This window comes from Lygodium microphyllum, chromosome 24, assembly GCF_053477565.2.
Source record: "Lygodium microphyllum isolate KBCC chromosome 24, Lygodium_microphyllum_v1.1.10, whole genome shotgun sequence".
Classification (NCBI taxonomy): domain Eukaryota; kingdom Viridiplantae; phylum Streptophyta; class Polypodiopsida; order Schizaeales; family Lygodiaceae; genus Lygodium; species Lygodium microphyllum.
This window is the reverse complement of record NC_141158.1, coordinates 135418149-135490237: the sequence shown is the minus strand read 5'-3', so window position 1 is coordinate 135490237 and position 72089 is coordinate 135418149. Positions and strand designations below refer to the sequence as shown.

The 72089-nt window shown below is 40.5% G+C and overlaps 1 protein-coding gene across 1 annotated transcript; it reads right to left on the bottom strand.

Annotated features, from left to right (window-relative positions):
* Positions 1-28684: 28684 nt before the first annotated feature.
* On the bottom strand, positions 28685-71735 carry LOC148015697 (Zn-dependent exopeptidases superfamily protein). Its single transcript, XM_087665991.1, has 10 exons — positions 71226-71735; positions 71041-71128; positions 49453-49588; positions 45128-45400; positions 44710-44842; positions 44371-44610; positions 29826-29958; positions 29490-29671; positions 29291-29403; positions 28685-29035 (listed from the first exon to the last, which is right to left on the bottom strand). The coding sequence occupies exons 1-10, from the start codon at positions 71571-71573 to the stop codon at positions 28927-28929; spliced, it is 1755 nt and encodes a 584-aa protein (XP_087522117.1). The 5' UTR covers positions 71574-71735; the 3' UTR covers positions 28685-28926.
* Positions 71736-72089: the final 354 nt, after the last annotated feature.

Here is a 72089-nt window from a genome sequence, read left to right as displayed (position 1 = left end):
AACAAGAGTAAGAAAGTGTCCTTATTTACTTGGTCATTATAACTATTAGTGACTACAGTGTTTATGAATTAATTTTAAGTCCATTTCCTTATCGAGTGCAAGCCATAAAAATCTCTTGCATTCCATAAGTTGTTTATTCTTTTGTTTACAAACTATTGGCTAGTTTAAACTTATATTTACTTAGAAAACTAAGAGTGGCCTTGCTAGGCTTGACTATATATTTTTTAGGATGACTCTTATATACACCATTGGCCAAGAGAGGATAATTGAAATAGCTTGATATCTTTGGGTTAGGAACAAAGGTTTTATGAGGTCATTATCCAATGTGACTAGGGCTTATGATTTTGTGAACTTTGAATAAACATGTTGATTTTGATTTATCAATTGCTCACTACAAGAATATGAACTCCTAAATCCTTGGTTTCAAAAAACCAGAAAGCTTCAATCAAGTTGAGTTCCTCAAGGATTCAAGCCCTTAAAATGTCATTTTCAACATGCTTAACTTTTTCAACATCCTTTGGGTAAAGTTGATTGTGTAATCTCCAACTTTCCTCCTCAAATTTCATACCAATTTGTTCCAAGAATAGTCTTGAGGATAAATAGGGCAATCATGCCTTAATTGAAAGTTGTGGGTCCACAAACCATAGTGAATAGGGCTTGAAATACTTCGTGTACCATAAGTTGATTGAAAATCCCATAAAAATAAGAGCAGATTTTAGTCCATTGATCATAATGCTGAATAGCTTAAGAAAAATTTCATTTCAATTTAATATACGATAGAACATGATTTAGAATTAATGCTCTAATACCACATGGGCTATAACCCATACCTAAATTCCTTTAGGATGGGTATTCTTCGATAGTCATCTAGGAATCAATCCTAGTCATCACCATCTATGCCAAAACTTTTAGCGTTCTAGTGTGGACAATCAGGCAATTCCTAGGTCTACCTCGCATACAAAACAACTGGACTCATTCTAGAGGATCAACATGTAGGTTCCTAATACATAAGTATGGCCTATTACTAGCCTAACATCAAACTTAAGATGATGCATTTCTCGAATCACCCAAGTTCAAGGTATGCAAGCACACTGCACTTGGTTCAATGAGAATGAGCAACAAGGGGGAGCTAACATCAACCCCTCTACCTATTAAACATAATCTCATATTGGCCCTCTAAAATGCTGCTTGCCGCAGTTCTAGGACTAACTCATAGGAAGGTCTCAATTTAATGGTTCAAAAACCACATGGCTAACCTGTCACCTAGCTTAGAGATATTCCATCAAAAAATCATCCCCTTGCTTCCCTCTAAAGGCGTATTTTAGTGTTCTAAATAAGACATGCTACCACAATGTTTATACTATATAAAAATAGTTTCCTTAATTAATATTCACACTTGGTTTCTTATCACATCCTTAATTTATGTACATTAAGTAATCCATTGAAAAATAACCATTCCTTTGATTTTTCTTATTTCCATATATACAATCATTCCAAGAGAGAATAACCCATAAGCTGAGTTTCACCCTTGCCCTATTCTTCTCAGGCCTTCCAATGCTAAACCACATTGGGGTCGTATGGGTTTTCAACTCTATCTTAGGACAAAACGTACCTAGCAGTAGTCAATCACATTAGTCCATGTACAAACTCTAGGTAAGGAGTAATCAAAGCGACCCTCAGGATGGCAACACACCTCATTCCTATCCCCGGCTACTCAAGCCATGTATATAATGAGTATGAGTTTTATCGCATTTAAAAGCAATCACAAATAATTGCTAATTTCTCAACAAAACAAATTTTTAAACAATACTAAAAATATATTTTTTCATAAATTCACAATGCAAGCTCGTCTCATGCATTTGCATATGTGAAGGGAGCCTTTTCTTGTCTTTTCCATTCAAAATTAAAACAATTAAGTGTAAACACGCTTTATTCTCTATTTTACTCTTTGTGAAAATAATCTAATCATGGTCGATAAGTGTAAATAATCCTATCTACTTAGAACTCGTACATATGAAGGCACGCACCCTATTAAAATACCAAGATCTAAACAAAAAAGAAGAGTCATTTTCTGTTATTAGAAATACTATTCAAATTTACACAAGTAATTAAATAACAAATCAATATTTAAGAAAAATTGAACTTATAATTTCAAAAATTTATTAGAACTTTCTAACCTAAGAGTTAATAAGATTTTTGTTTAAATTCATAGTGCTTTCTTGTCATTTAACTAATTTCTCCTAATTAAAATTTTACAAAACTGACATTTCTAGATGTACTTAAGTAATCCTAAATTTTAACCTCATTTATTTTTAGTTTTTTAATTTTCTTAAATATTATTTTTATTATATTTTTAGATTTTAAAATGTAAAAATGCCATGAAAATAAGATAAGGATTATTTTATTATTTAAAAAAAATCTAATAATTAAGGTAAATAAAATATAATTTCTAATAAATAATTAAAATACTTTTAATTTTTATCTTACTTTTTATAAAGAAGATTTAATATCACCTCGACTAATGGATTGAATTTTAAATTTTATCTAATTTTTCTTTAAAAATAGGTATTATTTTGAATATTTAATAACAATAAAGAATTAAATATTATACATTGATTGTATTAATGGCCAAAATTTTAGCATCATGGCCGCCCGAAGGTTCTGCTATGTCAGGTAAAAGGCCATCATGGATAAGGAGGATAAGAAAAGAAGGGTCATTTTCGAATGCATAAATAGCCTTTAGCTTTCTCGTATAGAGTTTTCTCACCTCTAACTTGAGATTTTCACTCCCTTACTCACTCATAAGAGTTGACTCCTCGTTGTTGTGTATTGAAAATGAGAAGGGGGACCCTCTTTTATATAGGTTAAAAAAAAAAAGAGAGAAAGGGAGGGGGCTGTTTTTTTTATGAAATTATGGAAAAAGGGGACTATTTTTATTTTATTATGAAATGATTTTCTTTTATTTTCATAAAAATAAAATTTTAATTGGTTTGTGGAGTTTTTTTTAAACTTATTCTTTTATTTCTTTTTAGTTTGAAAGATTCTTTTGTTTTTTTCTAAGAAAAATGTAAAGGGGGGGATTTTCAATTTATTTAATATAAATAGGGAAGGGGGGGGGGGGGGTGGGATGTACATAACGCGTTCGATGCTGCTTGCTGCATTTCCTCCTTTTGACCCCCCTATCTCCTTCCTTAAAGGTTAATAAACTTAGTCTCCCTTTTTTTTTGTTTAGATTCTGGTATTTTAATAGGGTGTGTTCACATGCACAAGTTCTAAGTACGTTCATTAGGAATTATACATATAAACTATGATTAGATTATTTCCACAAACAATGAAATAGAGAATAAAGTGTGTTCACATGCATGAGTGAAAAAAATCAAGATAATTGTTTTAATTATGAATGGAAAATACAAGAAAAGGGTGTGTTCACATGCATGGAAAACTAAGTACATGAAACACACAAGACGAACTTGTATTATGAATTTATGGAAATAATCTATTTTGAGTCTTGTTTTGAAAAGATTGATTGGTTGAGAAATAAGCAATCATTTGTGATTGCTTTTAAATGTGATAAAAATTGTACTAATTACGTCCATGGCCTGAGTAACCGAACAGGAATGAGGTGTGTTGCCATTCCTAGGGCCGCCTTGATTACTCCTCGCCCAGAGTTTGTACATGGCCGAATGCGACTGATTAGGGCTAGGTACATTTTGGTCCTCCGTATAGAAAGGCACCTTTATGGCGAGCAAGAACTAGTGGGGCTTTGGTATGAGTTATAATCTCTATCCCTATCTTAAGATAGGGTTGGAAACCTATATAAGCTTGACATGGTTTAGCGTTGGAAGGGCCGAGAAAAATAGGGCAAGGGTGGAACCCCGCTTATGGGTTGATTCGCTCTTGGAGCACTTGTATATATAGAAATAAGAAAAATCAACGAATAGTTACTTTTTAGTGGATTGCTTAGTACACAATGATCGCCATGAAAGAGACTCTTAGAAGTCTCATTCTTCTCAGCCATATGGACAGTCTCATAGTAAGGTCCTAAGTCGGCATTGACTTGTCACTATTGTAGGAAGTAGAGTCATTTTCAACCACCATGCCATACAATGAATGATAACAAGCACAAGAAAAAGGGAAAGAGTAAAGTGCAGGAAAAGAATGATGATCACATCATTGTCCCTAGTAAGTTCAGTGTCAAGATTCAAGAGTTTAATGTCATATAAACTAATTTTGATGATGACTACATACCTGTAGCTTCTTCTTTTGATGTTTCATAGTTGACTAATGCCTCGTCCACCTATGCTTAGTATTATTTGATTACTTGAGGGGCTTCATTGCATGTCATTCCTCATCGAGAGTGGTTTCACTCCTATCACAACATGACAGGATCTATCAGATTGGCTAATGAACTAGCATTAGATATTGTTGGTATTAGCGATATCGAGTTGCAATTTTCTTCAAGTAGTATGTTTAGTTTGCATGATGTATGGTATATTTTGATTTTGACTATAAGTCTACTTTCGGTTATACATTTGGATGATGTAGGTTATGTTGTTTCTTTTGGTGATTCCTCATGGAAGCTTACATGTGGAAATCTTGTCATGGAATGTGGTGCCAAGTTTGTCACTCTTAACCCCTTACTTATTTCCCGCTCTATTGATCATGTTTTGACAATGGTTGTAGTACCACATGTATAATTATGGCATTGCTACCTTGGATACATGTCATTAAAGGCAATGAAAATGCTTATTCGTTTGTAGTATCTTTCGCCCCTTGATTATATGTATTTTGATTCTTGTGATCATTGTCTTTATGGCAGATAGAACCATAGTTTGCATAAGAAGTTTGGCATTATGTGCCTGGATGAGCCTTTGGCTCTTGTTTATTCTGATGTTTGTGGACCTATGTCCTACAAGTTATTAGGTGGTGCAAAGTGTTTTGTTATTTTCATTGATGATTACTCGCATAAGGTCTAGGCATACCCCATAAAGCAGAATTCGAAAGTCTTGGCTACCTTTCAGCGTTGGCTTGATTTTGTTGAGAACTAGTCTGGGTATAGATTGAAATGCCTACATTCTGAAAATGGGGGAGAATATGACTCTAAAGCCTTTAAGCAATTTTGTGAGGAGGGAGATATTAAGCATCAGTTGACCGCCTTGTGGACTCCACCCAAGAATGATATGGTTGAGCACATGAATAGGATGATTCAAGAGCGAGTTCGTAGTATACTTAGCTAGGCAGGATTACCATAACACTTTTGGATTGAGGTAATTAATATTGCCGTAAAGTTGATTAATCGATCCCCATTCACTGCTCTTGACTATTAGGTTGTAAAGGAGGTATGGACTGAAAAATCTCAATTATATGCTTATTTATATGTCTTTAGTTGTGAGGCTTTCTACCTTGTTCCCAAGGATAAGTGCAATAAGTTGGATCCTGAGTCCATGAAATGTATCTTTTTCAATCATAGGGATATAGGTGAGATGGGCAATCACCTATCCATAGGCTTGGAAGGTCATTCTCGTAGTTATTATATTATTTTCTATGAGAAGAAAATGCATAAGCAGCTTGAGTAGGTCGTCGAGGTACACATGGTAATCTTTTAGGAGGAGCTTCCTATTACTGTACAATCAACTAGAAAGCCTGTAGTAGGTTGATGCTCCAATGGCCCAGGTTCATAATGTTAGGTAAGATGTACATGCCCCGTAGCCTATTTTACGGTGGTCTATTAGAGATAGTTGATTAGTTTGCACCCTCTATGGCTTATGTTATGGTGACAGATGATGTTGGTGAGTCTCTTACCTATGATCATGCCATACATAGGGATGATAGTCACTCTTGCAAGAGAGCCATGCAACCAGATTATACCTCGATATAGAAAAATCATACTTGGGATTTGGTTTCTTTGCTTAGTGAAAAATGTGCTTTGTTATGCAAGTGGCTATACAAGTTGAGGAGTATCCATGGATGCCCCAAGCCAACCTATAAGGCCGGATTGCTTACTCAGGATTTTAAGGATGAACATGGTGTTGATTTTGATGAAGTCTTATCTCTTATCATCAAGATGACTACCCTACTCTTGGTTTTGGCTTTGGTTGCATAGTTTGATCTGGACCTATATCAAATGGATGTTAAGATAACTTTCTTACATGGGGACTTGTATGATGAGATTTATATGCAATAGCCTAAGGGCTTTGAGAAAAAGGTAGGGAACACATAGTGTGCAAGTTGAGAAAGAACCTTTATGGCCTTAAGTAGGCACTTAGGGAATGGTATCATAATTTCAATGCTTTCATGCATTCACAGGGATATACCCATAGTGATATGGATCCATGTTTATATACAAAGAAGGCTCGTGATGGTAGCCTTATTATTTTGATACTCTATATGGATGATATGCTAATTGCTGGGAGTGCTCATGATGAGCTAGATACCTTGAAAGGTCAGCTCAAGAAGAGATTTGAGATGAAGAACATGGGACTTGCCTCACATATTCTTGGGATGCACATCACACGTGATTACTCTAAGAGACTCCTTTACTTGTCACAGAAGGAGTACATCCAGAAGGTCCTTGAGCAATTTCATATGTAGTATATTAAGCCTATTAGATACCCTTTACCTTCTCATGTAAAGTTTAGTTAGATCAATTGTCCATAGTTTGATGACTAGAAGGCCGAGATGGCCAATATCAATAATGCGTTTGTTGTGGGTAGTTTGATGTATGCCATGATAGCCACTTGCCTTGATATAGCATTTGCAGTGGGAGTTGTGGCATACTATATAGCTACATTTGATAGGCAACATTGGGATGCTGTGAAGGCTATTATGAGGTATCTTAAGGGCACTATAGATATGTGTATATATTATGGTGTCCAAGATACAAGAGTTATAAGGTAGAGTGACTTTGATTATGTAGGACATACAAATGGTAGGAAGTCCACCTCTTTGACTATGTCTTCACCTTTGTTGTAGGCGTTGTTTCTTTGATGTATAGGGTATAGAAATGCACACCCCTATCTACTATAGAGGCATATTATATTGTAGTCACTAAGGCTTACAAGGAGGCTATCTAGTTAGACCTTGGTATTGCTGATGTGGTCCCTACATTACATTCAGATTCTATGAGTGCTATTTAGTTGGCCAAGAATCTAGTCTTTCATGCAAAAACAAAACATACCGAGGTGCATTATCACTTTATCCAAGAGGTCATTGAGGACAAGTCTATTGAGCTTATCAAGATCTCAACTAACCAAAATCACTCTTAGGATAAGGAAAGACCTCATCTCATTCAATGCTTATGAACTTTTAGTGTGAATGAATTACTTTTAACTATCTTAATCACTTTTTCCAATGACTACATAATTTGTGGATGCGTAAAACATATTTGATGTAATTACTTTATCCCTATTCCTTGCTAAACAATTTATCATGGATTTTCTAATTGATTTTTTCAAATTTAATATTGATTTATGTGATGCATTTTGCTTATATGTAGCTACCCTTGAGTTTTTTTGATTTTTATATAATTTTCTATTCTAATTTATTCATTTGGAAAAGTAAATCTAATTTTTTATTTTCCTATGCTCCCCTTATTCTTAAAATTTATAAATAAGTATTTCCTACTTCATTCCAACATTCCTTTCTTGTGAAAATTAAAATTGCTTATTTGCTAATTATAAAAATTTCATCTAAAATTTGAAGGAGCTTTTATTATGTTCCTAATTTTCTAGATTAAATGAATATTATCCTATGAAAAGAACTTGGAATTGTGTTGTGAGAGATGGCACATTGTCCACACTTATGGCTCCATTTTTCACGACTCCCATGCCGCTTTCTGCTCCAAAGTTTTGTCTTTTCAAAGCCATTAAGGACATGGAACCCTTGCATGCTAGTCTCCCGATCTTTGTCGGTCTTGAAGGATATGATTGGGTGCCTTAAGTAACTATATGGATCGTTTGTGAGATGGGGGAGGATGGAGTTGTCCATGAGTGCTAGAGGTTAGAGGGGGTGGTGGACAGAGTTTTTGTTGGATGGAAAAGGGGCTCTTTGTGTAATAATGTTGGTGGCCAATGATCTTGACTCTCTTTCCTTTGCAACTCTCCTCTTCACTTCCTTTACTCTCCCACCCTCTTTTTCTTCTCTTTCCCAGTTCTCTTCTTCTCTATCTCTTCTTATCTCTTCTTCTTCTTCCTACTTCTCCTCCTTCTACTCTTCTCTCTCTTCTTTTGTCCCTCATATTTCCTCCTTCTACTCTTCTCTTTCTTCTTCTGTCCTTCTTCTTCTCTCCTTCTTCTCTTCTCTTCCTCCCTCTCACTCCTTCTATATATACACATACATATACATGTGTGTGTGTGTGTGTGTGTGTGTTAGCAACAACTAGTATGCTTGAACAAAAAATAGGCCTATTGAGCCCTTTGCTAAGGCTTTGATAAGCATTATATCTAAGCTTAATGATCCTTTCTATATTGCAATTGGTTGATAGAATACTCGAGACAATTGAGGAGACAATGAGAAGTGATGATATTGAGGATCAATTTTTACTGCACCAATTTTAAGTAGTGATGAGATTGAGGCAAAGTGGCATCATTGGTATACGTCATGGCACTATTTTCAATCAATGGCAGTCAAATTATTCACCTACTCTTCTATAAAAATAGTTGCTAAGGTTAATGGTTGAAACTCCACCCCTCTTAAGTGGATGTTCATGCGAAGGGGGGGAGAGAGAGACTATTACATCCTCTTCCCCCCTTAGAGGAATGGAGATTTCCTCATCTGAAAAATTAGGGATGTTGCTTACATAGGGTATATGCATCAATCCAATTTGCATCCTCTGCAGGGTAGTCTTTCCATTGGATAAGATATTCCCTAAGGGTTCTACATCTGAGGGTAAAAATGTAGTGATGACTACCTTGATCCAAAAGTAGATATATCTATACTAAAGGAGTGGACCTCTTGAGCATTACAAAATGCTCTATTCAACCTCTTCAATTGTAATTGCATTTGCGTACTATATTGTCACATTATCACAATCTTCCAAGGACTCAACAATACACTTTGTGTGCTCCTCTACTAATGATCTCTCATCACTTGCATCCTATTCTCTTAGTGACTTCTTACTAAAATATCATAAATCTCATTATTGTTAATTGATTGCAACACCCAATTCAATTAAATATTTAAGGTCACTTCTTGTTCTAGTGAGAAAACATATTGAGAATGATAGTATATAAAGGCAATTCCAACTAACACGTGTTCTTAAATCCACATGTTGTTTTATGCCCTCACAAAATCAAATTTGACAAAATTGTGATGGTTTGATAGTATGCTCTCTGTATTCAAAGAATTGTTATATTTTTTGCCATTTTGGTCTTGAAGCAGATGCTTTAGCTGTATAATTTCTAACAAATTTCTTGCTTACTATATAAATATCCATGCCTAAGCTTGGGAAGGTATATCTCTCAATGTTCATCAAGAGGATTTTATGCCACACACTTAAGGGAGGGAGGGAGGGACACACACACACACACACACACACACACACACACACGCACGCACGCACGCACGCACGCACGCACGCACGCACGCACACACACACACACACACACACACACACACACACACACACAATGGAGGGATGATGAAATATATTAAGAATATTGAAAAATTTTACAGCTCCCTCTCCATTATCTCTACCCCTCATCTCTCCCTTGGTGTACAATATGGGGTCCAACTCTCTCTCCATTCTCTCTCCCTCTCTCCATTTTCAACTATTTTTGGTATTTCACTCTCAAATCATCACTCTCTCTCCATGTTTATGATGATGATCTGAGAGAGTATGTGCACTTATGAGAGTGAGAGAGATAGAGAGATGATGAGAGAGAGGGAGCAAGATGAGAGAGAGAGAGAGAGAGAGAGAGAGAGAGAGAGAGAGAGAGAGAGAGAGAGAGAGAGAGAGAGAGAGAGAGAGAGAGAGAGAGAGAGAGAGAGAGAGAGAGATGAGAAAAAGATGTTGAGAGAGACATATATAAAGATGATTGGGAACCTTGTTCAAGGTACAGATGTAGGGTTTTTTTGCTCAAAATGAACTTTGTTTTATATATTGATCTACTTAAATAAAAAGCATATGGGGAGCTTGAGGAGTTAAGCAAGGGTAAACCTCAATAATAGAAAAAGCACATGGCAAAGGTGGTGGAGATGGAATAGTCCAAGAAGCTCAAGCTTTGTGTACGAGGTTAGAGGCTTAGATTTTTTTTGGAATGACCTTGATTACTTAATTCATCTACTTGTGCAAGAAGTATGGGGGAGGAAATGATGGATATTGACAAAGGTGAGTCTCCTTAAGTGATATACATGTTGGAGTTAAAGATGCATGTGCTTATGCCGCCTTGTATTTACTTCACAGACCGTGACCACGCACTTATACATTGCAGAGTGGTAGACTCCCATTACTATCATTTTATTCTTTATTCTTTCAATGACTATTGGATAAGGGAAGGATGGTCGCACATTGTGATTGTTGGAGTTCCCACATACGGTGTCCCTCTCTGTCTTGCTCAATCTGCCATAGCTCTTGCTTCGCTCTTACTTTCACTTGTGTGCTTTCACTTAAGCTCTATCTTTCAACCGGTATTAGAGTGGCATTCAAGAAGCTTCTTCATCCTTTGCTTCAGTTCTGATTCAAAGCTTTAGCTTAAGGTTTCATGTCAACTTCAGGTTTCATGGCAGCCACATTGTTTCTTTCTCGTAAGATATGCATTGAGTCTTCCCTTCTCATGGCTTTTTCCAGCTTGCTCCCAGCTTGTCAACGAGCTTCCCAAGGCTAAGTTGAGCCTTGTTAAGTGCTTATTGAGTTGAGGAGCAACCATTCTATCCATTTTGAGTGGATACAAAGCATGCTGCATAACTTTTACATATGATATCAGATTCAAGGGTTGCATAGCTAGGAACAAAGACGCGATTAGAGCTATAGATTGGTACACTAATAGAGTTAATTTTGTGTAGTTTTCATATCTATGTTTAATGCATAATAGAATAGTTCTAGTTAATGAGCTCTATTATTATTGTTCGATGCTTTGGAGATGCTATTTTGGTACTGGAAAGATATGGTTACACTTCGGGATACTACTTGGATTATTTAGAGATTAATTATCTCAATTTTGCAGAGGTTCTTTGATGTAATAATAATTTGGATAGCAAGATTTTAAGTTGAGAAGGTTATGCCTATTGAGGCTTGATGTTGTTCTATTAAGATTTTCCATGTGTTGATGTCTAGCATCGATACTTGGACCCGGATATGATATTGCTTTACCAATAAGATTTGAGCTATATTGGATGCTTTGGAGCTTTGGCTTTATGTTGTAATTGCTTTAGTAATTGATATTATGGGTTTGATGACTTACTTGGAGTTCATGCTCCCAAATGTATCTTGGATTTTGGATGGTCATGTACCTAATGTCTTAATCTTGTGTTGCTCATTTGGCATTAGGATTTTCTTTAGTGGGAGCTACTTGCTATCGATATTAGAGCTCTGAATTATTTATGCAGTTGATATTGGTTCTTTGAGACAGCAAGACTCTTGGTTCATGTATGTGCTCTCTTGTATGCTGTTAGATGCAATTACCTCTGCTTGTGGGCTCTTTTTTCAAATACTTTATATACTAGCACTTACCTTTGTCAGCTGTTTGTTAGTGGTGTATATGCTTATGGGGTGTATGGTTTACTAACACTTAGAGTTCGTGATAGTCTTTGTTACTGGTGGTCTATGGTTAGTCACTTCTGGTTGTATTCTTTGTATTCCGATTACTACTTGGATATCCTTGGTAGTGGAAGCTTGCTTTCTTGGCTATTTGTCCATAGTTGGATTGACATATGTTGTTGTCTTTATTTTAGCATTGCTATAACTATAGTTTTTATCATTGTCTTAGAGAGTAGACATTATACTTTAGCAGTCTATTGCTTGCAGTTGATGGATAGCTCTATACTTTCTTATCCCCTCTTGCTTTTTCCTAGCTTTGATTGAGTTTTGGGGGCTGATTTGTAGTCATTTACAATAGTCCATTCTCTTGAACTTTACATTGGTATGCTATCATTATGACTAGCTCTTCGAATGATAGTGCTATTTTCAATATTGAGAATCTTAACGGCACAAATTTTACCTATTGGAAGACACATATATGGTAAGTACTTATTCAAAAGAAACAAGTTAGGCCTTTGAAAACCAAGCATAAAGCTCAAAGACATTGATTAGGATACTTGGGATGAGTTAAATGAGCTATATAAATCCACTCTTATATTATCATTGCCAAAATATGTTTATCTCAATGTTGTGGCACTTAAGGATAATTCTTGGTAGTTATCTTGAGTCATGGAATACTTTTCGTACTACCATGTGTGCTAATATACCTAAGGATGGTTTAAAATTCTAGGATGCTAAGGGTGCCTTACTCATAGAGGAGATTAAAAAAAATTGTGCATGCAACCTGTACTTCTTATGCATTGATTATTAGGGACAGATATGATGGTAAGAGTGGTAATGACTCTTGTGGTAGAGACTCACATAGGTCTCAGTCTCGCAAGCAATCTCATAGTAAGTCTTATGGTTGTAAGACCTCTCTAATATGTCATTACTATGGGAAGAAAAGTTATATTAGGCCATACTGCTATAAGATGTGTGATGATAAGTGCAAGGAGAAAGGTAAGGGCAAAGTGCAAGATAAGTCGGATGATCGCATCATTGTTCCTAGTAAATCCAATGTAAAAATTAAGGAGATAAATGCCTTGGAGTATGAGTTTGATTATGATTACATCTTGGTAGCTTCTTCTCTTGATGTTAATTAGTTGGTTGATGTCTCGTCCACTTTTTCTCAGTGTTGGCTATTTGATTTAGGAGCTTCTTTCCATGCTACCCTATATAGGGATTGGTTTGATTCCTATCATAGTACAATAGATTCTATGAGACTAGGAAATGACTTGGTATTGGATATTATTAGCATTGGTGATGTTAGATTGCAGTTTGCTTTAGGTAGCACTTCTGTTTTGCATGATGTACCCCATGTTTTGGCTTTGATCAAAACCCTACTCTCTACTAGACAGTTGGATAATGCAAGATATCATGTATCTTTTGGTGATTTCACGTTGAAGATTATATCTGGGAATCTTGTCTTTACTTGAGGTGTCAAGACTGGTAGCCTCTATTCTTTGCTTGTATCTAGGTCTATTGACCATGTTTTGGTTGTGATGACATACCACGTATATCTTTATGGCATCATCAACTTTGATATATATAAGGGAACGGAAATGCTTTCTCATTTGTAGTATCTTTCTTCTCTTAACTACAAAGATTTTGATTCATGTGATCATTCTCTTTATGGTAGGTAGACACATAGTTCTCATTAGAAGTGTGGCATTACACACATAGGTGAGCCTGTAGCTCTTATTCCTTCTGATGTATGTGATTCCGTGCCTTATTAGCCACTCACTAGGTGGTGCAAAGTATTTTGTTACTTGCATTGATGATTATTCGCATAAGGTATGGGTATATCCCAAAAAGTAGAAATTAGATATATTGGCAACCTTTCAATGTTGGCTTACTCTCGTTGAGAACTAGTATGGATATAGATTGAAATGCCTAAGTTTAGATAATGACGACGAATATGTCTTTAAGGCATTTGAGTAAATTTTCAATGAGTAGGGTATTAAACATTAGTTAACCATCCCTTACACCCCATCCCGGAATGGTTTTGCAAAGTGTAATGAACAAGACGATTTAGGAGAGAGTCCATAGTATGCTTAGCTAGGCTAACTTATAGCAGCATTGTTAGGTTAAGGTAGTTATTACTACCGTACACTTGATAAATAGATCCCCATGTAGTGCTATTGATTACCAAGGTACATAGGAGGTATGGTCTGGAAAACCTCTGTCATATGTTCCCAAGGACAAACACAATAAGATGGATCCTAAATTAGTGAAATGCATCTTTCTTGGTTATAGGGATATATGTGAGATGGGCTATCACCTATGAGATCCACATGTTAGGAAGGTCATTGGTAGTCATAATGTTGTTTTCCAAAAAGAGAAGATGTATAAGCAACCTGAGCAAGTAGTTAAGGTATGCAGGGTGATATTTCAAGTGAGGCTTCTTGTTATCATATAGCCAACTAGATAGGCTACAAGTGATATTCTACTGGCCCGTGATCATGATGTTAGATAGGTTATATAGGCCCCAAATCCTATCTTGAGATGGTCTACTAGAGATAGACATCAGTTTGATTGGTTTGACAACTCTCCATGGACTATGTTTTGAGATGGTCTACTAGAGATAGACATTAGCCTGATTGGTTTGAGCCCTCCATGGACTATGTTATGGTTATAGATTTTGGTGAGCTTACGTCTTGCTTACGAGAAGGCCAGAGGTGATTCTTGGGAGAGAGCCATGTAGTTAGAGTATGACTCATTATAGAAAAACCATATATGGAATTTGATTTCTTTGCCCAATGGGAAACATACACTACCATGCAAGTGTGTGTACAAGTTAAAGAGTACCCTTGGATGCCCCACTAAGTGTTTTAAGCACGAGCATGGTGTTGAATTTGATAAGGTCTTTTTTCTCATGTAGTCAAGATAACTAGCAATGCTTGATGTTGGCCTTCGTTACTTTGTTAGATCTGGATCTCTATGAGATGGATGTTAAAATGACTTTCTTACAAGGGGAATTGCATGATGAAATTTATATGTAGTAGCCTAAGGGCTTTTAAGAAAAGGCCAGGGAATATTTAGTGTGCAAGTTGAGAAAGAGCCTTTATGGTCTTAAGCACCTAGGGAATGGTATCATAAGTTTGATGCATTCATGCACAATTATATGAATTTGCATCTCTACACAAAGAAGGCTCTTGATGGCATCCTTTTTATCTTGGTACTTTTATACGGATGATATGTTGATTGCTAGGAGAGCTCATGATGAGCTGGATGCTTTGAAAACTTAGCTCAAGAAGAGCTTTGTGATAAAGGACATAGGGCAAGCCTCACATATGAAGGGAGGTGAGCTATGAAGTGGAAGTATGTGAGCAAAAGCAAGAGCTATTGTGGAAAGGAGCAAAAGTAAGAGAGAGACACACACAATTTGAAAACTCTAACAATCACAATGTGACCGGCCATCCCTTTATTCAAATGTCACTGAAAGAATAAAGAATGAAGTGATAGTGATGGACACCTACCACCACAGTATACATGTATGTGGATATGCGGGTATTATCAATCTAACTTATACACAGGTGGCTAGGCACAAGTGCCTTTACCCCCAACCATCTCCCACTTACAGGTGAATGTGTCCCTAGTGAGGAGAGATCAAGAAAAAAGTGACAAAGTACAAATGTACATAAGTACAATAGGATGAGGAAAGATGTCATCTCATCCAATGCCCATCAATGTCCTAAGGAAGGAAAAACACTCCACTAAGAGACTTTTAGTAAGCATATTTGCAGGATTTTGGTTAGTTGAGATCTTGACAAGCTCAATGGACTTATCCTTAATGACCTTTTGAATAAAGTGGTAGCATAATTCAATGTGTTTTGTCTTTGTATGGAAGACTGGATTCTTTGCCAACTGAATAGTACTCATAGAATCCAAATGCAGTGTAGGAACCACATCAATAATGCAAAGGTCTGCCACCACCACATGGCCTAGTCAGAGAGCCTCCTTGCAATCCTCAATGGCTGCAACAAACTTTGCCTTTGGTAGTAGAGAGGGCCATGCATTTCTGTACCCTCGACATCCAAAGAAACAGCACCTCCAACAAAGGTGAAGACATAGCTAGAGGTAGACTTCATATTCTTTGCATGTCTTGCATAATCAAAGTCAGTATATCCCACAACTCCTATATCTTAGCCATCATAACATATGCATATAGCTACTATGCCCTTCAGGTACATCATGATATCCTTGACTGCATCCCAATATCATCTGCTAGGTGTAGCCATATAGCATGCCACAACTCCCACTCGAAATGCTATGCCAAGACGAGTGGCTATCATGACATACACCAAATTGCCCACTTCAGATGCATTAGGGATCTTTGCCATCTCGGCCTTCTGCTCATCAAACTGTGGACAATCGGCATGACTAACTTTTGGATGTACTCCCATTACAAATGCTATGTCAGGATGAGTGGCTATCATGGCAAACATCAAATTGCCCACTGCGGATGCATAGGGGATCTTGGCCATCTCGACCTTTTTCTCATCAAACTGTGGACAATCCGCCTAACTAACTTTTGCATGTCCTTTTGTGGACAATCGGCCTTTTTCTCATCAAACTGCTCAAGGACCTTTTGGATGTACTCCTTCTATGACAAGTAGAGAAGTCCCTTAGAGCGATTGTGCATAATGCACCCCAAGAATATATAAAGCATGTCCCATGTCCTTCATCTCAAAGCTCTTCTTGAGCTGACCTTTCAAGGCATTCAACTTGTCATGAGCACTCCCGACAAATCAACATATCATCTACATAGAGAATCAAAATCATAAGGCTGCCATCACGAGTCTTCTTCATGTATAAACGCAGATCCATATCATTGCAAGAGTATCCCTGTGAATGTATAAAGGCATCAAAGTTGTGATACCATTCCCTAGGTACCTGTGTAAGGCCATAAAGGCTCTTTCACAATCTACACACTAGGTGTTCCCTACCAAGGTCTACAAAGCCCTTAGGCTGCTCCATGTAAATCTCATCATGTAAGTCCCCATGAAGAAAAGTTGTATTGATATCCATTCACTAAAGATCCAAGTCAAGTTTAGCAACCAAAGCCAGTACCAAGCATAGGGTAGTCATCTTCACAACAAGAGAAAACACCATGTTCCTATTGCTTGAAGCCCTTAGCAACCAATCTAGCCTTGTATACTAGCTTGGGGCATCCAAGGGTACTTTTCAACTTGTACATCCACTTGCATGGCTAAGCAATCTTACCGCTAGAAAAAGAAATCAAATCCCATGTATGATTTTTCTATAGTGAGTCATACTTTGACTGCATGGCCCTCTCCCAAGAGTGACTATCACCTTTGTGCATAGCCTCATCATACACAAGAGGCTCACCAATATCTATCACCATAACATAATCTATAGAGGGCTAAAATTGTGTAAACTATCATCTATCTCTAGTAGACCACCAAGATATGGGGCATGTACATCATGTGGAGAATCACGGACTTGGGCCACTAGACATCAGTCATTGTTGTCAGTTGTCTACTTGGTTGCATAGTAGCAGGAGACTCCTCTTAAAATATCATCGCACATACATCATTGACATGCTCAGGTGGCTTATGTAGTTTCTCTTCATGGAAGACAACATCATGGCAATGGATCAGCTTCCGAGCTTCTAGATCCCATAGGTGATATCCCATCTCACCTACATCCCTACACCCAAGAAATATGCATTTCCTAAACTTAGGATTTAGTTTATTGTGCTTGTCCTTGGGAACATAGCAGAAAGCCTCACAACCAAAGACACGCAAATGAGTTTATGAGGAAGGTTTTCCAGACCTTACCTCCTTTGCAACCTAATAGCTAAGATCAGTACATGGGGATCGATTAATCAAGTGTATGACAGTAGTAACTCTCTCAATCCAAAAATGTTGTGGTAAGCTTGCCTGGCTAAGCATACTATGGACTTGCTCTTGGATCATCCTATATTCATATGCTTAGCCATACCATTTTGGGGTGGGATGTACAGGGCGATCAACTGATGCTGAATAACCCTTTCATCACAAAACTACTCAAAGGCTTTGGAGACATATTCACCCCATTATCTAGCCTTAGGCATTTAGCCAATACCTAGAGTGGTCCTCAACCAAGGTAAGCTAACACTAAAATGTAGCCAAGACATTAGATTTTTGCTTTGTGCGAAATATCCAAACCTTATGTGTATAGTCATAAATGAAAGTAACAAAATACGTCGTGCCACCTAACAACTTACAAGGCATGGAACCACATACACCTAAATAAAAAGAGCCAAAGACTCACCCATGCGTGTCATACCAGATTTTTTATGTGTATTGCATGCCTGTCTGCCATATAAACACTGATCACAAGACTCAAAACATTTATAGTTAAGGGATAAAAGATACTACAAAAGGGTAAGCATTTTCATTCCTTTCAAGGACATGTGCCCAAGGCTCGATACCACAAAGATATATGTGGAACTGCATCCACTACCAAAATATGGTCAACTGACCTAGATACAAGCAAGGGGTAGAGAGTATTTGACTTAGCACCACATGTAATGATAAGATTCCCATAGGTAAGCTTTCATGTGAGAAATCACCAAAAGAAACAACATAGCTTGCATGATCCAAAGTGCCAGCTTAAATAAGGCTCTTCATGAGAGCTGGTACATGACGTACATCATGAAGAGTAAACATGTTATCGGTAGCCAGACATCACCAATACTAACTATCTCCAATGCTAGGTCATCAGACAGATTCAATCATACTGTGATAGGAGTGAAACAATTCTTTGTGATGAGGAGTCACATGGAAGGAAGCCCATGAATCTATCAACCAACACTGAGTGTACCCTGACAAAGCATTAGTCAAATATGAAGTATCCAATAGAAGAAGCTGCGAGTATGTAATCATCATTGGAATCAATTTGCACAACATTAATCTCTTCAATCTTAACATTGAACTTGCTAGGGACAATGCTATGATCATTATTTTTGTCAAGTACTTTACCCTTTCCCTTTTTCTTGTGCTTGTCTTTGCACATTTTATGGAACTGTGGCCCAATATGTCTTGCTTTCCCACAGTAATGACAAGTCAATGAGGACTGACAACCACGAGACTTACTACGAGTTTGTCACGTGACTAAGAGCGAGATTGTTGAGAGTCTCTCCCATGACAGACATTACTGCTCTTACCATTATTGCCTCTAATTGTCAAAGCATGAGAGGTGTGGGAAGCATCGATATTCTTTCTGTTAACCTCTTTAGTCAAGAGTTCACCCTCAACATCATGCAATTGTACCCCATCAGTAGGCATATTGGCACACATAGCAGTACAAAATGTATCCCATGATTAAAGTAGTGTAACTAAGAGGAACAAGGGAAGAAGAGTACCCTTGAATTCAATCCCCTACAAAGACAAATGATTGACAATGGAATGAGACCCATTTCAGTGAGCTAACATAGAAGTGCCCTCCTTCATGCAAAGGTCCATGAGTTACTTCAGCTAATACATCTGAGAAGCAAGGCTCTCCTAGTCAGACATTGCGAATCTTTTCCCATAAGTCCCATGCGGACTACACATCCGAGGCCATATTATAGAACAACTACTTAGAGAGGGACAATATGATGGTGGACTTACATAGCTCATATAATTTAGCCCAATCCTCTACATCAATAAGTTCGAGCTTAATACCCTTATGTTTTAAAGGCTTAACCTGCATTTTTTGCACTAAAACTTGCCAAATTTGGGCCTTTTAGTAGCTATGGTTGGTGCCATCCAACTTGTCAATATGAAAGATCGCACTATCACTCGAGCCACCAGCCATAATGAAGGCAAACAAGTATACAAACTATCAAAGCAGGCTGTTGTTATTACTGCAAACAGCCTTAAAACCATTGCAAAATCAAGCCCAAAGCAAGAGGAACTACTGAATTAAGATGTTGTCCACAAGGTATGACCTAAATAGAGTCAAAGAGAAGTGATTACTCTCATTAGATGATGCACAATCTACAATTACAGCTTGTTGTAAATAAAATACAACATTAAGAAAACCAAGACAAAATTGAGCTATCACTTATACATAACAAACTAGAATTGCCAGGTGGTGATAGCTTGCATCATACCGGGTATGTAAGAAACTCTAGCAATTGACATACATTAGACACAAGCACCCAAAGCTGTCAACAACTCCAATCTGTTAGTATGAGAGTATATCAACTGGTGTAACCAACCATGCATGTAGCAGGTCGTCCCAGGGTAACTGAGGGGGGGGACTTGCCAAAAGCACAACTAACTCAGTCGGGTAGCAAAAGCTCAAAAAGAAGCCAAGATAGGTGTATGCATAACTAACAAGACTTGAGAGAGGTCAATGCAAGTCCAAGATAGAGTCGAATCATATCAATCCTCAAGGCATAAACTATAGACAAATAGCATGGAAAGAGAGCATGTACATGCAAATATCCCATTGTGTCAAAAGTCAGGCTCAATTGCATAACCAATATGTATACATCTAGAGTATCCAAGTCAAGATGGTTGGCAAAGCATCCACTATAGCATGTGAGTCAATGACTAATAGACCAATGTTACTATCTAAAGCTCTAGAATAACTCAACGCAAGTCAAGACGAAGCCCAAATGTCTGTCATATATAGTGAGGGCATATAGCATCCATATCAGGCATCTAACATCAAAGCAGATAGCTGGAGTAGTATCATCCAAGGATAGTAGGCATAAATTGTCTCAAGTGGATGCCTGGTGTGGCAAATGAGAGACAATCTCAATCAAAATGAGCTTCAATCACTGCTCAAATGTATTCCAGAACCATGAGAAAGCATGTCACATCATCCATAAGCATCAGTACATCCCTTGAATATTTGGTACACATTTTGAATTCAAGTTGTAGGGGTTAGTTAAGTTGTAGGGCTACCCACAACAGTATTGTGTTATGGTTCTCATTGTGATAGGTGCTAGGTTGCATTTGCCCTCCAAGCTTACCAACTTTCCATGTACAAATTAGAGACTACCACATTTCCCTACCCAGATCAAGGTGGGATGGTTTGGGGTGATTCTGTTGTTCCCATGGGCTGAGCTTCAGAAATTCACAAGGGCGGTGCAAAATTTTGATCATCCCTTGGAAAGATCGAGTAGGTTGCAGAAGATCTTACACCCATAGCGCTACCCACAGACGGCAGTCCTTATAGAATCCCACACACTACAAGGGTTACTATAGGAAACTACAGCAGGGGTACAGTAGGTTGTGAAGGTTTGCAAGAAATTTCAAAGCCTACAAGGATTATGTCGGGAGATCTGTCATTATATGGAAGGGGTGCTTATTTGGGGTCTTACAACATTTTTGCCTGACTTAGGGCAAGTTGCATTGCTCTCTAAGGCTACCAAGCTTTATGCATGGGAAACTTTTATCCACCTAGGGTTTCCCGATTTGCCAAGGTAGAGTGGTGTTGTGGACCTAGGGCAAGTTGCATTGCTCTCTAAGGCTACCAAGCTTTATGCATGGGAAACTTTTATCCACCTAGGGTTTCCCAATTTGCCAAGGTAGAGTGGTCTTACAGCATTTTTGCCTAACCTAGGGCAAGTTGCATTGCTCTCTAAGGCTACCAAGCTTTATGCATGGGAAACTTTTATCCACCTAGGGTTTCCCGATTTGCCAAGCTAGAGTGGTGTTGTGGACATTGCTAGGTTACCACAAGTTGCAAGGGTTACCTAATGATGTCAAGGTTACCCTTATAGTGAGGGAGCATAGGATGACTTAGAGGGGTTCTCATATTCTTCTGTTGGTTCTCATATGCTTACACTAGTTTCTATTGATTTTCATTCTCTAGTTGGGCCTTATGTTGTAGATGTCTTGTGCAAAGGATAAATTGCAATGGCATCACTAAAGAGATTGCACATTCTAAAAGGTTAGTAGGACATGTGCTTGTCATTTAGTGATGTCATGTGTTTCATAGCATATGGTGCTAAATTTCTTATTCTCATGTATTGCTGGGAGCAACCATTGAGCGGTGAATACAAGTCCCACATATCACCCACCCATCAAGCAAGTGATAGAGTCAAGGCCATGTCATGTAGTTGTAGACTAGAGACTCATTCTCCACTTGATGAGAGTGCATTGTAGCCCATGGGGAATGCCAAGACCACTTTGATAGATGATTGTGGCTCGACTCATGTGGGTGGCTCGGGTGATGTTAGCGCATCAGTGGCATGTAGACTCTTTGGTTTTGAATAGTCTTTACAAGCTTTGGTTTTGAATTGTCTTTATAAGCAAGGTATTAATAAGATATTTGATGCATGCTTGTGATACCCCTAACGTTGACGTGGAACTTTTGCATATGAGTACTCATACAAGGAGTATTACGATGAGGTAGGTTTAATCGAAGGTGCATCATGGACATATGTTGTCAAAGAAGGCACATCCCATTCTATAGATAGAAAGCCTTGCTCAAACACCTTAAGGAGCATGGGATCAACATCAATATTCTCCCTACATGCAACTTGGTGTGAAGAATGACCCTCTTGTGAAGGGAGAGTGGATGAAGTCTAATGCATATGAGAGGGACTGCATCATAGCACGCTTCCACAATGCATATCATAAGCTTTAAAACAATCATCAAAAGTATGTGCACAAGCAACGCGAATAGGATCAAGTCATGTGGGACCTGTTGCTAGATGAGGATTTGGTTGTGAGTAGGAACAAGTACATCATTACATACATGCAAAGGGCCATGTAGAAGTACATGGTCATTGAGGATGCACGTGTGGAGCTCATCATGAAGAAGATAGCTTATTGATACCATCACCATGTGAGTAATCTATCTAGCTTGTCCTATGATGACTAATGTGATTTTGTTTAGTGTTGACTCCTTGAGTACTAATGTCTTGTGTGCATGCTTGAAAGAAGCCCCCTATGGAGGAGCTTGCTTGTGATGCTCCATGTGGTAGTGAGCGCAAGCCCTCCAATGACTCGAATGAATACATAAGGGACCAAGCAATAGGTGCTACTCTATCATAATAAGGGGATGGCCTAGATGATAGGGGGAGGGAGGTGATGATGAGCAAGATCGTTCCATCATGGATGAGGAGATCAATGAATCGAACAATGAGGGTGTTGCAATCCTCCCAACACAAGAGTCAAGGACATATGCCTTTCCAAACACAACCATTGAGGTCCTGTTTGGGCATATCAAAGTGACTAGACCACCCACTATAATGCTCGCATGCGAAGGACTTGCAACACAACACATCTTGGAGCAAAGGTAATACTTAAGTGGGTTTTCTATATCTTTTATATTTACTACTCTCGTGCTTAACTCCCACTCCAAGAGGAACTTTTTGATGCAAGGTGGAGGTGATACATGTGCAATCTAGGACGAGGGCCTATGGCTAGGGTTGAGGTTGCTCTTATGGACTCCTTGTTGTCACATGTTGAGGCGAGCATCCATTCCATGGCCTTGTTTGCATTATGGTTGTAGTTCAAGCTCCCTAGGGATGAGCTACATCCTATTTGCATTCTGAACTTGATGTGGGGCTCTCTGGTCGTGAGAGAGCTTACGAACTGCTCGCCTACAAAGGCCATGAAGAATTTATTGTTGATGTTGATACTTAAAAAGATTTTGTTTTTTGCCAGTCATGCATAAGTGGATAACTTGTAACATGACTTTCAATTGTACATGTGACACATGCTATTGCATTGTAGTTTCATTCATTTTCATTGTGGGAAATGTATAAGGATCATTGGGCTTTCTTTGTCATCATGGTTTGCCTTCCCAAGTTGCGTCATGTCAACATGTCTTATACTTCGATTCCATAAGGGCAACATCACCCTCCAAGGAGTTTCACTCATTGCTCAACAAGTAATAGCATTGAATTTCTTACGATGTCATCTTGAGAGGGTTTCCTGTGGTATCTCAATGGACTTTGTTTTGCACGAGCATACCTTTACAAGGTTTGCATGTGTGGGTAGTATATCAAAGAGTCTATGGCTCTATGGGGATGTTAAAAATTTGAACATTGTGGGCATGTTGGTGGTAATGTAACCCAACCCAAGACTCGTGACTATAAGTTCTATGTGATGTTTTTCATTGATCCATTGGTAGAGGGTGTGGTTTTGGAGAGATTGCATGTGAATTGGGTAAGCTCCTAATGTGCTTCATTGCATGCATCATGTAGTTTTGTTAGCAAATTGCATACTGACATGATACCACTTCTTCGTTTGAATGTACTGTGCATCTTCAACAATAATGTGGACTTGTTCAAGATCTGTATAAAGATGGGATTGTTCTCGTCTCTCTTTAGAATCCACTCGTGTCAAAATTTTGGTGTGCTCTTTGCTAAACAATTTTCGAGTACAAATCAAGATAGAATTCTAGCTTAAGTAGTGGGACGAATCATGAGTCTTCTCCACAAGAAGGATTGATTTTTATGTTATACCTATTTCAAATACATCAAAATAATCTATGGAACTACAAGATCCGTAAGTCAAAACTCCCCTAGCTTTCGTCTCTCCCTTGGAGAAGAGAGCCATTGGTGATGCATTGCCTCGAATCAACTGCATGAAAAAGGCTTGTCAACACAAGATACACATTTAAAATAGCCAAATGCACATAATATACCCTGATTTTACCAATCTCCTACTTTTATTTGAAGAACTCCAATGCCATTCCTGCTCTAGACTTTGTCCCCAACTAGGCCATGGAGTAGATTCAAGATAGATCAATTCATCTGGCAATCAAGTAGAGTGTACTTTATTTATTGTCATTGTCTCTCCACTAGGTTTGTAGTGTCCACATTGTTATATTGGAAGAGAATCAAACTTGGGCTAAGGCTTCCTCCAAATGCAGCACATTGCACCACCCATTGCTAATGTACCTTTGAATGGTTGGATGTTCAACAAGCACATGCTCTTACAAAAGGGCCTAGTACTTGGCATGGAACTTGCCCTATGTGTTTGAGTGCATGAAGTGTGACATAGATTCATAGATTGTGTCACAAGAACATGCCAACACCTACACAAGGAGAAAAAACATCAAGATAACAAAAGTACTATGTCTTATATTAACAAGTATGTTTCTTGAAAATACTTGCATCCATGACAAAGCACTTGTGGCAATAGATTCTTGGCCCATTTCTTCTTTGCATGGAACCAACACGATAACATGTGACACGCAACATGATGCCTCCCTAGTTGGTGGTCTAAAACCCAATAGGAAGGATCATTCTCAAAGACCTTTGAGAACTCAAGCTCTAAGAGGCAATGATTACAATAACGATTACTAATGGCCGCATATTCCTCATGCATGAGAAAACATTATGGTGAGTCATCGATAGGGCCACCCTCTCCTAATTAGAGCTTGGGTCACACTACACACAAACCATAGGGGGGTGCCAACCCCCAATTGGTTGGGCGACATAGCCACATAGAGAGAGTCCCTATATACATTGGCTACAAACATGCTATCAATGGCCATGCTTTGTTAGGAGACAAATGCATCACCATCTCAAGCATCCACTCATCGTGAATGATTACAATGAATGGTCTCCATCTTGTTGGTTGCTACAAGATTGTATGGTTGAAAATAATGCACTTTACCTTTGGTAAGAAGCTCCTTTGCCTCCACACACATGGAGATCCAATCACTATCACAAGGTACTCATCTTCATTGTTTGTGCTTTGATGTTTAGCAATGTGACATTGTTCAAATCGTGCACCAACTCAACAATGACTCAAAATGGCAACCACATCTCTTTGAAGTTGCCTTCACAAAAGCAATAGAAATTCCTCAATGTCGACTATCCAAACACCATTCCTCTTTCAAGTGTCGAATTTGAATCCGTGATGAGCCTTTCTTTCGCCATTTATATGGGCAAACTCCACAATGCTTGTCCGCTCATCCATATGGGCAATCCTTGGATGCCAGCTTGACCTCAAGCATATGCTGCGTGGAAATCGATTAGGTTCTTGGACTACACACAATCCATCTCTCCTCCACTTCTTCAGGTCCAAATGCCTTGTGACATCGTGTCCTAAGAGCACTGAAAGTGTAACACGCCTCAACGCAATTAAATCCAACTCCATCAAAGAGTAACTAGCCCTATCGAAGAGGTAGTGCTTTCAAACATATACGAGTGGGTTTGGCATACAAGGAGACATTATTTTGATTCCATCATTATACTCGACCTCAAGAGGCACATCTTTGCTATGGTAATGGACATATCATCAAATGACATTTGATACGTATCATCAACCAAAGCATCCATGCCCACAAACCTACAAGAAAAATGAAATCCATAAGATTCCAACCACACATGCCATAATGCCAAGATCATAACTAGCATGTTTAGAAGTTGTGGCCATAGTACCACCTAGTCACCATATCCAAGATGCATTCCAATGCCTTGGGTCTAGATACACCATGCACATGCCATGCATTTTAAAATACACCATTATAGAGATCTAATGAATGACAACTTCGCAAACACACCCTTTGACTGATGAACTTAAATCATATGGTTGATTCAAGTCGATGGGGATTGCTTTCCAATCTTGCATGGTGCTCCTTGCATGGTGCTCCTTGCATGGCTCTCAATGCCTAGAACGTGTTTCACAAACGGTGGTAAATTCACGTCCCATGTATATGCAAACCAATGTTGCACTAGTCAAACTCACCCAACCAAGAACTTCAAGTTTTGCCCTCATAAATGAAATCAAACAAAAAACAAAAAAGTGAATTTGCCACGTCAAAAGTGGACCTTTACTTTTCAAGTTACTAGTTTATCCCAAGTTAGTTCTCGTTGCGCCATCTTAAATTGCTTATGCCCCAAATCAAGGCAAGGGGATTTTAAAATCAAAATGCCATTGAAATTGGAAAATTCAAAAATCCAATAATTTAATCAAGAGCCAACATTTTTAGGTTACTTGTGTATATGGAGTTACTTTAATCAAGATGGACATTTAGATGTCTCTCAAATTGTGTACATTGATCCTAAACTATTGATGCCCTCCTTGGGGAATAGATCTCCATGTAAGTGAGTAGGGGGGGTTATATTGCCCACATGACAAGAGAGGAGGAGGGCATGCCCCACCAACATGGCATGATTGGTGTAGAGGAAGGTAAGCCGGCACACAAGCTAGCTAGAGGTTTGATGGGGGTAAGAGGAGAGAGTACGATGGAAAAACAAGGGCGACCAAGGGTGTCTAATGTGGGGTTGGCAATGGCTTGTTTCAACCACCTCCCCCCTTTTATATCCCCCCTCTCTAACTTTAATACTACTATTTAAATCCATAAATTAATTAACTAACTACTATACTAACTAATAAATTAACGAACCTATACTTACTTTTTATCTCACAAATCAATTAAATTACTTGCATAGCCTTTACTAACTACTAGCTTAACTCATTTACAAGGTCCATACATAACTAATCCATATCAATTATAAGGTCCACATATAGCCGTTTCATAAGATTTGACTAGGTGTTTGTGTGCAATCCAAGTGGGATAAATCTTTGGGGTTGGGGAGGGGGCTAGGGGTGATATGTTTATACTTTTTCGTAGAAATAAATACCAAGAATTTGTCTAAGCCTACTTCGAGAGCTAGCCCTTCAAATTTTCGTTGGTTAATTCTTGGTTACATACCTTTACTTCATTCATGTTTGCATACAATAATCTGAACATTAGTAAAAGGCACATACTTGGTTACTGCAAGTACTTACTCTCAAAAAGCTTTTTAATTGTACTAAAATTGTAAAGAAGGACAAGGAAAGTTTGAAGCATGTATCCTCAATGTGCTTGTATTCTTTTGCTAAGAGCATGGAGTCCACATTCACATGCAAAGGCTCTAACCTAGTACTTTTAAATAGTTGCTAGTACCATGGTCTTCCACTATCCCTCTTTCACTAGCATTCACATGCAAAGGCTCTAACCTATTACTTTTAAACTTCAAGTACCATGGTCTTCCCTCACCCTCACTTTCTCATTGGCATTCACATGCAAGGGCCCTAACCTAGTACTTTAAAATACATGCAAGTACCATGGCCACATCCACGCACCATATCCTTCCTCCACTGCTCACTCTCTCTCCCACATTATTCCCCTTTTTGCATAGACAACATGTGTGGACATTCCTACCTTTATATCTAATTGAAGGGATCTGCACATTAGTACAAAGGTAGTCACAAATACCAGCACCTATTGACTCCCCTTTCTATTATAGGAATGAGCAGAAATTCTAAATGTTCTACCACTCTAGATCTAGTTGAGTGTGAAGAAAATTATTATGGTGATCATCCTAGGTTTTTGCCTGTATTAGAGATACGATTATGAGATTTCCAAAGGCAAGCAAGCTTAGACTGGATTTTGAGATTTTGAGATTTACCAAGTTTTTGGAAAATTTTTCCAAATTCTCAAACTTATTGACATACTTTTACTTAACATGGACAGCATGTAATGGAACTAGATTCATATACATCTAAACTTGGGCAAATCCAGAAAAGCACATACACCCCACAAGCACCAAGATGCATAATGATGGTCACATTTCATGTGGAGCCAATGGATATGTAGGAGAAGAGTATTGTTCTTTGCGTATAGTCTTAAAGACCATGTCAACTTGCACATAACCAAAGAGATATGTTAGCTTAAGATAGTCCCCTAGAGTTCCAAACATACAAGACAGAAGTGTAGTGCAGAGCTACACCACTCCTTTTACCTATTTTTTCTGTATGTAGAATTCAATCTTCTTTTCAAACACTCTGGTTGGAAACATAAGGGATTCCAATTCCAATGCTTGCATACACCCTAACCTGAAATGCAAACTCTGGAAACTGCTAGAATGTCTCCAAATTTACATGCCATCTAAAGCAAAGGGGGGGAATTTAGAGATCACGTGAACTCCATAGAAATGCTCAAGGACTGCTTCAAGATTCCTCAGGTGCCAAATATTTAACTTATGATGATGAGTTACGGTTTTCGGTATAATACATATATTACTTGTATTAATAATCTAGTGCTTATCAATTGGGAACAACACTGATTCAGAGCTTTATTGAGTTTTATGTAATGCTGTTTTGACTGACTATAGGAAGATCATGAAGCATGAATGATTTCTTCAAAAATTTGACCTCATTACATGAGCAAATGCAAACTTCAAAGCATGTCTAACCCAAAAAAGCTGCTAATTTTTAATTTTTAATTGCATATTATTCATCAATAGACAATCGAGCATCCAGGTCTGTAAAAAGCTCATAAAAAGCTTTGAAATGTTTGTAGCAGATATCAACATCATCAGTTCCACAGACTTCTCGCACACTGCACAAAAAGAGGCAGAATATGTAGATATGCAGGGACACGAGTGATAATCATATCAAACATGAGCATATACCAAATGGCCACTGGATAGGCTGTGATTTAATGCAACTACATCATGCATATGATCCAGCACCACTCCTATTCCAGCTTCCACAAACAACACTACTAGGTCACATTACTCTTTCTGTTGCACACATGCAAAGATCACCCTTAAAATAACCCTTTAAACAAAGTCATGGAAATTCTACTATTTACCTGTGCATGGAAAGTTGTGGAATGCCACAATCTACTGTCCGAATGCCAATACCAGAAGCAAGAATTGGCCCAATAGTTGATCCACAGCCCATATCATTTCTCACAACAAAGTTCTGCAAAAGAGAAGGGATTCCTGACTTAAATCAGTATAACTAAATGTACAGCTGTATATTACACTCTATGTTCAAACTTGAAGAACCTGAAAAGGAATCCCTCTGGATTTGGCAATTTCTTTGAAAAGGAAAGCAGTGACAGCAGTTGTTGCATAGCGCTGGTTGGCATTGTGCTTGATGACTAGGCCTTCATGTAACTTGGGTTGATGATGATCCTCATGCCTCTCAGAATAATTAGGGTGTAATGCATGGGCCATGTCAGCAGAGACTGAAAGCAAAACAAGTGCAACAGTACCAAGAAGATTAGGATAAAAAAATGATGACAATAAATAAATAAATAAATAAAGATAGCAAACATTTACAATATCCTTGGTCTGTCTGATTCAAGAAAGTAAAAGCTGTGAGCTTGTGCAACTTCTTACCAAGAAATGAGTGCCTGATTGCCCTCTCCACAACACCTTCGCTCAAAGCATGCCCAATCAAAGACTTTGCAACCCTTTTCATGGCTTGAAAAAGTGTTGGTGAGCCTGCCCCCTGAGCTGAGTTCGATCCTACCTGCAGCAGCCAAAGAGTTAATAAGGCTAAAAAATGCTGAAGACAGGAGGACTGACTTGCAGCACTCAGTTTTAACAGACTTGAAATTCTATTGCTTCCAAAGCAAAGATTCCAGAAGCTGCAATTTATGCTATATTGTTTCGAATTCATGTGTTTCTTGAACCAAAACGTTTTTCTGTCGATAGCATGGCTGATACAAGCGAAATGTATAGCATATTGTATTAAGCCCTTTCAAAGCTTCCTACTATTTCTGGCAGAACCAGCAACCTGGAACCCAGCTTACTTGATTCCAGAGTCGAGAATCAAGACAACTTGTTACATTTTATTAAATGCATGTACCTGTTGTAGCAGAACAATTTCTTTAAGCAGTTTACTAGTTCTAACTTCTAAGGCTGGCACAGAACAAAATGTGTATTGTGCCGTGCCATACTAGGAATTCCCCACTTGTCTCTTCCTAACCAGCTCTTGAAAAATCCTGCTAGTTGGCTCCCATCCACAGCCTCCCAATCTGATGGTGAATTTCTTATTAGTAAATCTGATCTGGAATCCTACAAGGTCAAGGATCTCAGCCACATGTGGAATGCATTAATAGTAAGAAAACTGGGATTTTGACCAGACCTCGTGATGCCCAAAATAATAGCTGAAGTACAAGCTTTTACAGGCTACAGCAGCCCAAGGTATGCAAAACTACCTAACTGCCCATGACAGTGGTCAAGAATAACACTCACCACAACCATGGCCCAATGAAGATATGCTAGGGTTTGCACTAAGAAAACACACAATCTACGAACACGACTAAAACATAGTAACTCAAACAAAAATGCAACACACAAAATAGGGAAGAAGAAGATAAAATTAAATGAATGATGTACACTGAATAAATGAATGAATGTAGATAATCCTCAAGGGCAGAGCAGTCTAACAACTGATGACTCTTGTGGGAGTGGGCCAAGGGAGGTGTCGGAGCAGATTGTCCACCAAAGACAAATCTCCAATGCAGCAATGACCAGTCGGAGCACAGGGTGGCAAAGAAAAGTTCCAAAAACTCAGACATATAGCAGCTGGCCGCTGGCAGCTGGTTTGATGATGTGGCAGCCAAGGTGGAGTCAACCAGCAGCTGAGCGATGAATAGGTAGTGCTGAAACAGGAAAATACAGCCTGTCCTACTGATGGCAATAGACAGCAGTGGTAGATGGTAGGCTGGGCAGCTCCAAACTGAAGCAAACACAGCACTGATTATGAGGTCAACATCTGGAACCAAAGGCAAACATGAGCAGCCTCCAGATGATCAAGGCAGAAGCAGATGGTTGTGCAGAAGTTAAAGATGATGGGCAGCAACAAGTTGATGGAGATAGCTACCACTAGAGTGGGTAAACTGATGATGAACCAGGATGCAATTCACCTAGCACACTCTCTATTTTTAGAGATGGAACCAACCAAAGTTTAAGGTTTTGTTTATGGAACAATGAAGCACACTTGTACATTTGAATTTTGGGGCTGTTTATTGATCTTTAAGAAAGGTTTAATGTTGACGAACCTTCTTCCACTTAACATCCCCTCTCAGGCCCAAAATAGGAACCCAAAGGGACTGCCAAACAAAGCTCACCCCTTGAACCCCAAGAGGTCCCACCCTAAGCAGCCAAAGCATCAATCAATGGGTGCACCTTGACTCATGAGGACCTACTAAGACTGCAAAGGAAAGGATTTTTCTTGGACTTCTTTTTTTGTGCCTATTAGGGAAAGGGATGGTTGGCTCACAAATGACAAACAAAGAGCATGGCACAACCACCCATGAGAGAGAGAATGAAGAAGTATGGAGGGGTATGAAAGTAAAGTACTATAGGTGGAGATTTCTCTGTCAGAGTGCAGCGGTGCGGAAGCGTAGGACTGAGAGAGAGAGAACACAGAGAGAGAAGAGAGAGAAAGAGACAGTGGAAGATGAAGATCTGCTGTATAAAGTGTGCTGAATACAAAGATATGCAGATATATACACGGGCGCAGTGCGCTGGACTGCATGTCTCCACCTCGACGATGCAACCTGCTGTTCACCTCGAAGTCCGCTGCAGTCTGCACTGTCTCCTGTCTGAAATCTGCGAACAGGGACGGAATCTGCGCGTGTCACCGGTCTGTAATCTGCGAGCAGAGAAGTGTAGGAATCTGCTGGAGAAAGTCGGACTGCACACTGGCTGCCACTGCACTGGCTGTGATCAGATCTCTAACACCCCCTCTCAGAGTCTGGAATGTCGCCGAAGTAGAGCTTGGGGAAGTGCCTTCGTAAACAAATCCGCAAGATTGTCCTCCGTCTTGCAGTACTCCACAGTGATGGTCTCATCCAGAAGCTTTTCTCGGATGAAGTGGTACTGGATCTCTATGTGCTTCGTCCGGGCATGAAAAATAGGGTTCCGTGCCAAGGCAATGCAACTCTCATTGTCACATTGTAGCAAAAGTAGGACGAATCTGGGGGCACCCAAGCTCCTCCAATAATCTCCGAAGCCACACAGCCTCACATGAGGTGGAAGACGCGGCCCGATACTCCGCCTCAGTAGACGAAAGGGCTACCGTAGGCTGCTTCTTGCTACTCCATGAGATAACACCTGCACCCAAGGTAAAACAGTAACCTGTAGTAGACCGCCTGTGGTCCACATCACCGGCCCAATCCAAGTCGCTCCAACCTGCAAGTACAAGATCTGAACCATCTGTCCCTGCGGGGTAATGAATCCCTAAATCAGACGTCCCCCTCAAATACCGAAGTATCCTCTGAGCAGCCTGCCAATGCACCGTCTTAGGTTCACTCATGAACCCTGCCAAGAGCCCAACAGCAAAACAAAGATCAACCCTAGTGTTGAGAAGCCAAATCAAGGACCCAATCAACTGACGATAGTGGGAAGCATCCGCCATAGGAGAAGCTGAATGGGAAGTGGCCTTCCAGTTCGGATCCATAGGAGTAGAAAGGGCCCGACAATCCTCCATCTCAAAAGACACCAAGAGCTCCTGTACATATCTCTGTTGAGAGATGAAGATCCCCCTCTGAGACTGATAAATCTCATGGCCCAAAAAAAAATGGAGTAGACCCGAGTCCGTCATCTCGAACATCCGATGTAAAGCTGACTTCGTCTCTTGGACCTGCTGTGCATCATCACCTGTGACAATCAAATCATCAACATATAAGACAAAAAGCACACAATCATCCTCGGAAGTGTGAACATAAAGCTGCGGATCGGCCATGGAACGCCGATATCCCAGTGCGGACTGTAAAGCCTCCTTCACGAAGGTGGGCTCTCGATCCTGCATAACACGGGTTATCAAACAATAGTTAGAGCAAACAAGCTCCATAGAATGTGCCTGGCGCCGCCGTGACCGCCGCGGACCATCCTGCGGTCCCCACTCCTCAGGAACCCCCTCGATCCCTGAATCACGGAGTGTGTCACGGGCCCAGCGAGGAGGAGGCAGAACCTCCCCTCGTCTCTCTCCATCAACGGCGGAAGACTCTGGAATATCCACAGGGGTGTCCGGTGGAACAGTAGACTCTGTGTCAGAAACAGAATCATAATCAAAAGGCATGGCTCCAGTGGAACTGTAGAAGGAGCCCAACTCTCCCCTGGATCTCCAAGAACGGGATGCTCCTCACCCGTTGATATAGCCGGAACCTCCACCAACCGCACATCGCGGCTAGTGTACACATTCCGCTTGACGGGATCATACAATCGATAGCCTTGGGACTGGGAGCTGTAGCCAACAAATACCTGTCTTCGGGAAGCTGCGTCAAATTTATCACGGTGAGCCTTGGGAATGTGAACATAGGCATCACACCCAAAGACCCTAAAGTAAGAAACATCTGGCTTCGTCCCAAAGTAAGCCTCAAACGGGGTCATCCCTTCCACGGCCGAAGTAGGGGAGCGATTAAGAATGTGGACTGCAGTAGCCACAGCCTCGGCCCACAAAATCTGAGGGGTCTGTCGGTGCTCCATCATGGTGCGCGCCATCTCGATCACATTGCGGTTCTTCCGTTCAAGAATGCCATTTTCTTGAGGAGTATTGGTATTGGCAAACTCCTGGTGAATACCTTTATCTGCACAAAACCGAGTAAACTCATTAGAAACAAATTCACCGCCCTTGTCGGATCGCAAGGTCTTCAACTTCCGACCCGATCGGTTCTCCTCAAAGAGAAGCCAATCCTTGAAGTGTGAGAAAGCTTCTAACTTTAATGCCAAAAAATAGGCCCATGTCATCCTGTTGTAGTCATCTTTGATCAGCATGAAGTAGGAGCTCCCACGCAAGGACTCATTCCTCATAGGGCCACATAGATCCATAGATACAAGCTCCATCGGTGAAGTAGACCGCCGCAAAGCTGTGTGGGGAATGGCATCCCTATGCTGCTTCCCCCGAATGCAGGAGACACATGGCTGCTGACTCACCACTATATCCGGCAACCCTCGAACAAGCTGTCCACGTGACGCCCTCCGAAGATAATCATAGTTCAGGTGACCAAACCGAGCATGCCATAACTCGGACTGTGACTGAGAGGTAAGAAGAAGAGTAGAGAGGGCGGTGGAAGACTTCAATTTATAAATGCCGTTCTCCTCATATCCGGATGATAGAACCTTCCTCAATCCACGATCAAGGACACGCACCATAGTACTGTCAAACTCCACCAAAAGGCTAAGGGAGCAAATCTTATGAACTGACAGGAGATGGTACCCTAAGCCTGGTACATGCAAAACCTTTGAGGTATGGGTACCACCTCGTCCATCTGGAATGAGCTGCATCTTACCCCGACCTGCAATAGATACTGAAGAGCTATCTCCAATGAGAATCTGCCCACGCGAGGGTCGCAACTGGGCAACACCATCTGATGAAGGAGTCATATGCCGGGAGACACCACTATCAACGATCCACTCTCGAGCCTGGGGAGCCGTCATCGCAGCATCAGAAGCATTCGGTGAAGCGTCCTCAATGACAGCTAGATGAAGAAATGCAGCTGATGAGGGTGCAGCCACCGCTCCAGAATCCGTGGTGTCCTTCTTGTTGGTGTCCTCCTTGTCTTTGTCAGGGCAATCCTTCTTCCAATGGCCAGTCTTTCCACAAATATGGCATGTGGAGTCTTTGTCCTTGTCCTTGTCCTTGTCCTTCTTGGACTTGTTATCCCCCTTCTTCTTCTTTTGGTCCTTCCCCTTCTTCTGAGAGGCTTGACCTGTCAGCGCCTCCGACTTGGAAGCATTCTGTCGCTTTAACCGTTCCTCTTGGTCCAAGACCATAGGAACCAACTCTTCCCACCGAAGAGTAGACTCTCGCCCCGAAGCAATAAGGGCAGAGTAAAATGTACCAAATCGTGGCGGCAACTGGGAACAAAAGTGTGATCGCCATGTCTTCGGAGGAAATCGACTTTCCCGCATTCTGGAGCTGCCTTAGCTTGTTAATGTGCTCCCGCAGCGAAGAAGACTTGTTTACAGATAAGATCCGCATCTGTACCTCCAAAGAAACCCGCTTCATAAGGGCCATCCGATTGTACATCTGATCAAGCTCCAGCCATATCTCCCGAGCCACCGTCAAGTGCTCGATGTGAGCAATCACGGCTGTAGTACATGATAGAAAGAGAAAGGAACGAATCCTGGCATTCAGTTTGTTCCAATGAGACTGAGCCTTGGCCAACTCTGCACGAGCATCGGAAGAGAGTTTAGACTTATCTCTTACCGAGGGCCGGTCGATCTCCTCTTGTACCAGCTCCGCCAAATCATAGAACTCAAGGATGGCCAACATCATGACGCGCCAAATGCGGTAGTTGTCGCCGTCGAGCTTCTGATCTGCAGGAAGAGCCGGTAAGACAGGCACCTTCCGGTCCATAATCGACTGGAACTCCAAGTCAATCTCTATAGACATCTTCACCTATAATGCCTTCACAAACGCAAAAGCAGCCCCCTTTGACTGTGAAAACTTAGCCTGCTAAGGCTCTTCCGCGTCCTGAACCTTCTTCACCCACCGGAGGCGATGAAAAAGTAAAACCTGCACTTGTAGGCTGAAAACTCAAACTTCCTCTGCGTCAAACAACAGTAAACAGCAGCAAATCCACTACCTGGACTCCTTTCCTGTGCGCCCACACTTGCTTCAGCCTTGTTCCAAGGCGCAGCCCTCTTGTCTGCCCTTAAACGCAAAAAATGCAAATTTGTGTCGCGATAGAAACTTCTCTTCAGGTTGATTCTGCGCTCAGTCAGCCCTCTAACACTGCTCTGATACCATGTCAGAGTGCAGCGGTGCGGAAGCGTAGGACTGAGAGAGAGAACGCAGAGAGAGAAGAGAGAGAAAGAGACAGTGGAAGATGAAGATCTGCTGTATAAAGTGTGCTGAATACAAAGATATGCAGATATATACAAGGGCGCAGTGCGCTGGACTGCGTGTCTCCACCTCGACTATACAACATGCTGTTCACCTGGAAGTCCGCTGCAATCTGCACTGTCTCCTGTCTGAAATCTGCGAACAGAGACGGAATCTGCGCATGTCACCGGTCTGTAATCTGCGAGCAGAGAAGTGTAGGAGACTGCTGGAGATGTTGGCTATTTATAGCCAAAATCTGGACAAAACAGGGCGCCAGAAAATATCCTGTTGGCTGCATTAATGCAGCCGACTGCTTGCACTGGTCGGACTGCCACGTGGCAGTCCAACTGTGCAGTCCGACTGCCTGTCCGACTGCACACTGGCTGCCACTGCACTGGCTGTGATCAGATCTCTAACATTCTCAAGATCCGAAGTGAAGAAGGTGCTCATGGGTGCTCTACACAATGAGATGCACATAAGAATGCTACATAATGCAAATGTGAACGCTCATGCAACAGCAACAGTACCAAGGTGTCACTTTGATAGTTCCCTCGTGGGAAAATTATTCACTTGTTCAAGCATCCTTTTACAAAGATGGTGTGAAGGTCATGTAATGCAAAGGGGGGGGATACACACAAAGGGGATGTTAATGTCGAAGACAAGAAGACAATGCCAAAACCTATAGACACCAAATGGAGGATAGGAAACTTCTCAACCATGGATGTCAATGCTAAAGGACGAGCCTAATATCAGTCTTTGAGTGGTACCAAGAACCATAAGAAGAATAAGAAGCAATCCAACAAGAAGAGCTATTAATCCAACATGTAAGTACCAAAAAGGTACCAAGACCTTGTCAAAAGTGGTGCAACAATGGAAGAATAGACAAGTGCTGAAATAAACTGCCGAACATAAGAGAGAAGAGAAAGAAAACAAAAGAACACTACAAAGGAAGAGAACCTAGAGATGTGCCTGCGAAATGGAATCCATATACCAAACATGAGAATGTCACGTACAACAGTAAGTCATTGGTTACATGGGAACTGGCACCGACTCCTCTCTCCAACAAGAAGTCCACCTGGTGAATGATGATGACTATATAGGAGGAGGAGGAGCCCAACAATAAATAGGCCCAATATGGCCATAACCAGCAGCTGGTTGACCAGCATTAAATGCTGGCCAACTAGCATTAAATGCCAAAAACCACATAAAATGACCTCAATAAAAATGCCTAAAATACTAACAAATGTGCCCAGTCTATCAAGCATGCACAAACTCACACAAGTTGACAATCCTGCTAACAGACCTGCATACCAATGCTTAACGTTGAGATGCTTTCACTCTTAAGTTTTTTTTTTTTTTTTAAAGCAAACTTAATGTAAGAGTAGGTGAAGAAGTATGGAGAGGCATAAGGGGTAAAGTACCATAGGTGGAGACTACTCGGGGTCCAAAGTACTAAGATTGTCCAAAACATCACTTTCTTCGCAACAAAGTTGTCTAGACTTGAGATCTCAAGGGAAGAGAAAAGATCTCAGTCTATACTACTGTAATAGCTTGTTTTCTCAATATTTAAATCCAAACCAATGGCACACCGTGCTATAGATGGAGTTATAAAGCTACACAATGAACTCCCCGTGCTGAGAGAATATTGGCTGACATTCATACTCCATTCATACTGTCAACTCATGTTTCACGACAAAAACTTGCAATTTTCGCAACAAAAAAGAGAAGAATGACATCTTCAAACTTGTACTACTAAAATGAGTGTGTGAAAGAGAAAGGCTCCAAGTAGCCAAGATCAAGTTTCTAAATGAGTAACCAACTTTTGCTTAATTCAATCTCATTTTTTTCCAAACGGCTAATTAATGGCTTGATTATTAATCATAAGTAAGTTGCTCCTTAGACCAAACTTAAGCTTAAGATCAACTTTAAAACTAAAGTGCCCTAGGCGAGCTGCTTACTAAGCGAAACTTTCAATAACTCAATTCTAAGATGCCAACTTTCAATTTAATGGAAGTTTCACATTACACCTTATAATTTTTCTTCCCTCTTATACCACATAGCCAATACTACATGCCTAATGTCAAATCCTTCACCAACAATGCAATGGTCACAATGTCGAGAGCCAAGGGAACTAGAGTTAAAGTTCATTTTAATTAGTGAGTTTAATTAAATCATTAAGTTCATTTCTCATTTCAATAATTTACTCCATTTAGAAACTTTGAGTTTCCCATACAAGTATTTGTATACTACACTAAAGCTCATATATATTCTTGATTTTGTTACACCTAGAATCTTTGAGTTTTCCATGCATGTATTCTTTTCTTACACCATGGCAAAGAAGAGCCTCACTTTTAGGAAGGGAACATTGAAAGATAAAGCCCGATTGGAAGCACACAAGTGAAAGCAAGAGCAAATATGTGAGAACACCAACAATCACAATGTGTGATTGGCCTTCCCTTATTCAAATGTCATTGAAAGAATAAAGAATGAAGTGACAATGATGGATACCCGCCACCTATAGTGTAAAGGTATGCAAGTACTATAAGTGTAATGAATATATGGGCAATTAGGCATAAGTGCCTTTACCCCCAATAACCTCCCACTTAAAGGTGAATGTGTCCCTAGTGAGTAGAGAACAAGAAAAAAGTGACCAAGGACAATTGTACATAAAGTACAATAGAATGAGAAAATACGTCATATCATCCAACACCCATCAACTTCCTAAGGAAGGCAAAACGCTCCGTTGAGAGACTTTTAGTGAGCAGATCTGCAGGATTTTGGTCGGGTGAGATCTTGACAAGCTCAATGAACTGATTCTCAATGACCTCTCAAATAAAGTGGTAGCGCACCTTAATATGCTTTGTCTTTGCCGCGATGATCGGGTTCTTGGTTAACTGAATAGTATTCATAGAATCCGAATATATAGTGTAGGAACCACATCAGTAATACCAAGGTCTGCCACCAAACCACCTAACCAGAGAGTCTCCTTGCAAGCCTCAATGGCTACCACATACTTTGCCTTTATAGTGGATAAGACAACATACTCTGCGCTTGTCCTTGGAAACATGGCAAAAAGCCTCATAACCAAAGACACACAAATGAACATAAGATGGAGATTTTTCAAACCATATCTCCTCTGCAACCTGATAGTCAAGAGTAGTGCATGGGGATTGATTAATCAAATGTACAATAGTGGGAATTATCTAAGCCCAAAGGTATTGCGGTAGGCCTGCTTGGCTAAGCATGCTACAGACTCGCTCTTGAATCATCCTATTCATACGCTCAACCATGTCATTCCAAGGTGGGATGTACGGGGAGATCAACTAATACTTAATACCCCTCTCGTCTCAAAACTACTCAAAGGCTTTAGATATATATTCTCCCCATAGTCAGACAATAGACATTTTAGCCTATACCTAGACTGGTTCTCAACAAAAACAAGCCAACGTTGAAATGAGACTTCGGATTTCTACTTTATGGAATATGCCCAGATCTTATGCGAGTAATCATAAATGAAAGTAACAAAATACTTCACAGCACCTGACGACCTGTAAGGCATAGGTCCATAAACATCAGAATAAACAAGGACCAAAGGATCACCCCTGTGCATAATGTCAAACTTCTTATGCGAATTATGAGTCCATTTGCCATAAAGACAATGATCACAAGAATCAAGCTCTTATAGTCAAGGGACAGAAGATACTACAAACACATAAGCATTTATATTTCCTTTAATAACATATACCTAAGACAACAATGCCATAATGATATATGTGGTACTGCAGCCACTGTCAAAACATGGTTGATAGACCCAAATACAAGTAAGGGATAAAAAGTTCTGCATCATTTAAAAGTCCAACCAAAAGTAGGCTTTTAGTTAAAGCCACAATATGACATACATCATGCAAAGTAAACATATTGCCTGAAGGAAATTACAACTGAATATCTCCAATACCAACAATATCCAATGCTAAGTCATTATCCAATTTGACAGATCTTGTCATGCTGCGATAAGAGTGGAACCACTCTCAATAAGAGGTGACATGTAATGAACCCCCTAAATCAAGCAACCAACACTGAGCATAGGTAGATGAGACATCAATCAACTGCGAAGCATCAAGAGAACAAGCTACAAGTATATAGTCATCATCACAATCAATTTGCACGACATTAATCTCTTCAATCTTGACACTAAACTTGCTAGGGACAATGTTACGATCATCATTCCTTTTCTACACTTTATCCTTTCTCTTTTCTTTGCATTTGTCATCATGTATTTCATAGCATTGTGACCGAATATGACCCTGCTTTCCATAATAGTGACAAGTCAATGCAAACTTACGACCACCGCACTTACTGCGAGACTGTCCACGTGATTGAGAATGAGACTTCTAAGAGTCTCTCCCATGGCGGTTAGTACTACTTCTACCATTATTGCCTCTGACTATCAAAGCATGAGAGGTGCAAGAAGCATCAACGTTCTTTCAATTAACCTCTTCATTCAAGAGCACGCCCTCTACATCCTGTAAATTCAACCCATCAACAGGCATATTTCAACAAGGGAGAAAAATTGTCCTTAAATTCAATTCGCTACAAGGAGAAGTGGCTAATCATAGTGCTATTACAAAATATATGCCTATTGAATTGATGTATGGTTAAAGATCTATCATGTCGATAGAAAATATCACAATCACATGAAGTATGCCACCTTGGGAAGAGGAGTTGAATCGAGAGGAGTTGTTAGCCTTGCGTATTAGATAGTTGGAAAGAAAGTCAGAAGACATAGAAATAGCAATTGCAAAGCTAAGGGCAACAAGGATACAAAACAAGAAATGGTTTGACAAAAGACATAGATTGAGACCAAGAACCATACAATATGGAGATTGGATACTGATTTATGAGAGAAGTTTAGACAACTAACATAGTGCCATGTGTAAAGTCTCCAAATGATGGTTCGGACCCTACATGGTAAGACAAGTGTTTAATAATGCTACTTATGCATTAAATGAGCTAGATGGGATAGCCATTAAAACTTCTAATAGTAGAAAAAAGAATCAAATTATTCAAGAGATGAGAATCTACTGCCTATGAGTCGCCAAAACTGTATATTTGAGAGACCAATCTCTACTTATCATAGACATTGCGAATGTTATTCCATAACCGTCATGTGGGTTGCCCATCAGAGACAACATTATAGCAAACCTGCTTAGAGAGTAACAAAATCCTCTACATCAAAGTGTTCGAGCTTTACACCCTCGTTTCTCAATGGCTTAATCTGCAATTTCTGCGCTAGAACCTGCTAAATTTATGCCTTCCAATCATTATAATTTGTGCCATCCAACTTTTCAATATTAAAGATAGCACTACTGTTCGACCTACCAGCTATAATGCAAAATATGAAAGCACAATCCATGACAAACAAGCTGCTGTAAACGACAGCAAAACAGCCCTAAAATCACAGCCAAATAAAGGGTTAAGCAAGAGAAATTGCCAAAAGGATAAGCTATCTCCTCAGATAGAATGCATAAAACTAAAATGACAAGCTGCCGTAATAAGCTACAACAATATGTCAACAACCAAGTGTGAGCAACCAAGAAGGAAAGACCAAGAACAACAGGCACTGAAGGTTGTCACAATTACAGTGTATTAGTAACCATACATGTGATACGCATAGACATCATATACATAGGAGATCTTAGAGTAAAGAGAGGAGAGCTGCCAAATGCATAGCCCATTGAGCTAAGCTCGATACATAACCTAGAAGCATTAAAATATTACTAACACCACATTGATAGACACAAGAGTAAGTAACTGAATCAACCCACTATAGGGTAACAACAACCAATATATATCAAGAGAGCATGTACATGAAGTAAGTGTCCCATAGTCTCAATGAAAGTAAACTCAAGCTCAATTGCATAAGCTCTATGTAACATCCAAAGTAGCATAAGTAACTCCCACTGAAATAAAATCGAATATCAAATGAGCAGTGCAAGCTCAAAACATCAAATACATGGCATTCGAGTATCCAAGATACATTAAGCATTAGCCAAGAGCATGAAATCCAATAGATTCTTCAAGCCCCGAACTATGTAAGCCACTAATGAAACCAGGGCAAGTAACCACAGCCAAGATCAATATAGCGTAGCTCAAATCTAAGCTCAAAAGCATGCCATAGCATATCAAGAAGTATACATAATAACCGAAGTAGCGATACATCCACTAAGTCTCTCGTAAAGCATCAATGAGCATTAGGCATAAGCTTTTCATTGATAAATGCTTGTTGCCCTATCATTATAGCACTAAAATGACAGTGAAATCTTAGTTATTTCAAGCTCAAATCAATCCCAAAAATATAAGCATACTATCCAAACACTAAAATAGCATTCCCAAAGCATCAAACATGTATTATAGAATTTATTGTTTGCTGTCTATACCAAAACTATTTTGTTCTATATGAAACAAAGCACAAAAAACTACACAAAATCAACTTTGTGAGTGCCCAAATTTGTAACTCTCATCACGCTCTTCGTTTCTACCTATAGAACACCTAAATCCGATACCATATGCAAAAGTTATGACCAAAATACAACAATGCTATCAAGCTACCATAGTTATCCAAGACTTCTATAACATGCTCTATATCCACTCAAAATGAATAAAATGACTGCTCCTCAGCTCAATAAGCACTCAACAAGGCTTAGCTAAGCCCTGGGAAGCTCCTTAACAAGCACGAAGCAAGCTAGAACAAGCTGGAATAAAGAAAGACTCAATGCATACTTCCAAAGGAAGAAACAATGGTTGCCACGAAACCTTGAGTTGAAGCTTTGAATCTAGGTTGAAGCAAAGGATGAAGAAGCTCCTCGAATGGTTAGCTCTGATACCAAATGGAAGGTAGAGTCCAAGTGAAAATACACAAGCAGAAGCAAAAGCTATAGCAGATAGAGCAAGAGAGAGAGACACTGTATGTGGAACCTCCAACAGTCACAATGTGTGACCAACCTTCCCTTATTCAAATATCATTGAAAGAATAAAGAATAAAATGACAATGATGGGTGCCCGCCACCTACACTTAACACGTATGCGAGTACTATCAGTGTAAAGAATACATGGGTGGCTAGGCACAGACACCTTTTCCCCCAACACACATGCCAAAACAATAAGATACCAAATCATCTTCTAAATCCTATCCTGCGCTCTATCATAAGACACTTTCCCTTGAGTTGACTGTTATCAACTGACATGATGCTCTTTTTTGACTCCACAAGATTATAAAGGCAACACGAGAATGTTTGAGAAGATCTGCTTCCTAATCCAGGCCTTAAAACTGAAATACTTTATTCTTGTCCTTATACAAAGCCCCATTGCACAAGAACCAGGATTGGAGCTCCCTTGTATGTCACATTTACTGACAGTGGAAGAATTTATTTGGTTGCATGCATTTGCTTCGCATTAGTTCTGTGCCGTGAAAACAAACAAATCTGCACTATAACCAGACTCAGTCACTGCTCAGACTTGGTTGTTGTACAATGTCTATACAAACTTTTGTCACCAGACTGTACCTTAAGCCATAAAAGCAGATATTACAAGCGAACTACAAAGGTGCTGAAGTCAGATAGGTTCAAGCACTAAGGTTGGAATGACCAGCATGGGATGTGAAATTGTCAATCTTGTAAGTCTGGATCGCAAAATATCACATGGCCTACAACCAAAAAAATCACATTTGAACTCTTACATAATCAAAGGACTTGGTAATAAAGTGTGCTGATATGCATGTTGCAAGTACACGGGCACAATGCCCAAATACGAGTTACATAGAAAGCTAATTCACATTTTGTAATCTATTATTCCAGAGTAATCCCTGAGAAGAAGTGAATATTTAATCATTGAGCATAAACTAGAATGCTTTTGCATCTCAGAAATAAGAGCTCCACTAGGCATCAGTAGCCATGCATCCATAGCTACAAGTAGTACAATCCAGAGTGACAGGAGCTGGTTTGAATCATTGTGTTGCAAATGTGGTAAAACGTTAATGCCTCAACCTTCAGAATATTCTCAATTGGGCATCGGCAGAGAAAGCCTAACATAAACGTGAAAGCATACCTCTTCATTGTCAAAAAGAGCAACCATCCTTATACAGCTTTCATTTGAAAGGTCGCTAAGATTTTGACAGGTGTCTAGAAGAGCCCGAAGAGCACAGTAAGATGAAGCTAGATTATCTAGCCGTCCTGAAAAGATAAATTCCCCCTTAGCACCTCCAACACAGCTTGGTTGTGTGTCACATACATTTAGTTCCAAATCAGCAATCTCTTCAATTTCACAACCAAGCTCTTCTGCCAGAGCCTATAGACAAAAGTGTTGCAAAAAAAATATGAGGTAAAGTTATTTATAAACCTATATCATAAAGCTATTAAGGAGATATTACCAACATCATCGTAACACCTGTAAGAGTACTGAATGATGCTGCATTTTTTGTCCCGACTCTGTTGTATCAACTCCAGATTTCACTTGAGTTGTAATCATTGGCACTAAATGAGTTTCAAAATTTGGCTTGAAACCATCTGTATTTACCGTTCTGCAAATGAAAGCCTCTCCTTTTTTTTTCCATGATGCAAAGGCCTCTCTCTCTCTCTCTCTCTCTCTCTCTCTCTCTCTCTCTCTCATATCTGCTAAATTTGAAAACTCTATTCATGATGAAAGACAAGCAGCTAGAAGTAAGCTTAAGCTATATCTTACCAAGTTTAAAAAAAAGGGTAAGAAATTGAGGCCTTAGTAACTTCTAACGTGTAGGAAAACATGACATATATATAATAGATTCAAATACATATAAACAAACACTGAGAATGGGTGACACAGAAACCTGTCTAAATGAATAGCTAATGTTGGGATTCGCATTAAAGGGCGCCTTATTTTGACAAGTCTATGTGCCAATACACCTGCATTCAATTTGAGCAAAACTCGCCCAGCTACAGAAAGATCCCTGTCAAACCAAGTGTGCCAAAGACCACCTCCATATGTTTGCACCCCTACATTCAAAAATCCTGACTTGGAAATTGCCGAAATGGGTTTCAGTTTCAAACATGGACTATCTGTGTGTGCTGCAACCACATGAAATCCATTGCCCGGCTGATATCTACAAAATGCACCATCTTGAGATATTAGAAAATAAAATATGTATTTGCATATAAACAATGGTAACATATCAAAACTAAACCCACGACAAGCATATAAACTATGGTAGCATATCAAAACTAAACCTATCACAAGCACAAAGCATTTCCACTCATTGCAAAGAAGTTTACCAAGGGCAAGTACCAATTATACCATCAAGTATGCCATCTTTTTGTTCCACCATTGGGAGTATTAGTTGGCCTTTGGCACCACAAGCCTAAGACTAAGCAGCAAGTACTCCTTTTCATGATTTCAGCAATCTCATGCCAGTAAAACCTTAACAACTCAAGTATTGGTCACAATATGTAAAAGTCTCATACAACATAGTTTGCTTAACAACAATAAAACTTGTCTCTTGCAATCTCTGAAGTACTTGCCTTACCTTTTGATAAGCTGAATTCATGTTTTCAGCATACTGATCAGCCTTAAAGATCTTATCCTTAGTGTGCAAAATAGGAGGCACTTTCTTGCCACCCTCCACAACCTCAAATCGAGCCTTACCAATGGAAATACGCACGGTATTATTATATGCAAACTCAACCACATGCAAGTATTGCTCCCATTATCTTATGGTCTAATACATAGCACCTTAAGAGATCCAAGAATATGGAGTTTGCCTCTTCGGACGGACTATCTATGTGTGGATAGAAAGGCAAGGGAAATTTCAGCATGATACCCATATTTTCAAACAGCCCCTTCTATCTATGTGTGGATAGAAAGGCAAGGGAAATTTCAGCATGATACCCATATTTTCAAACAGCCCCTTCTAAAACAAATCGGTCATCCATGGATCAATTGCTCATGATTGACTCAAACAAGCCATGATACTTAAATATGTGCTGCATAAATAACCATTTGATCATCCTTTTCTTTTTCCTAACAAGACAAAGTGGGCTTACTTATTAAACTTGCATAGAATAGTCTGAATCCCATCATTCCTTATAGGAGTCCTCCAAAGATAAGAGATAAAATCCATAGCAATGCACTTCCAAGCCTATCAGGTGTAAACAAAGGCTCTGACAAGCCTAGCACTTTCTAACTATCATACTTCATCTTCTCACACACAATGCATGTATGGACAAACTACTCTACATCATGTCTCAAAGCTAACCAAACAAAATAAGTGTCAAGCCACATGTCATGAAGTAAAACAAGTGATAGGATACTTGGAGGCTTGAGTGACAAGTATCCTAACACTTCTCTTCTTTATGGCTTTTGTTTTATGGTTGAGATCTATTAAGAATTTACAACAATCAAATTTAATAAAAATTATCAAAACACAAACTTACTATTTTTAGAATGACAGTTCTATTTTTTAGGATTCATATTTTTTAAACCAATCCAAGATCCTACAATTTAGAGATCCTCAAACAAGTATTCCATGCAAAGATATGCATTCTAAACTTTCAAACTACATATGCACATTGCATAAATATTTCATGATCAACAAGCTTTTTTATTGTAACTCTTTGTTATTGTAACCATCCATTTAGGCGAATCGAGTCCACATCCAAGGCATTGATCTTTTCTATGTGTAAGTCTAATCCTAATATGCTTGAGTTCTGAACACAACTACCCAGGCATTAATCTTTTCTACGTGCAAGCCTAATCCTAATATGCACTAGTTCTGATCACAAGTGCCCAATTGAGGCATATAGGTACAAGTCTAATCCTAATATACTCAAGTTTTAATCACAAGTGCCCAATCAAGTCATATAGGTGGAAGTGTGACCTCTCTCTCTTCTATGTCACTATCTCGGTCCATTGTAACCTATGACCATGCATCAATATCCAGCTCTAATGCACTTTTCTGCATATCTATTAATTACAAAGCAAAAAAATCAATTACTAATTGACTTTGCAAATTATTAAAAATAATAGTTGTTCTTGAGAGAACACCTTGCTTAATCATTTTACTAGCCCTTCCAATGTAACTAATTTATTTTTGTTTAAGTAATTGAATTCATTAATGATTTATAACAATACTCAAAATCATTGTGAGTAGACTCAGTCAATTGCTAAAAATAGTTACCATAAAGTACATTGTATACAGGATATTATCATGACCTAGCACCAAAGCTTCCATAACATGTGTATAATTTTGAGCTGTTCTAAAAAATATGATATTTGCTGCAGGTAAAATTATCAAAGTTTGTGTTGTATACAGGAATCCCAACTCCGTTCCTTGATATTGGATTGGTTGTTTCATGCCCCTACTGCATATAGATACTCTTTGCATCCTCGGTGCACGTTACAAGTGCAAATCAATTTATGAATTTGCTCGACAATGAAAAGGGCAATTGCAGGATGAAAAGAAAGTTTGCCGCTTCAGGGACCTATAGTCAGGCGTAAAAAGGTTTTGGAGGAGGATGTCTCGAGGAATCAGTTACAAAATGGCATACAAAGCATAAACTACATGTACCCATGATCACACTCTCAAATCCTTTTCCTGCCTCACAATGCATGGTGATCAACTGGAAATGGATTGGACAAAGATCAGTGTATATCAGCCCTGATGATGCCACTTCATTTTGTCCTCTGTCACCCTTGGAAAAAGTATGCTCATTATCTCACCCTCTTTCACAAACTGAACTTTCAATATATCAATGCTTTAAAGATGGATTCCACATTGTGGATAGAGAAATATTCATTCCACCTTTCAGTTTAAATATGAGTTCCACATTGAGGGTGGAGGAGTGTGTGTCCCACCTTTCCTTTACCCTGAAAGGGATGATGACTATGTGCTTACTTTTCTGCAGTTAAGATGCTCCCCTCAACAATATTACAGCATTATCATTCCCTGAAAGGGTTGACCTTAATACTTTCCCTGTTTACATATAATGCTCGGTAATCAGGGTTTTATAGCCTGGGTGACAGAATAAGGCTTATGTCTTGTTCAGCAGAAATGTTCTGCACCAGCCCTTGTAAATTTGCCGAGTCAAAATATTGGCTTCACCAAAAAAATTGTGTGTGTAGACAAACAGCCTGGCAAGAAGCAGCTGATGGGGCTTCTAAAAAGCATGATCTATGGGTAGGACCTTTTGACCTGTGTGGCAGTGGTCTGATGACTCCTTAACCATCTGACCACACGCATTTACAATCAGAGAGCAGATCCAAAAGTTGACTTGACATGGCATGTCCATCCTCTCATGGCCTGCTTGTCAGCCCTCCCCCCTCTGTGAATAACTTCTCTTATATGCCTCCTGATTGTAGATGCCCCTCTTTCAGCTGATTGCCACAGAAAACGACCAGATCCAAAGTCGGTTTCGTATGGCATGTCAGTCCTCTCATGACCTGCTTGTCAGCCCTCCCCCCTCTGTAAATTTCTCTTATATGCCTACTGATTGTAGATGCCCTCTTTCAGCTGATTGCCACAGAAAACGACCAGATCCAAAGTTGGTTTGGCATGGCATGTCAGTCCTCTCATGACCTGCTCTTTCAGCTGATTGCCACAGAAAACAACCAGATCCAAAGTTGGTTTGGCATGGCATGTTAGTCCTCTCATGACCTGCTTGTCAGCCCTCCCCCTCTGTAAACAACCACTCTTATATGCCTCCTGGTTGTAAATGGCTCTCTTTCAGCTGATTGCCACAGAAAATGGCCAATATCAATATCATCTCTAATGTCAGTAAGTGTTGAAATTTGAGCATGATAATGGGTACACAGTAGAAAAGTACCCTGAATTGGAACAGGGCAACTTTATGAGGCTCTGCTTCATTGTCTTTGGGGCACATAGCTTTATAGCATATAAATGTTCCACTCATAAAGTGGGCACCCACCTAACCTTCCCTCCCTTGCCCCCTCCTGCCCTCCCTCCATCCACACACACACACACCCACACACACCCCCCCCCCCCCCCCCGGGTGAGCCCCCAAAAAAAAACCACATTTGACAATTGATAACTCAGTTAGTCCTACTAAGGTGAAATTTTTCAGATGTGGCTCTCAACAAATGTCAGACAACCTTCAGCACTTAATCTTGATGAATACAGGTTAAAGAGGGAACTTCGCACACTTTTCACCAATGGCAAAGGCCACAATGGTCGACATGTTGCGTGTAAAGAAGTAACGACCTCCAGGCACAATCTTCCATTCATCTTCCTCTTTCAAGGGCTCAAAACCTGCTCCAAGAAGTAACTGTTTCGCCTCAGCTGCATCAAATCAGCAAACAAAATTCTCTTAGAAAAAAGGATCGTCCCAAGGGCCTGTCATTTACTGGCAAGGGTAAAGTAAAACGAAGCACAGATAATGTAGCGACTAATACCTTGGCTTAATTTATCATGTTAAACAAGTTCCTATGCTGACTTAGCTTGGTTATCCATTTCCTAAACAGTATAAATGTATAGTCATTCAAACTGGACAAAATTCTCTTAGAGAAAAGGATCATCCCAAGGGCTTGCCATTTACTAGCAAGGGAAAAGTAAGACAAAGCATTGATAGGGTCCATTGCCTCCAATAAATGTATAGTCACTCAAACTTGATGCAAATCGAAATCAAATCATATGCGTATGCAAGGGATGGTGAACATCACTGCAAGGTCCTAGATATTGTTGAGCTGCAGTTGTTGATCTCACTCCGAATGTCTGCTGCATTTGCAGTCCTTGTTGCATTCCCTAATCCTCAAAGACATCATCCTCTTTTTACCCTGGTGTTCCAGGGATTTTCCGATGGTCTTTAAAGGGGCATCACACCTTGAGCAACCAGCTATTGAAAATGCAGAGCTCAACCAAGAGAGACTTATTATGTCAACTATTAATAAAGTGACCATCAAGAACAAGTATCCATTACCTAGGATGGATGACCTTATAGATTGACTTTGTGGTGCACGATATGTCACCAAAATCGATCTTAGGTCCAATTAACAACAAATATGGATAGCTTCGGAGGATGTCCCGAAAAATACACTGAGTCTTGTGTATGCAAGTGCCCATACCCTGTAGCAATCTGATTGAAAGCACTATCTTTCTCAGATTGAGTTTGCTTATAACAATGCTAAGCATTCAGCTATTGGTTATAGCCCGTTCATGCTTATATACGATTATGAGCCAAAACCACCGATTGCCACATAGCTCAAGGGGATGAACATGCAGTCCATAGTTGACTTTTGCATAATATGCAAGAGATGTTGACAATTGATAGGAAAAGCATTAAAACGGCCCAAGATCATGTTTTATGCTAACCAACATCATAATACTCGCGAGATCCAAGAGGCCATGGGGGTTTACCTTAAAGTCCCAAAGGGCTCCAATTCAATGACTACCAGCAAGTGCTTTTAGTGTTGTCAATCTCTCATCTCCCGGTTGTGAGCTCCCGTCAGAGTCTAACAGAGACATGGGAGGTCTAGCATTTTAGCATGCATTTCTCCTATTTTAGGCCATGTTCTTACGCCTATCAGTTGATTTTTATCTCTTGTCAATCACATATTGTCCAGCATGTCATTACATTATCATGGCATTTTTTTGTGCAGTTGGAAAGCATTTATTGCAGTCCTCTCACTCATTGCAGCTGGTCGGCCTTTTTTTTTGCCTTATTTTCAAGTTGGCCAGGTTTAGGGGCTTTTACCTATGTATAGCTAGTCCCCCCCCCCAACACTTAGCCCATCATCTTTTGCAAGCTGCTCCTCCGTCTCCAGTACTACTACTGCCATCATCATTTCCAACCAGATCCGGTGCCCTCACTGACGCCTTCAGATGCATGCAAGGACTGATTAGTCCTTCTGTTTGTACTCAGCATTTATTTCAGTCAATGCACACTTTTTTTTCCTCCATCTTCCTACTATCTTATTTTCTCTGTGTTCAAGTTCCTTCTTCCATTGCGCACTCACATGGTATCATCGCCTAACAAGAGATCATACAAAAGATTTTCATCACAAAGACCACCCCCAGACTGCCAAGTGGTCTTCTCCAGATCTACGTTTGCTGCAAATGCAAACTTCATGGGCCAGGGCAACAGCATCTAATTACTTTTGCCACCCTTACTGTCCAAGCAACAGCCCTCTTGACCAAGCGATAGCATCTGGCTGCCCAAACACAAATTTCTCTACTTCTTCGGCACCCGTGTGTACCTTGCAACAATCCTTGACTATAGACGACATCATCTAGGTGAAGGCAACATATTGATTTTTCTATGCAAACGGCACATCCACACCCTAACTACAGTTGTCTTCGTCCTATTTCAGTGTTGTTTACCATCAAACGGGCTTTCTAGGTGATTGCAAGTTTTGAAGGTGTCTCAACGCGAGTTTTTCGCCTCTACTAACTTTGAGCATGAGGTTCCCCATAATTCCTTTGAGCGACAACAGGATTATCGAAGGTCAAAGTTCCCCATGCGGACTCCCCATTCGGAGCACCCCTCTCCTCCTCCCTCCCTTCATGTTTCCCATAAGGCATGATCTACCGGCCTGAAGATGCCTTACATGGCACCCATTGTACACGTGCCCCTGCTTCCTCCTTTGCACAAAGAAGACAAGTTGGATGGTTTCAACTATTCTGTCTTGCGTCATATTCACAGATCAATGATGGCGCTGGAGGTGTGGAAGAAGCTCGCACCTCTTTACCATCAGAAGACATTTGCCCACAGGATCTCCTTGGAGAAGAAGCTTCAAATACTCGGCGTTGATGGCTCTCCTCCTATGAAGGATCACGTCAATAAACTAGAGGATATGCAAGACGAGCTTACCTCCTTTGAGAGGATGATATCTTTGCAGGGTATGGCCATGATTCTATTGACTCCGCTACCATCTCCTAAGTACGATGTCTTCTACACCAACCTTTTAACTTCAAGCATCTAAGATGCACTTCTTTAGGAGGAGCTTTCACCACTTGTCTTTAAGCATCTAAAAGGTTAGTATCCGAAAGGGAATCGCAAGCTACCACAAGCTTGAGCTCGGGGTTCATGGGGCAAGAAATAGGCCGACACTTGGTCATACCAATTTCCAAACTCCAAAAGTAACTCCAAGATATACCAATGGTGCAAGATAAAGATGCCCTGTGCCATTTGATAAATCTCAAAACCAAGGAAAAAGTGTAGGATCCCACAATCAATCATCTCAAACTCTTATCTCAAAACATCTCAAGTCCAATCACCCTCTGTAGAAGCACTCCCTGTGATGATAAGATCATCCATATATAAGATAAAACACACCTGTCACCCTTAACCTTATCATTAAAGTTAGGGTCATGAACTGATCTCTGGAAGCCACTGTCACAAAAGAAGCGATTAATCATCTGGTACCAAGCTCTCGAAGCTTGCTTCAAGCCATAGAGAGCCTTCTGCAATCGATAAACATAGTCCTCCTTTCCCTACACAAGAGAACCTGGAGGCTGAGAGACATAAATCTCCTCTTCAAGGACGCCATTCAGAACGCAGACTTGGCATCCATCTAATAGACACCCCAATGGTGATGGGCTACAAGCGCCAAAATAGCTCGAAAGGTAGACATACTGAAGGAATCGATTAGGCACGGAGATAGAGGTGGACAAACCTTACGCTCAGTGAGAGAGACAGAGAGAGTGTGAGTGAGTAGAGTAGAAAATGAACACGTTTTTTCGGTACAATGACGAGTGTACCACTTTAGGTTTTAGATAGATATATGTATGAAAGTACAATGTGCTAAGGGTGTGTTCACACCCATGCACATATGAAAGGCACGATGGCCCTTTATTCCCCACAACCTCCCACCTAAAGGCAATGTGCCTTAAGAGAAGAAAAGAATCAGCTAAGTCTAAGTATGTACAAAGCTGAAATAAATATATCTATCCAACTCCCATCATCTGTCGACAATGAGCAAACCGCTCTGCTGGAAGACCCTTCATGAGAAGGTCTGCAGGATTATCATCTATATGCACTTTGACAAGCTCAATGCTCTTGCTGTCAAGTATATCTCTAATGAAGTGATACTTCACCTGTATGTGCTTTGTCTTTGCATGAAAGACAGGATTCTGTGCTAGCATGATAGCACTTTGACTATCACAATGGAGAACAAGTAATGTGATGCCAAGCTCTCCCACCAGACGTAAAAGCCATAAAGCCTCCTTGCATGCCTCAGTGGCAGCTACATACTCTGCCTCTATAGTAGACAATGCAACACACTTTTGTAGCCTGGAGATCCAAGAGACCGCTCCTCCTGTGAAAGTAAACACATACCCAGAAGTGGACTTCCTGCAGTCCACATGACCAGCATAGTCTGCATTTGTAAGGCCAACAACAAATGCTTTCTACTTTTCAAAGCAGATGCACAACTCCTTTGTGCCTTTGAGGTATCTCATAATATCTTTCACTGCTTCCCAATGCTTCTTACCAGGGGTTGCCATATATCTACTAACCACTCCCACTGCAAAAGCAATGTCAGGACATGTAGCAATCATAGCATACATCAAACTGCCAACAGCTGAAGCATATGGTATCTTGGCCATTTTAGCCTTCTCATCATCAGATTTAGGGCTGTCCTCTGCATTGAGTTTCACATATGGAGGAAATGGAACCCCAATTGTTTTCCCCCCCTTCATATTGAAACGCTTCAACACTTTGGAGATATACTCTTGCTGAGATAGATAGAGTAAGCCTTTAGATCTATCTCTGAGTATTCGCATGCCAAGAATGTGATTTGCATCACCCAGATTCTTCATGTCAAAGCTGCCATGAAGACTTTGCTTCAATGAATCCAAGGCATGAGTATCCCTGCCAGCAATCAGCATGTCATCAACATACAAAACCAAGATAATCAGGCTGCCATCTACTGCCTTCTTGGTGTACAAGCAGTGATACACTTGACTTCTATGAAAGCCTTGGGACTGCATGAATGTATCAAACTTATGATACCATTCTCTTGGTGCTTGTTTCAGCCCATACAAACTCCTTTGAGTTTACATACCATTTGTTCTTTCCCTTGTTCAACAAACCCTTCAGGATGCTGCATATATATGTCTTCATGCAGATCACCATGTAGAAACGTAGTCTTTACATCCATCTGTATGAGCTCCATATCCTCAACTGCAACCAAGCCCAAAATGGTTCTCAATGTAGTCATCTTGACTACAGGAGAGAAAATCTCATCAAAGTCAATTCCATGCTCCTGTTTGTACCCCTTTGCAACCAATCTTGCTTTGTACTTTGGTGAGGAATCAGAAGTGACCTTCATTTTGTAAGCCCATTTGCATGGAAGAGTTTTCTACCCTTAAGGCAACTGCACCAAGTCCCAAGTGCCATTTTTTTCAAGAGATTCCATCTCTAACAGCATGGCAATAGCTGCCTGATCATTTCCAGCATCATTTCCTGCATTTACAGGTTCATTTACAGCAGGTATTTGCTGCTGTACAACGGGCACATTGTGCTGTCCAAAAGGTATTTCTTCTCGGAATACAACCCTACGAACCTCCTCAATCTTTTCGGGTTGTTTGGGCATGCGATCTTCCCGGAAGATAACGTCATTGCTGCGTACTATTTTCCTTTTCTCGGGACCCCATAATTTATACCCCATTTCACCCTCGTCACCATATCCTAGGAAAATGCATTTACAGGACTTTGGCTCAAGTTTGCTGCATTTTTCTTTACGAATGTGCACAAAAGCCTCGCAGCCAAACACTTTTAGATGAGCATATGAAGGTGGCTTGCCTGACCACACTTCTTGGGGAACTCCCCCTCCCCAAAGACCTGTTTGGTGACTGATTAATCAAGTGAACGGCTATCATAACAGCCTCTGCCTAAAACCCATGGGATAATGCAGCATGAGACAGCATCATACGGACCTTATCCTGTATGGTCCGATTCATATGCTCTGCAACTCCATTTTGGGATGGATTATGAGAAGTAGTGAGCTCCCTCTTTATCCCTTTGCTGTCACAAAATGCATGCCTGAAAGGCTTTGGACACATATTCCCCACCATTGTCAAAGCGAAGACACTTAAGTGTCTTATCTGTCTAATTTTTAGCCAATGCCAAGAATTTTTTAAACTTGTTAAGCACTTCATCCTTACAACGAATAGGGTAAACCCATACTTTCTGTGTAGCATCATCGACAAAGGTGACAAAATATTTCTTTCCCCCTAAAGATAATCATGGCATTTGACATACATCCGAATGTACTAACTCTAGAGGAGAAGATTTCAAAGAAAGAGACTTTTTGTGAGAAGTCCGTGCCTGTTTGCCATAAATACAATGATCACAATGCTCAAAATCAGCATAACGAAGACAAGGCAAGTAACCCAAATGAGAAAGCACTTTCATTCCTGTTTGACTCGTGTGTCCCAACCGGCCATGCCACAAAGAAACACTTGGTTGCTCGGTCACGGCAACAACATGGTTACGCACGCTAAATACATAAAGTGGATACAACATATCACTCTTGCAACCTCTGGCAATAACCCTAGAACCCTTACAGATCTTCCATTTTCCATCACCAAAGGTGGTATGAAAACCATCATCATCTAGTTGCCCTGTGCTGATCAAGCTCTTCTTGAGCTGAGGTACATGCCGTACATGCTGAAGTGTAAAGACAGAGCCATGCTGAAACTGTAACTGCACATTGTCAATACCTGCAATCTCACATGCATAGTTGTCTCCAAGATGGACAACACCATATCGACTCCCTGTATATGTGGCAAACCACTCATGATGAGGGGTGACATGAAAGGAAGCACCTGGATCAAGAATCCAGGTATGCATGTCATCATCTGTACCTGCAAGTAGAGCATGTGCACCAAAATGTGAAGAAACGAAGAGCACATCTCTCCCCCTGTCACTGTCATGAGTGACTACATTCACCTCTTCAAATTTTACACTGCTCTTCTTAGGCTGACTGTCCTCCTTGCAATCATCTATCTTCTTGCCTTTTCCTTTTTCTTTCTTCCATTTGTAGCAGTCACGTTTGAAGTGACCCTTCTTGCCACAATGATGGCATTCAACATCTTTGCCACATGATTTACTACATCCCTTGCTATCATATTTGCCCTTTTGATGTGATCTGCCCCTAGTATGCAAAGCACTGGAAGACTTACTGGATGCATTTTTGCCGAATCATCTCTTCCATAAGTAGAGCACTCTCTACATCAGCATACAAAAGGATCACATTCGAATTGCTCATAGCAGTCCTGTATCCCAACTCTTTGGTAGAGTGCAAAGCAAGAAAGTAGCCTTAAATTCCTCATCAATCATGAACTTCAAGGCAACCAGCTGGCTGAAAATGGAGTTAGACTCACTCAAGTGAGTAGACATCGCTGTACCTTCTTTCAAGCGCAAATCCATAAGCTTTTTCAGCCAATACACTTTACTTGCAGCGCTCTTCTGTGCATATGGTTCTTCCAATCTAGTCCATATAGCATATGCAGAATCCAAACCTTCAATGTTGAAGAGCAAGGCATCAGAAATCGATAGCTCTATGGTTGAGCGTGCAAGCTCATTCAACTCATCCCAATTGTCCTGATCCATGTCCACAGGCTTTGCCCCTTTAGTTTTGATCAGCTTTGCCTGCTTCTTTTGTAACAGGATATTGTAGCACTGTTTTTGCCACACTGCAAAATTATGTGCGCCTTCAAGCTTCTTTATATGCATCAAATTACTGCTGTCATTGCTGCCAGCCATGGTTTTCAGCTCAAAAGTGACCAAAAAACCAGTAAATGCAAGCCCAAATTGTCACCCAAGAGACCAAGGTACAAACAAGTACCAATCAGCAATAAATGACCACGCAGAAGTACAGATTTCAGATCTGTAATTCAGTTTTCAAAAGCACCAAACCAAGTGCTACAACATTATCCAACTGATTACAGCTGTTCCAAAGGGCATGTGCATCACATAACATGAGAAATCCCAAAATTTCAGCTGCAATTTCTGTTGTACGTGTACCCACAGGCATAAAATTTGACACGAATGGTCAAAAGCCCCAAAATTTTGTGCTCAAAAGCATCAAACACACATCTGCATTTCCTCTGTCATGCATAGGGCTGTCCAATTTTGCCAAAATAAAGCAATTTCAGCAAACCCCCCAAATTTCACCAAGTGTTGATGTCCAAATTGCACGAAATTCAACCTACATGTACATAAAATGACCAAATGCTGCACAAATTTTACCCAAATCGCAAAAGCCCCAAATCGCACGGGTCCAATGTGCCTCAATGTCGAGAAATTGAGTTAATTTCAGCCCAAATTGCACATGTACATTAAAAGCCCCAAATGTTGGGGACAAAATGTCACAAATTCTTGCAATTTTTGTGACAGATTTGCTTGTCCTACATCAAATTCCCCAAATCTGGGAAAAGCCCCAAATCTCTGGCTCAATTTTGCACAAATCTACACACTGTGCTTGCACACGCGAATGCCTGGAGAAGAGAAGTTTAAAATAAAACAAGATTTTATATTAAAAAATTTGGATGATGGGTCGGTTGACTCCTCGCCCCGCTGGTCCCGTCACACGTCGCATGCCCCGTCAGGCCTGTTGCAGGTCAACCGCAGCCTCGTCAAGCAACGGCTGCTGCCCACTACCCGTCCCGTCACGCATCACGCCTATCGCTTGCCAGTCGCCACGAGCCTTGGCGCACAGCTAGAGCCTGGCCCTTGCACACTCTCCATAGCATGTCCGCTTTCTACAGCTCACGACTACCTCAGCCTAGCTGACCATTGTCTGCAGCACCTTACGCTCTGATACCAGTTTGAAGGAATTGATTAGGCACGGAGATAAAGGTAGACAGACCTTACGCTCAGTGAGGGAGACAGAGAGAGTGCGAGTGAGCAGAGTAGAGAAAGAACACGTTTTTTCGGTACAATGACGAGTGTACCACTTTAGGTTTTAGATAGATATAAGTATGAAAGTACAATGTGCTAAGGGTGTGTTCACACCCGTGCACATATGAAAGGCACGATGGCCCTTTAATCCCAACACATACTAGCCATAGGCACAAAGGTCTCAAAATAATCCAATCCTACCCTCTCAGCAAAACCCTTGGCAACAAGCCTAGCCTTATGCTTATCCAAGGAACCATATGCAAGATACTTGGTCTCATTAGACCCACTTCACACTAATCACCTTCCACTGCTAAGGACACGGAACCAACTCCTAAGTTTGATTTTGCTTGATAGAAACAAGCTCATCCTGCATAGACTGTCTCCAAACATCCTGTGCAAGAGCCTCAACTGAAGTAGACTCACTATCATGGAGAATTCAAGTCATAAAAGCATACTTCACACAAAGTGAACTATCCGGCTGGGCATGTAAATGAACCGATGAAACCAACCTTCCTTCCATGGATGGGTAGTAAATCCCTGATTATAACTTAATTATAGCAGCAAACAATAAATGCAAATCTGAAAATACAAATTTACCTACTGATCTTGGACAATGCACACGCGATTGGCTCCAAAATTGGCGCCCCTTTCGGACTTTCTTTAGCTTTATTGAAGAAAAAGTTGATTTACAATGTGATTCTCCCAATCCCTTTCGGTATTTCAACTCCCCTTGCTGTCCAAAGTCACCAACAAGTCTTCAAACTATTTTGCCTCTTAATTCAGGCACTTAATTGGCCTTCACCTACTTCATATACGATGAAAATGCCCAAATTCAATGGCTAACTAGTCCTCCACCTAAATTCAGCTGAAATTCACCTTCAATCTTGTCGAATCCAAGTCTTGGAGCTTCTAATTTCTGGCACACTTCCCAAGGCTGCTACTAAACCCTGATTTCTGCTATAAATTAGGGTTTACACTATAGAGATTTGCAATTTCTCAATCTCCAAGGGTCCAAATGCTGAGATCTTCGGAGCAAGGTTGTGAAATGTCTAGGAGATGAGAGAGAAAGCTGTAGAGAGAAAATTCAGAGTTTTGCCGCAAAGAATGACGGAAAATCAGTCAAGTGGTATGTAGATGCAAAGAACTGAAGAAAATCAGTCATTTACTGCTGCTGCCCTGCCTCAACAGCTTGTAGATGCTGTCTCCTACTGTTGATTGGTCTTCTTTTGCCCCTGGCTACCTCAAAAGGTTCTCCAATGGCTGCAAATTAGACTAGCAACCTCCTCACTCTCTCTCTTGCAAGCTGAATTTATAAAAATGCCTCTCTCCAGCCTCAAAGACGTTTTTCAGTCTTGCATGGTATTTTTGACAAGTGGCAACCTTTCCAAAAAGGCTTTTCCAACATTTTTCATGACTAAATATTAATTTTCAGCCTTTAAATACTGAAAATTAATCTAATAATTATTTCGATGCCCTGAAAAATAATCTGACTCGCCAATAATTAAATTGGCTAGGCACTTTCATTCCTTAGTGTCTCTGCGCCATCTTTGGCCATCAAATTGGTGTTAGATACCATTAAACGCCACTTCTCTAGTGTCACCAACTAACACTTATGGCCAAATGGATGACCTAGGCCAACAATTGGCACCAGATACCACCAAGTACCTGTGCGGCATAGCTTATAGCAACCTTTGCCTTTAGCATCCTGTGATTTCTTCGAGTCCTGAGCTCGTAAATTTACTTTAAACCAAGTTGCACCTCACATGTGCAACATTTACTTAATCACGTGATTAAGAATAAATCCACATGTTAAGTGAGGTTTCAAAAAAAATACATGTCCTCATGACAGCCCTCCCCCTTAAAATCCTTGCAATCGTCCTCAATTGCACTGTCAAATGCATCAAAAGCAAAGTACTGCACTGAAATTTCCATAGGGCATCATAGTCAACACAACATTGCACATTGCTATTCAACCATTCCTATGCCCAACATATGCTGAAAATTACCAGTCAACATAACATAGCATAAGACTCACAAAGAAACTCAAAAACATTGCCAGATTATCATGTGGCATGTCCATTACTCATGAGCTCAACTCATCTGGCAAAACCAACCCATAGCATAGCATAACCAAGCATAAACCATGGCTAAAACATCAGTGGCATCATAACATATGTTGTTGTCCATGAAACTAGAGGTAAACCATTGTAAACTTAGCATAATCTAATCGTAAACTGGCCACTTGTTGATTTGAGAGCTAGTCACAAACTATTGCAAATGTGACCCCAAACTGATCACAAACTCATTGTAAAAACAGACCAGCAATCAATGCAAAAACCGATGCACAACTGATCCAAAAAGTGACCATAAACGGTTCTCAAGCTGATCAAAAACTGAGCAGGAACTGATCAAAATTTTTTTGTCTCAAAATTGAGGCAAAATTCATGCTAAATTGTTCATAAGCTGATGCAAAAGTATAGTTCCAGTACCCGCGTGAAACTCATACTCATTTGCATACATCTCACAGTGACTAGTACACTAAGTAGTGATCTTATGACAAACATACTGTCAGTGTAGTACCTTGGATGCATGCTGAATACATCCGAGATCCACTACATAAGAAAGCTGTCCATAACTGGATCAGGGGAAGTGCTACCTCCCCCTTAAGCATCAGGCAATACTCCGGACCTTTGCTTTGCTGAACCTAACGGAGCCCGAACGAAAGTCGGCTCTAACTGAAAGGCATCTAGGTAAAGCTACAACAACTGAGGATGGTCTGCCAAGTCATCCTCTTCCATCCATTTAACATCTATTTGTGAATAATTTTAAAATTTCACCAAGTATCTCCTAGAAACTTTACCTTTGACTTTTTTTTCCTTATGTGCCAAAATCTGCTCAAGTACCAAAATCTCATCTAGCTCCTCAACCTCAGGCTGAATTTCAGCAAACATATCCTCTGGCACATCACCATGAAAAGGCCTCAACAAACTGATATGAAAGGCATTGTGTATCCGCCAATGTGGAGGTAATTTCAGCCAATATGCCACATCGTTGATCTTCTCCAACGCCTGGAAGGGGCCATAGTATCTCATACTCAACTTCGGACACAATCTTTCTCTTCCTTTCATCTTTTTCAGCCTTGCCTTTTCAGAACGCAGCAATACATAATCACCCTCTGCAAACTGCAAAGCACGTCTATGTCGATCAGTTGCCCTCTTTTGCTTTTCTTGCGATCTCTGAAGTGTATATTTTATCTTTGCATAGGCTACATCCAAGTTTTCCACATAACGATCAGCCTCAAAGATCTTATCCTTTGTTTGCAAAATAGGTGGTACCTTCTTGCCACCCTCAACCACCTCAAATGAAGTTTTACCCGTAGAACTATACACTGTGTTGTTGTAAGCAAACTCCAATGTGTCTTGTGGTCTGAAACGTAGCACTTCAAAAGATCTAACACTGTGGAATTTGCTTCCTCGGACTAACCATTGTCTGCAAATGGAATGATGATGAGAATTTCAACGTAGTACCGATATTCTCAAACAAGCCCTTCCAAAATAAACTGGTCATCCAAGGATCTCGATCACTAATAATCGACTCTGGCATACTATGATACTTAAAGATGTGCTGCAAAAACAATCGTGCCATATAATCAGCCTTTATTTTTTTCCTCGTCGGAATGAAATGGGCTTGTTAGCTAAACCTGCAAATGATAGTCCATATCCCATCATTCCCTGTAGGTGTCTTAGGAAGCTCAAAAATAAAGTACATTGCAATGCTTTGTCAAGGCCTATCTGGAATAGCCAAGGGCTGCAATAAACCTGACATCTTTTGCCTATCGTGCTTTACCTTCTGGCATCAATGCATGTCTTAACAAACTGTTCTATATCATGCCTCAAAGCTTGCCAATAAAAGAAATTCTCCATTGCCTTGACCATGACATCAATACCTCTATGTCTTGCATACGGAAGAACATGACTTTCAGTGATTACTCTAGGCCTTAACTTCTTTGTGACACATAATCATCCATGAGTCATCAGAAATCCATCTCTTAGTACAAAGTGTTCATGCTTTTGGCCATTGCAAAGCTGATTATAAACATTAGCAAAGTCCAAATCAGCAACATATTGCTCTTTCATGGCATCCAACTCAGTGTGATAAACCATGCTGACGGCTGAAATTTGTGGCTTACGTGACAGTGCATCAGCCACAACATTCTTTTTACCATCAATATGTACAATTTAAAAATGAAACATAGAGAGAAAATTTGCCCATCTCATATACTTCTTTGACAACTTCGTCTGCGTCAAAAAGTACCTTTAAGTTTAATGGTTTGTCTACACTATAAAATCAGCCCCCAACAAATAATGTTTCCACGTAGACAATGCATGAATTACAACCAAGAGCTCTTTCTCATAAACCTGCAAATTCTTTTTTGCACCATGGACAATTCGGCTCTCATAAGCCACAACTCGGCTGTCTTGCATAAGAACAGCCCCAATGTTGTTACCACATGCATCACATTGAACTATAAATAACTTCCTTAGATCGGGCAACACAAGCACAAGATCTGAAGTCATCTTTTCCTTTAACTTTTCAAATGCTGAAATTTCCACTGTTGTCCATCTAAATGGCACATCCTTCTTCTGAAAGGCATGCAATGGAGATGCAATTTCAGCAAACCTGCATACATACTTCCTGTAGTAAGAACATAAACCCAAGAAGCTGTGGATCTCATGCACATTCCTCAAAGGTGGCCATGATCATATTGCTTCAACCTTTGCAAGATCTATGTGAATACCATCAGCCGATACAATATGCCCCAAAAAGTGGATTTCATGCAAGAAAAATTTACTTTTCTTGTCATTGATAACTAGTCTATGGTCACGCAATTCATTGAACACAATATCCAAGTGTCTTCTATGTTGTGTCTCGTTCTTTGAATAAACAATCATGTCATCAAAGAAAGTGCCCACAAATCCTCTATGTGGCCTCAAGAGACGATCCATCATCCGATTAAAAGTGATAGGAGCATTTGCAACCGGTCTATGACTCACATAAAGCGGTAGTTCCTTCAATTAACACCTGGACTTTACATACACACACATAAACAGAGACCTCTCTCCCTCCCTCAACACCAAATTGGCCCCGAAGACCGGCGCCCCTCTCGGTATTTCTTTATCAATTAAAAGATAGAAAATTACAAAAATGGTAATGTTCCAAAATACATAACCTGTGAACAGTTGGTTTTCATCTCTTCTAAGTAAATCCCAGCTGCATAGGAACAGTACAGTATGTCCAGATCAACATCCCTTATTGTCCAGCATGTGCAGAATTCATTGTTCTTACTGTCCAGCACACTGTTCTTACTATTCAGCATGTGCAAAATTCACTATTCTTACTGTTCAGCATGTGCAGAGCATCCCTTACTGTCCAGCATGTGCAGAGTTCACTGTTCTCATTCATCATGAGCAGAGTTCACTGTTCTTACGATTCAACGTGTGCAGAGTTCATTGTTCTTATTCAGCATAAGCAGAGTTCAATGTTTTTATTCAGCATGAGCAGAGTTTGCGCAGAGTTCACTGTTCTTATTCAGAAGGAGCATAGTTCACTGTTCTTACGAATCAACATGTGTAGAGTTCACTGTTCTTATTCAGCATGTGCAGAAAAAAAAACACAGAATTGTACCTTCGATGAAATCAATCCATCATGCAAAGCATTTCTTCTGAGAATAGAGAGAGAGGTGATCAGAGGGAGCAAGCTCTACTTCCGTGCTTGAGTCAGAGACGTAAAAGTACTCTCCATGGCTGGTTTTCTTGCAATGATCTGCCCTCAGCTCCTTCAAACTTCATTCTCCCATCTGCCCCTTATGCCTATTACCTTTTTTTTAATGCTCTCTCTCTCTCTCTCTCTCTCTCTCTCTCTCTCTCTCTCTCTTTTGGGAATTTGTGCCACATGGCATACATGTAACAATTTTCCCGTTTAGACCTTCCGGTCTAAAATTCTCCATGATCGGTGCAAAATTTAACCTTGGCACAGACCAGAGAATTAATCCTCGTGTAAAAACGAAGACAATGACACGAACAGATTCGGGGGTCCAAAAATAGTAACTCCCTAAATTTTAGGGATAGTGACCCCTGCATTCCTCAAGTTGTTCTATGCAACTTTTATCATTGCGACCACATCAAAAGTCTAATGTGGCTCAGTTACAGTGACTTTTATTCCGTGAGCATTCTCACATGTGCATCTTCTATCTTGTCCTGCACCATCTCAAGTGCCTAAGCACACAGTTCCAAACCACTGGCATTCTATTCTTCAGTGCCCATTCAATATGGAACTGGTCCTAAGGCTCAGACAAACCATTAGTCCAATTTGTCCCAATGGCTGCCTCTTCTGGCCATGCAAAGATCCTGCTTATTCCAAGAGAACTCTGGAGGTAAAAAGCAACACGACAAAAGAAAAGAAAAATAAAATATTTATATAAGTAAATAAGAAAAGCAACTGTAAAAAGAATCACCACCTGGTGACAGCATTCGTAGTCCAAAAGGCATAACAAGAAACTCATACAATCCAAAAGATGTCCTAAAAGTTGTCTTAGGCACATCTTCTGGTCTAATGTGTATCTGATGATATCCACTTTTCAAATCTATACGGCTAAATATGGATGCCCCTTGTAATCTATCCATAACATCATTGATCCGAGGAATCGGAAACCAATTCTTTATTGTGATCTTGTTCAGAGCATGATAATCAATGCACATATGCCATGAACGATCCTTGTTCTGCACCAAAAGCATTGGAGAACAAAAAGGAGATGAGCTGGGCTAAATCAACACTTTTTCTAACAACTCATTTACCTAACGCATAATCTCCTCCTATTGGGCTGCACTAACTCTGTAGAGTGGCTTATTAGGTGGGCTACTACGAGCGATAAGATCCATGCCATGATCTTCTGGCCTTTCAGGCAGTAGATGCCCTAGAAGTGACTGAGAGAAGCAATCAGCATACATTTTTAGAAATGGCATGCGATCCTTCTCTAACTTAGACATGTTTTCAACATTCTCACTATCATCTTTATGCTTAGTAAAAACCAAGTATGCTAAAAGATGATTTTTCATTACTTTAGAAATAACAGCTACAAATACAATAAGAACAGATCCACCTTTCAGCTTTACATCAAGTGTGAGTACCTTTCCCTTATGCTGAATAGTGATATTTTTTTTGCATAAGAATCAATCACTGCATACATATGGTGATACCATGGCATACCAAGCAATACATCACAACCCTTAAGTGAAGCAATAAAAAACTCTTCGCTATCCACATATCCTTGTACGTACAACCAAAGCTTTCCAATGAGCGGTGTGGCAAGCTCTACATAGCCTTTGCATGCCATCCCCCATGGGTCCCATCTCATCCTCTCTGATGCCTAGACGGGCGGCCATGTCAATAAAGCTGAAGTTGGCTCGTGCACCTTATCAAAGAAAATCAATGCATGTTGATCCCTAATTTTGCCCCATGCTCTGCACAACTGAGTAACATCATCATTGGCTAATCACTAAGAACATCAAGCACGAATCCCATTGATGCTTTGGGCTTCTTTCCTTTATAATCTCCCTAATTTTCCAATTTTCCAGCCTGCTGCCTATTGGGACAGTCCCTTGCAATGTGACCCTCCTATTCACAAATAAAACATTTATTTACAGCCATCAATTCCCTACGTTGTGCCAATGTTTTCGAGCCCTTTCTTTGTTGTTTTGGCCTCTTTTCAAGCTGATTTTCAGATCTGCCCCTTTTCTCAACCTTAAACAGCTTTTTATTCGGCTTCTCCCCACTCTCTAGGAAGCCCGAATCCTTCCCACGCAGCAGCAAAGCATCGGCTGTAGCAACAGTCTCTATAAGCTAAGACATGCTAAACACACTGGATTTAATGCAAAAATCCCTATTCCTTTGGGCAGCCCACACACATATTTTTCCACTTGCTCATAAAGGGGTGTGGGGCGATAAGAAGTAATAGGCAGCAATGCATCCCAAAACTTCCTGTTATATTGCTCCAAATTCTTACATTCCTTCGCATCCAGCTTATTCCAAGTTGTCATGATGTCCACCTCAAAGGTACTTGTCAACCAATTCAATGCAAACATTTGCTCGAATTGTACCCACGTTGACAGACCTCTATCTTGCATCAAAAGAGTGGACCACCACTGTCATGCATTCCCTTTCAAGAAAGTGGTTGCCTTTCGAATGTTTAAGGACTCCGTGAAGTTCCCCCCTAAATAGGCTGCATCAAACTGTTGAATGAAAGTCAAAGCTTTCAGCCTATCTTGTACACTGCTGAAGGACTCAAACTTCACTCCTTTTCCACCCTCATCACAGTCTTTTGTTGCCCCTTTGGGTGTCAAGTTGTCATACATTGGCTGCTGCAAAAAGGGTGCATTTGCTCAATTTACATCAAAACCAACACCAAATGGAGCATTTGCATGACCAACATTCATTCCTTGAGCCCCATAAGCATTCGGGGGTGCAAATGCAATACCAAACATGCTACTTTGTGTCCCAGGCATCAAGCAAATGCTGCCATACATAGGGTTTTGCATATTTCCAACCATACACGAATACATTGGGCCTTGCACTCCATGCGTTTCTTGCCCCGTAGGTACCAACTGTTTTATTTCATTAGCATCTTTGGGAGCTTCAAATGAAGGGTTTGACATTATCTTCAGTGCATCTTGCTGTCCCGAAGGTGTAGAAAACGTCTTCTTCTTCTTGCCTTTGTTGTCCTTCTTTGGAGCATTCAAAAATCGGGTAAATTAAGCATCCTTGCCAATTCAGCAAAGAGATTTGATGCTGTCCTCATCCGATTCTTGAACTAGTCATCAAATTCCTCTTCACTTTGCTGGTCATCAATCTCCTTATGCCCGAAAGACCATGCATCTTGCCCAACAGCAACATTTTCAGCTTGTTGTCCATGGTCTGAGCCTTGTCCAAGGTCAAGCATTGCATTTCCTTCATTCCCATGTGAACATTCATACTGAGAGGCATCATCACTGCTTGAGTCCATCTCACTGTATGAAGACATATTGCTATAATTTCTCAGCTGAGAGTAAAAATCAGCACTAGCACAAAGCTTTGGCTTGCAATAAGGTGCCTCGAGCCCACCAAATCAACGGATTGAGTGGTATCCTGGCAATGGAACCATGAAACCAGCCTTCCTCCTCGAATAGGGTGCCTTTCAGTTAGAGCCGGCTTTAGTTCCGGACTCTGTCAGGTTCAGAATTAATCCACATGTTAAGTGAGGTTTCAAAAATACATGTCCTCATGATAGCTGATCTACGTGGACTTGTAGGAGTAGCAAGAAAATGGGTAACACCTACATCTCCATGAGCCACCGATACCACCGAGGAATGGTGATAGAGAGGTTGTAGAACCTCCGATACCTGCAAAGCACCTATCTGGGAAAGGGACTTCCCCTCACTAAGTGAAGATACATCCTCCTCATCCGAAGGAAGCTCCCTAGCTGGCTGTTGTGCATCCCCAGAAGACTAAGAAAATACAAAAGGGATAGGTGTACTCTCTAAAGGAGTAGAGAAACTCGTCAACGGTGGTAAGAAAGCTAGAGGAGGAGGAGAAGGTGGTGGTAGAGGGAAGGAGTGATGATGGAGGGGTGCGGAGAGGTAACCTTAAGGAAAGGAGAGGCATAGAGGGCAAGGGAGGGGGAGAGGCAGTTGACGACGAAGAATCACCTGCACTAGAACCATCAATCATATCCTTGGAGATTGCAACCTCATCAAAGATAACATCCCTACTCACCTCAATCTTTTGTATCGTGGGATCATAGGGCCGATATCCCTTTGTGGTAGTGTTGTACCCCACGAAGATGAGCTTTCTTGACTTGGAGCCAAGCTTGGTCTTCCTCTTCTTCTTGTCCACATGGACAAATGCATTGCACTTAAAGATGTGAAAGTGAGACAGGTAAGGCTTTTGTCCAAAGAAAGCCTCATATGGACTCATGTCCTGCAAAGCTAAGATAGAAGAACCGTTGCGGATGTGAACCGTAGTTACCACCGCCTAGCCCCAAAGGGAATGAGGTAATCCTCAATGCTCCACCATATCCAACATGGTCCGATCCATATGCTCTACCACATCATTCTCGAATGGTGTGTTCGAATGGGTATACTCCACCCGAATGCCATGATCCCTGCAAAACTGAGAAAAGAGGTAAGAAGTTAAACTCTCCACCATGATCGGCTCGAGCACCACGAACTTTGAAGGTCGTTTACTTCTCAACAAACACTTTCCACTCTGCAGAATCAGAAGTGCGCCTCGCTCTTGTACTCCAAGAAATATGGCCATACATAACAACAAAAGTCGTCAACAATCAGCATCAAGTACTTGGCCTTCCCAAGGGAGGCCATGCCCATTGGTCTGCAAAGGTCAGTGTGAACCACCTCGAGCAGTGTAGCTTCCTTTGAGTGGCAATCTATGGATGTGGCTGCTGATGCTACTTGCCTCTCAAGCAGCTAGGACAAAGGGTGTGAACAAGAGCGAAATCTAGAAGTCCCTCCAACATCTTCCTCCAAGAAGCCCGTTGGATCACATCCATTTTCAAATGACCATACCAAGCATGCCAAGTAGCCTCCAAGAAAGTGGTTGCTTTTCTCTGAAAGATACAATTAAGTTGCCCCCAGAACAAGCTACATCAAACTGCTAAAGATTTTAGCTTATCCTTCATTCCAAAAAAAGTCTCAAACTTCACTAACTGTCCTCCTTCCATATGGTCCTTGGCCTTGCTGATGGGTGTCAGGTTGTCATACACTGGTGGTTACAAATATTGGGCATTATTGGCATTACCAACAAGTGCTTGATCTACTAAAACTAGCCCCATTCAATTGCACCCTGCTGATTAACATGCATTCCAGTTTGAAAACCCCATCGTCTAGCAACAATACTGTACATTACATTCTGTGCATTATGGTACCCAAGCAAACCTTGCGTAGCTGGTTCTTTCGTTTGCATGGCCCAAAACAATGCATAGATGGCTTTGGCATAACTTCCGATGAAATTATTACCATTTGCATCCAAATCAGCACCAATCACCAAAGTGGAATTTCACAAAGAAGGAGCACCCAAAATAGTAGGCTTCGCATATGGCTACAAGTTGACTGCATAAGACTTGTGGGCTGTCCTTGAACCACACTCAATTCCCTTGCATGTGAACTTTGTCTCCTCCCTTGAATCTTTGAGGAAGGATCCAAACAATTCAGCAAAATTGGGACTCTTCAAAAGCTGAGACAAAGTCCCAACTGTACCAGAAATTTGAGCGAACCTATTAACTGCATTGTTCAACTATAGCCTGAATAATGCATCCTCTTCACGTTCAGCCTTCTCTGGCTATGAGACGCAAAAAAATTCACATGCATATGCAAATCCATTGGCTTTCAACCCAAAGCAGCATCAACTGTTGTGATTACCCTTGCTTGGATGTCATCGGATCCTCATATAAGTCATAACTCTGAGACATCTTTGTTGAACTAAATTCTGTCAGGACACTCAGATGATCAATTGAAGTGATTTGAGGCTAGAAAGCTCAACTAGGAAGACATGATACAAATGTCTACATGTAGAAAATAAGACACAAACTAGAGGTGGAAAAGATGCCTGTATCTTGGATGAATGGCAAACATTAAGCATGGAAATTTCATGCATCCATTTAGTGTGAAGGATTGGTTTCTTTGCAACATCCCAAGCTATGCACTGTGAAGAATTTGGGAATCAAAGTAATGAATGAATGCCATAAAGTACCATGTGCCAATTATAGGAATATACCCACTACTCAAATGTGAGAATGGCATTTCTAATGGCTTCTTGAGGGAAGATTGTGTTGTCTATCGGAGTGTGAACTTTGTTGCACAAATCTCAAGGATCTATGCAACTTTGTCAATCTCCACTACCCAATAGACAGCACAGCCAAAGATTCATTACTAGGATAGAAAATGGCCATGACTGCATTTGGACAATGCCATGCTGACTGCCGTGGATTGATTCAAAACTATGGCACACTTCATTCCTACAAAATGAATGCCATAAAGTACCATGTGCCAATTATAGGAATACACCCACTACTCAAATGTGAGAATGGCATTTCTAATGGCTTCTTGAGGGAAGATTGTGTTGTCTATCGGAGTGTGAACTTTGTTGCACAGATCTCAAGGATCTATGCAACTTTGTCAATCTCCACTACCCAATAGACAGCACAGCCAAAGATTCATTACTAGGATAGAAAATGGCCATGACTGCATTTGGACAATGCCATGCTGACTGCCGTGGATTGATTCAAAACTATGGCACACTTCATTCCTACAAAATGAATGCCATAAAGTACCATGTGCCAATTATAGGAATACACCCACTACTCAAATGTGAGAATGGCATTTCTAATGGCTTCTTGAGGGAAGATTGTGTTGTCTATCGGAGTGTGAACTTTGTTGCACAAATCTCAAGGATCTATGCAACTTTGTCAATCTCCACTACCCAATAGACAGCACAGCCAAAGATTCATTACTAGGATAGAAAATGGCCATGACTGCATTTGGACAATGCCATGCTGACTGCCGTGGATTGATTCAAAACTATGGCACACTTCATTCCTACAAAATGTGCCACTCTTACATGATCAGCAAAACAAGAAAAATATCAAAATTTGATAAGGGACATCACAAACGTTGATTATCCCAGACGACCTTCGACCCTTAGCAAGAACCATGCTGATTGAGGTCAAGACGCATGCTTGTGCACAGAAGTGAGGGACAATCGCAAACTTTAACCACACGTATTTAAGCTCTAAATTATTTATACGCTTCAACACTTTGTTTTTCCAGGTCCTAGGAAGCACCCGTTGCATGGAAAGGAGTCCAAGAGTCGTTCAAAAACTGTACAAGGTCTTCAACAATGGAGCCTGATGCATCATCATGCCCAGTGTCCTGCGGCATCAAAAAACAAGAATCCCTACGTAAGCACTACTTTGCTATAAGACGTAAAGAACAGAAAACACCCAAAGATTCCAATTTGCTGTCAAACCTCTCTTCCTTGTGAACCGTCAGCACCATCCTTGTTACCATTATCCTTAAGAGGAGGCATTTCCTCTTCAGACGTTGAAGGCGAGGAGAAAGAGAAGCACAAAGCACGATTCTTCTGCCTTCTTCGTGATAGTGATAATGATAATGAGCTCCACGAGGATCCTGATGAATGGTAATAGCCGTCATGGTGGAAGGAAAGATGGCCTGCAGAGGAAGGAGGACGAAGGTGGACTTTCGGGCAGACGACACAAGCGTACTTGCGGGGGGAGAACCGGCTTCCAATGGAGCTGCTGCTGCTGCTGCTGACGACTATGCTGAGACGAGCCTGCATCAGAGCCCCCATCCCCATACAAAGGAGGGGGGAATAAGAGCCACTGTTCAGCCCCACTGTGAATACAGAAACCTGTAGGCTATTATAATAGAAAGCTGGAAATTTGTGTCCTAACTTTTCTTCCTGTTTTGTAATGCCAACACATCTTTTATATGCTGATCAATTAGTCCCCTCCCTAAGGAGAAGGGAGAAGGCCATTAGTCTTCTCAATGAGATCTAATTACGATAGGAAAAGACCCTCAAGCCAAGCAATATGACAATGAACCCCAAAGGTGAAATCCAAGACGAAGGCATTTCAGGTAACCTAGTTGTGCCAATAGCCCCAAAATCTAAGGAAATGAAACACAATCTTTATATGTATCTGCACAGAAGTGGGATATTTTGCCTTACCAATAACCCAATCAAAGGGACATAGCAAAGGTCCCACCATAGCTCTCCAAAATTTGTTAGATGAGGGACTAGATCTACATGGCTAATGGGCATGAAATAAATATATGGCGGGAAGATTCCACATCGGTACTACAAAGATTGCCA

Bases quoted from the DNA above. Each gene is read 5' to 3' on its own strand.
- LOC148015697 (XM_087665991.1), bottom strand. From the start codon at position 71,573: ATGGGGATGGGGGCTCTGATGCAGGCTCGTCTCAGCATAGTCGTCAGC. The intron at 44,611-44,709 runs GTGTTACGATGA...TTTTGTCTATAG, and splicing joins ATCATTCAGTACTCTTACAG to GCTCTGGCAGAAGAGCTTGG. The intron at 29,404-29,489 runs GTTCTTCAAGTT...TCTCTTTTGCAG, and splicing joins CCAGAGGGATTCCTTTTCAG to AACTTTGTTGTGAGAAATGA.